Here is a 63,503-nt window from a genome sequence, read left to right as displayed (position 1 = left end):
CAGACTTCTTTCTCTTAACACAGCTTCAGAGCCGAGCTCTGCAGCAAGTCAAGGAGCTACTGGATGTGGGGAGATGTGGTGATTTCTATTTATTTTTTATCTTATCTTTTCACGATTTCTATTTTTGTCTATGTTTTATGTTAGTAAATATTACATGCATATATTATATAAATAGTAACTGTATATCTGTTAGAAATCTGTACGCCTAATCATCTTTTAATAATGAAGTATGTGATCCCAAGTTTTGGCAGCCACAACTCGGGAGCATCTTTGAAGCTTGCTGTGGACTCTGGGGGTGGGTTTGCGATGCTGGCTAGAGCAGGCCAGCCAAGGAGAAAGGCTCAGCCTGTGTTAACAGATGTGGTGGTGAGGTGGGAATTAACTGTCCCTGAGAGGGAGCTCTCCAGGAACAGCAGATGGGATGCCTCACTATCTCTGAGGTCACCTGGGGGCTCCCTGCTACCTCTTATCTAGGGTCTCCCATTACACTCTTAACTGAGGAAAGGGAATCATAGTTCCTCAGAGTGGAGTTTGGAGAGGCGGGAGCCTAGGGTGCTCTTCAGCATGGGGGTGGGGAGGGTGTGGGGGGAGGGTGGAACTAATTTAGACCTTGGAGGTGGTCGGCAGGACTGGATCCTGTCACCAAGGTCAGGAACCTGTTATCTAAGGAACGGTGTCCTTCTGCTCTGATTGTGGATTTCTTTGTTTCTGTCGGGATTTACATGTGTGACAAACAATTCTGGTTGCCTCATAGAACCCCAGTTTTGTTGGGGGTAAGTGTGGGCTCAGCTGAAAGCTCCATTTCTCAACCTCTCTTGAAGGGAGGGGTGGTCACATGACTTGACTCTGGCCCAGAGGATGTGAGCTGAAGTCCTTAGATGGGGCTTCCCAATTTGCTGTTTATCAGGGGGCAGATTCCGCTGGTATGCCTTCTTCACCCTTCCCCTTTCCCTTCCCTGAAACAGCATGATGCTTCGTTAGAGCCACTGTCTTGTAACTCCACGGTGACAAGGAGGAGACTGGTAGTTGAGTGGAAAGACGAAGGAGCCTGGCTCCCTGAGGCCCTGGTCGGCCCCTCTCAAGACTACTTGTTAGGGGAGGAAAAGTAATTTCTCCTTGATTGAGCCATCTTCAGTGGGGTTTTCTGGTATTCCCAGGGGAGGGCAGTGCTAGTGAATGTGCTAGTGAAAGAGAGAGAGAGAAAAAAGTCAATTTTGGGACTTGCACACAGTTAAGGCTGTTGACTTCATGCAAAATGCTGACTCCCTGAGAGTTCAAGAATGTGAGTATCCCTGTCTTTGGGAGCCCCTGCTCCCCCAGCCTCCCCAGCAATGGTAGAAGCTGACCTGTTACTTTGAAGTCCTTGGAGGAGGGAAAAGGCTTTGAGCTGGGCCTTTAAGAATAACTAATTCTGTTAAGAATGTGGAATGGGAAAGTTGGGGCGGGGTGCTGGAGCAGGCGGTACAGGTTTGGGAGAGCTGACGGTGCATTTCTCTTCTATTACACATTCAGCGATGTGACCCCGTGGCTTGAAATTGACCAGGATGAGAGTATTTATATTAAGGAAGCAAGCAAATGCTTCTTTTCTCTCTCTCTCTCTCTTTTTCTGGAGAGCCAATTGTTAAACATTTACCAACACACCCTTGGAAAGACCAAAGGTTTAGTTTATTAGTTACATAAATATTGTTACATACCTCCTCTTGCTTTCCTCATAAGTGAACAGAATCAGGGAGCAGCTGATTTATACTAAACATAGGCTGAAGTGTGCCTTTAAGCCTAAGAGAACCCTAAAAGTTCAGGCTGAAGGCAAAACTAATTGGAAGCTGGCTCTGGCTATAAATTTGTCATCTGACCATGTTTCTGTCTCAATGTTTACCTCCTTTCCTCCTGATCAGCCTTCCACCCTCATCCTGTTGCAAACCTGGCTTCTTGCCCCATTTGTGACACATGCAGAGGCCCCTGATTCTGGGACTAGCACAACAGTTTACCACCCGCATCCAGACACTTGATGATCTTCTCTGATTCAGCACTAGTGTGCATATCCGTTGTGCTGTATGGTTAGAGATCTGACTTCACATTTTGGATCTCTTTTCTGGCACACAGGTGCAGTCAGGTCTTTCCTGTTCCCTTGCACTGAGCACAGTCTGGAAAGAATCTCTTTCTAAGAAAAGCCCAGCCATATTCACCCTCAGTTCTAGCTTCTTGTCCAGGTGGTTGGCAGGCTCCATGGATTCCAGTCTGTTCTGCTGCCTGGTCATTTAGATTAAGTGATGGGGAAAGGAAATTTCTCTGGTGCATCTAATCCCATGTCTCGTGTCCTAGTAGCTCTTACCATGGAAACCCTGCTTTTGGGGATGTTGAGTTCATGCTGGATATATCCCATCTATCCCTCCAGAACACTCTTCATTCTTTCCTACTGTGCTGTCCATGAGAAAGTTGACCTGTGTGGTTTTTACCAGTCTGCTCCCTTGACCCTGTGGTTAGCTAAGAGAAAATATTAGCAAGAAATTGGAGGGAGGGAAGAGAATGAGGCTGGGGTGCTTATCCCCTCCACATCCTTCCTGCACAGTCCTAGCTGGGCTGGCGGCATCCCATAACTGAATGTCATAGCTCCTGTTCTGTGATGCTCTGTGAACAGCTTCTATCTCTGGATTCTCATAACCGTTCTTTTTGTCCCTAAGGTGGGACTCACCACAAGACACTACCTTATCCCTTGTGATTGCACTATAACCTTGTCCCCACTTTTGTAAGCAAACCCCTTTTTACTAAAGCCTACTAAAATTATCTAATTTGCCATCTCTTACATGTTGGGGACCTAACCAATATAGGGCTTTGTTGAGTTGTTAATATAGCTGATTTCTGTTTCCTGTTTGGTTGTAGTCAGGTGATGTCTGACAAGTGTTTGAGAAATGTTTGCTGGATAAAGAAATGATGAAATGTGTAAGTGGGAGGATGGAAATCCATTCCCTTCTCCCCAGACTTCTAACACACAGTGGAGAGTTCACACATAAAGTGGAGATGCCTGATGCAGTCTAAGGGCAATCAACGTGTACGTTGTGTGGCTCAAGTTCCCAGGGACTTCCACTTCCATGGTTTGCCCTAGTGATTTATACCCACCCAGGTATCCTCCCTCCCCGAGGAGCCATAAAAAATAATATAAAGAGTATCTGAAATATACAATGTGGTATGGACATGATGTCCATTAAATGAAGAACAGGGTGATTTCTTCAACTCAAGAACAATGGAAAGGTTCAGACCACGAGATATGAAATGAACACTGAAAATTTTCACTTGTGTGGTTTTAAAGGACCTTACTGAATGAGCTAAACTTAGAGCTACTAATCATGAATTTACAGCATGGATATGACCTTTATTATAATTAATATTGTATTGATCATAATATTATATATGAGGTAAATTTGATAGAACTACCTTTTAATTATACCTACGGTTACTATCCGTTTCACAACTGCAGGTTGCCGTGGTTCATGACGTTCATTATAATTAGGTTTCTACTGTGCAAGTGTTAGAGGAACTCCTTCAAATTGTGAGATGTGATGTGTGATTTACGACTCTCTGGGACACCCATTTGTCTCTCTGGAGATGCCTTCCTGGATGGAGCTCAGATAGGTATCAGGAAGAACAGTCCCAAAGCTCCCCTACCATGCTCCACCTTAAGGAAGTGCTTAGTTGTTGATAAATTTGTCCAAACTATAACTTCTTAAGGACAAGAATTCCAGGATCTTCCTCCCTGGATTTCCCAGCAGGAGATCTGTCCAGACTGAGTTGTCATAGTACACTTCCTCTTGACGCAGAGCTCCCCCTTTGATGATTTCCAGGGCACATTCTTCTTTTGGAGATGCATCAATGTTGATGATCCCCGAGACGGCCTTCATGGCTGTGTCTATAGAATGATGAGAGAAGAGTGGGGTTATCCAAGACCAGTAGAGTCTACAACATGGAAAGTCTGCAGACAGTAACAGCTTAACTCTGAGGGGCTGTTTGCCAGTGCTTGTTCTATAAGACCCACGGGCCCTTTCAGAAGACTGGGCTGCATTTAGGGCCTGCTGTACAAAGAGAGGCTTAGAGTTAATGTGGACCCTGTGTTCCTGGATGAAGATTTGGTGGGGGGTGCGCAGTTAGAGGTGATTGAGAGAATTAAATCACGCTCTTTCTTGAGTGTTTTGGTTGGGGTGAGGGGAGCACAATGAGGATAGAAGTTGTATCAAGACCCAGTAGCTAATGGAAAATGTCAGTGGGCAAAGCCAAGTGCTGTATGTTAACGATTTATGAATTTGTAAAAGGAAGAGATGGACAAGAATCCAGGCCTTTGCTTTTTGTCAACACGAACCACTTTCATTTTGGAAGGGAAGTTACTTTATCTCTTCCAAATTTCCATGTCCTTTTGGCATGGCTTCTTTTTCTCTTTCTATCCTCGTTTCACTGTGTGTGTGTGTGTGTTTTCTCTTGTTCTGTAACTACTCCTTAACTTATTCAATTACTCTTTAAAGTTTTCTTATTGTACCTATTGTACATAAACTTGCATTTGGACTTACAGAAAAGTTGTAAAAATTGGGCAGAGTATTCCCTTGTAGCCTTCACCTTCCTTCCCCTAATTATAATGTCACACGTTACCACTGTGCAAGTGTCCAGGTACGTTGTAATAAGGGCAATTTTACTAACTAAAACACAGACCGTATTTTTTTCACTAACATCCTTTTTATGTTCCAGGATCTTAGTCAGGATTGGACTTAGGAATCATTTCTTCTTCTTTTCTCTCCAGTCTGTGGCAGTTCTTCATTCTTCCCTTGTCCCTCATGGCTTGACACTTTTGAAAAGTATCGATCAATTGTTTTGCGGAATGGCAGTTTGGGTTAGTCCATTTTTCTCTCTTTTTTTTAAAAAAAAAAAAGATTTTATTTTTCAGTGATCTCTGCACCCAGCGTGGGACTCAAACGTACAACCCTGAGAACAAGAGTCTTCATGCTCTACCGACTGAACCAGCCAGATGCCTCTGTCCATTTTATTTTCCCCCTGATGATTGGAGTGAGGTTATCCATTTTTGGCAAGAATATCACAAAAATGATGTTGTTTCCTCATTGCACCATATCAAAAGTTTTATGAGGGGCGCCTGACTGGCTCAGTCAATAGAGCATGCAACTCTTAATCTTGGGGTTGTAAGTTTGAGCCCCGTATTGGGAACAGAGATTACTTATGAAAAAAAGAAGATTCAGGATATCAATAGTTCTTATTACTGGTGATGATATTAAGAATAACAAACTCGTACTTAGTAAGCCTCAGAGAGGACAGTGATGGCCATTGAGTGTTCCTGAGGACATAAAGCGTTCAGAATAAGGTCAAGTGATGGGTCTGGTGTTTCTCGGCACACTTGGTGGTCAGAATGGAAAGAAGTGTCGAAGGATAGTCAGAGGCTTCCCTGGTGACAAAGTGCTTCAGTAAGTGGAGACTGGTGCTCTTGCTGGCTTTTAGTCAATTACACATGAGTCAAAGAGTTCAACGCCTCCTTTACCCACAGTGGTAAGGCAGGCTGTTTGTTCTACTGTCTTCACCTTACCTGTGTTTATGAGGCCGAGGATACAGAGAGTGATCGACACATTGACCTTGGTCACTGAATGTTCCATCCTGATAGAGGAGAAAAACCCATCCAGAGCAAACTTGCTTGCAGAATAGGGCGCAACAAGTGGGCTAGCCATTTTCCCTAAATAATAAGGAAATGGGTTAAGAAGGTGACCCATTTTGGCTTCTACAGAGATGATCTTTGCTTTAGGTGTAGTAGGACTTATAACCCCTGTGGAGTCCTTTTACCCTTTGAGGCATAGTTTCTCTTTGCTCGTATAGAGGCTATCATGCTGTGTTGAATTTCTGAAAGAAAAAAAGATTATTAAGATATCAAAGAAACTTCCCTTGAAGAGACTGAGGTGGAAGGTGGGGTGGGCTGCAGGAAAAGCTTCACGGAAGAAAGACTGGTTAGATTTTAGTAAGGGGAGTATATAAGTGGGACTACAAAAGAGCCATGTAATCCCATAGCCGCTAACTCTGCTACATCTGACCCAAGACAGCAGAGATCTGAGGGTTTGGCAAGAGCTCTCTGCCAACACAGCAGCCTATTATTGATTTTCTTTTCTATACAAGGGAAATGAAAATCCTTGTCTTTGCTTTTCTACTTAAATCTGCTTTTCTTACTTTCATCACCCTGGTTCATTCTGTCAGTTTGGGGAAAGACATGTGGACATATGCCTGAGAGGGTGACCTCTTCATTATACCCTTTTCAAGAGGAGGGGTTAGAAGGGGACTGAGACCTTGACTCTTTGCTGAGCAAAGAGTTGTAACAGCTACTTTAAAATTTTTGTCTGCTAATTCTAAAATATGGGTCATTTAAGGATTGATCTCCATTGATTGCCTTTCCTCCTAAGTATCAGTCATATTTCTTATTCTTGTATGTGGACTAATTTTTCAATGTGTTCTTGATGTTGTGAATGAAACATTATAGAGTCTCTGGATTCTGTCATATTCCTCCAAAAGTATTGATTTTTTACTTTTTCAGGTGTAAATTTAACTTAGCTTACACCCTGTGTCTCTTGCAGTAGGTTCCAGCTAAAATCTCTGTTGAATTATTTAATCTTAATTGGTTTCTTGGTATTTACACAATCCATGAGTAATTCAGGGGACAAACGGATTCTAGAAGAGTTTATATATAAAATTTGGTACTGTTCCACTGTGGCTCTTTCCTCTCCAGTATGTTCCTCTATACTTTCTGGATGCTACAGAAACCCTAAACTCTTTTTTCTGGTTCTTCAAGGGAGGAAGATGGCAGTTGTCTATCCCAACAGCAGGGAGCCTGCTTCCTCCCCTCTCTGGCTGCTGCTCTGCCTACTTGTAATCTCTCTCTCTCTCTGTAAAAAAGAAAAAAAATTTATTTCCTCAAGATTCCCTTGCTCTTTTGTATGGCCAATGATCTAGTTCTGGCCAATGAAAAATCTAACAGAGGGGGTCTCCAGAGAAGATATTAATTTCCTGATGAAATAGGTAGATTCAGGTGACATGCATCTTTTAAATTTTGCCTCTCTTCTTTCATCCTAAATGTACTTCAGATGTGATGCCTAGCATTGCAGTGATCATTTGTGAACTTGAGGAAAAGCTACATATTAAGAATTATGGCACAGAAATGTAAAATGATTCTTGAAGATATAAGAAGTCCATTAAACCAGCCTTGAACTTATTCCCTGAGAAAAAGGAAGCCCTATTTAGTGTTAAGTGATTATAAGTGGAGTTTTTGTTATATGTGCAGCAGAAAGCATCTTCTGACTAGTAAAAAATAATTCAATCAGGAGAGAAGATAATATAGGTGGATATTTATCAGATCCTTGGTTATGAAAGATCATTCTAACAGAAAAGTAAAAAAAAAATGTAAAGGCAAAGAATATTTGATGATATGAAATGTAAAACTTCTTTTTTTTAAAAAAAAGATTTTATATATTTATTTGACAGGGAGAGACACAGTGAGAGAGGAAACACAAGCGGGGGGAGTGGGAGAGGGAGAGGCAGGGAGCCTGATGTGGGGCTCGATCCCTGCACCCTGGGACCACCACCCAAGCCGAAGGCAGATGCTTAACGACTGAGCTACCCAGGCGCCCCTAAAATGTAAAACCTCTATATGTGAAAGCAATAGCTATAATAACATGACTATAAAGGTAAAGGGTAAATGAGAAACTAGAAAATAATTTAGAACAAAAGCTTAGTATCTTTAATCTGAACTTCAATTCTTAATGTATTAACTCTTCAAAAAAGTACAAACAAATCTCTCCAACTCCATTCTTAATCATGAGTTTTGGCTTGGAATTACTCTACAGTCAAGTTCCAGGAATGGGTGTGTGTGGCACAAGATGTCCAACCAGAGTATCTGATACCGCTTGGTTGTTGACTTGTCTAGGACTGGACCAAAGACTCCATCAGGGCTTCAGGACACATTGTTGGTTGCCTAACCAGAATTTAGTTCCCCTTTCTTCCTCTGTAACCGGACCCCAATTGATTTCATGTTTCTACCTGAAACATTGTAGAGATTGCTAGCATGCTCTCAATATATCTTTTGTTCTTCTTCTTTAGTAGTGGAATCTCTGATGTGTGTCTGGGAAAATAATTATCTGGGATAAAATCCACATTTCTTAGCTTCTTTGAGCCAGATGTTGCCAAATGACTAAGTGCTGTCCAATGGGTTGTAAACAGAAATGTATCATGTGATTTCTGGAATACGTCCTTAAAAGAAGAAATCAGTCTCTCCCTTCCACTCCTTCCTCCTGCTTGGTGCCTAAAGGTACATATGTTGGCTGTGGCTCCAGAATTACCTAAGATCATGAAGTAGAAGCCACATGTGGAGACTGGGAGAGCCCTGAGAGAGGAGGGAAACTGGGTGACATGGAGCCTCCTTCCTAGCCCTACCTCCAGAGTACTGCCTACCTCCAGACTGATTTACCTTTTGACCTATTTAATCTATTGCTGTTTGAAATTTTCTGCATTAGAGAGCTGAACCTAATCCTTACAGAGAGTCCTTACTTTTATGCTGCCCATGTTCCAAAGGAAAGTTGATACCATCTCTAATGCTAGGGGTGGTATAATTGATTTAATCCAATCTCCCGGCCCATAATTGACACAGGAATGAGCATGTGCTCCATTTTCGACCAATGTCTTTTTTTTTTTTTAAGATTTTGTTTATCTATTTGACACACACACAGAGAAATCACAAATAGGCAGGGGGGGGGGGGGAAGCAGGCTCTCCGCTGAGCAGAGAGCCCGATGCGGGACTCCATCCCAGGACCCTGAGATCATGACCCAAGCTGAAAGCAGAGGCTTAACCCACTGAGCCACCCAGGTGCCCTCAACCAATGTCTTGAGGAGAATTTTGTTGGAGAGTCTGAGAAAATTTTTTATTCTTCTGGGAGAGTTTCTTAAAGTAGCCATTTTGTTTCTCTTCTACCGGACAATTTTGTGCATGGATATGGGGGCTAGAATTACCGCAGCTATCTCACTATTAGCCTAGGGGATGAGGGCACACATGGAAGAGAGTGGAGTCAAGAGAATCATGGGGATGTTGAGCTTGAGCCAAGTCAAACTTCAATCTGGACTTCAGTAATGTCAAAAATGTTTTCTATTGTTTAAGGTAAAAATAGACCAAATTATTTATAAGAATAGCATAGTGGGGGCTCCTGGGTGGCTCAGTTGGTTGAGCAGTCGACTGCCTGCAACTCAGGTCATGATCCTGGAGTCCTGGCTCCTGGCTCAGCAGGCGGTCTGTTTCTCCCTCTGACATTCCCCCTCTCATGCTTGCTCTCTTATTCTCTCTCTCAAAAAAATAAAATATTAAAAAAAAGAAGAGAAAAGAGTAGCATAGTGGTTAAAAGTATGAGTTCTACAATTAGATGACCTGAGTGTGAATCCCAAGTATGCCATTTCTTAGCTGTCATATGTGGATAATAATACTGCTAAGCTGAAATGTAATATACTCAGCTCAAACTCTGGGATGTAGAAGTATTTAGTAAATGTGATCGCTATTAGTATTCATATTTTAAATTGGTGAGAAAAGTATGAGCTATTCAAAAGATTATGTTGGGACAAATTTGCTATTTGGAGAAAAATACCATTCTAATAAAAGAATTCAAATTAGAGAGTATATGTGGAAAGTAAAATAACAAAATGAGGGTCAATATATGATCTCAAGGTAACCATGGTAACCATGATCTCATGGTTTCACGATATTGAAATAAGTGATGCAAGGATTCTAATTAGATGCTTCTGGATTTTGAACTAAAATGTTGTGTAAGGTTGGGACTGGGGTAGCCATTTCTAGCCATGGAAAAGGATAAGCAAACAGACAAACAGCCATGTGGAGTAGACAAACAAAAAAATCACAAAAATGAAGCTAAAAATGGAGCTAACACTTACTTAGCTCTTAGGTGCCTGTCTCAAGACTAGACAATTGCCTGAAGTTACAGAGTTAATGAGTAGGAGAACCAGGAGCCAAATCAGGATTCAAATTCGACTCTAGTGGCCCACGATTTCAAGCAGCAGGGGATAGTTCCTCAGAAGAAGCCACTGTTCTTTTTTATTTTATTTTAATCCCAGTATAGCAAATGTATAGTTTTATATTAGTTTCAGGTGTCCAATATAGTGATTCAACAATTCTATACATCATTCAGTCAGAAGCCACTGTTCTTTATCTGAGTATTTTTCCGAAGCCATTCCTGAGTTGGTGAAGATTCTCTCTGCTTGACAATTAAGCCCCCAAATAGGCAAAATTTATGAGTAGCATTACTATTTTCCCTTCTAAGCTGACAGATGAGCTACCCATAGGACTAGTCACTTCTAGTCCCTTTATGTTAGTTTCCTAGGGCTGCCATAATAAATTGCCACAAACTTGGAGGCTTGAGGCCACAACAATTTATTTTCTCATAGTTCTGGAGACTACAAGTCCAAAACCAAGGTATCAGCAGGGCCATGTTCTCTCCAAAGTCTCAAGTGGAGAATTCTTCCTTGTTTCTGCAAGCTCCTGATGTTTGCTGCCAATCTTAGGTGTTCCTTGGCTTATCAATGCATCACTCTGATCTCTGCCTCCATTTTCACATGGCCTCCTCCAATTCTGTCTGTGTCTTACTTTTCTTATTAGGATACTTGCCACTGGATTTAAGCTCACCTGTATAACCTGGGATGATCTCATCTTGAGATCCTTACCTTTATTACACCTGTAAAGACATTTTTTTCATATAAGGTCACATTCACAGTTGACATATCTGCACGCTATTCCCTTTGAGATGATAATAAAGATATTGACTGTATTATTTTATGTGTCTGTCCAGGTAGCAACAGGGATGCAGAAGCAAGAGACCATGTTAACCATAGTCCGAATTCCTATAACAGTGATTTTTGTCCCATTAAGGGAGCTTAGTGTATCCCACTTTCTGTCTTTAATTATGCCTTAGATTGTGCTCAAAGCACAAAAAAGATCTTAAATTGTTTTGCAGGAGAAAAGGAGAGATTTTTGTTGTTGGTGGTGTTTTGTTTGTTTGTTATTCTAGAGAGGAGGATGAAAGAAGAGAGAAAGGGAAAGAGGAAGAGAGGAGAGAGGTAAAGAAACAGCCGGACATGGAAGCTGGACATGGAAGAAAACGTCCTGGAAAATTAGAAGCATGATTTAAAAAAATATATTTTTTAAAGACTTTATTTATTTGAGAGACAGCGAGAGAGCAAGAGCACACAAGTGGGGAGAGGGGTAGAAGAAGAGAGAGAAGCTGATGCCCCACTGAGCAGGGATCCTGAGGCAGGGCTCAATTCCAGGACCCCAGGTTCATGAACTGAACCGAAGGTAGACACTTAACCAACTGAGCCACCCAGGCGCCCCTAAAAAAATATTTTTAAATGGTGAAGAAATATATTGATTTGTTAGACAAGGGTCAAGATTGGACAAATTCTGTTGAAAACTCTTTAACATTTACTAGGAAAACTATGCATGAGGTAAACTGCAACTGTTATTCACAGTCATTATAACCAAATTTTATGTCTTAAATTTTGTGACCTGCTATTGATCTGCAAACCTTTAAACCTGTAATTCTCAAATTCATGGAGAGATGGGGCACCTGGGTAGCTTAGTTGGTAGAGCACACAACTCTTGATCTCAGGGTTGTAAGTTCAAGCCCATGTTATTGGGTGTAGAGATTACTTAAAAATAATAAAATCTTAAAAAAATATGGAGAGAACCTACAGATTTGAGTCTACTATTTTCTTAGAGTCTTTTAGTTTGTGTTCTGGAGTAGAGGATTGTGTTGACAGGTTTAATAGGAAAGAAGGTCTTTATCTGTAAAGCATATTTATGGTGGGCTTTGAGGGTGGGTGTAGGAGCAGGAGATGCATGGTGACATAAACTCACTGAACCTGATCTAGGAGGTCCCAGAAGAAGTGGAGAGGGAAGGTCTTTGGAAGGGGTTTCCTGAAGTCTTATGACAGCAGCTGGGTAAACTATCATTAAATTATGAGTTACTGTGTCTCTTTAAAGCCCAAACTAGTGTGACCTGGCAAACCATGTGTCCCAAATCTAAACGGATGATATTTATGTGAAGAAAGACATTGAACTAACCAGGAAAGTTCAAACTTCACCTTTAGGAGGTAGGCTGCGAATTCTGCTTTGAGGAGAGAAGGTACAGAAGGGCCAAGGAAGTATGGGAATGGCTTGTACAAAGACTAGAGGTGGGGATGATTCACTTATAATAAGAAGCTAGTAGAACAAGAAAAATAATAACACAGTTCATTATATTTTCTTCTTTTCAAAAGTATAGGCTAATAAGCACTTGTCCAAAACCCATAGGGCCTGATGTGTTAAAGGAATTCAGAATTATTTTTGGATTTTAGGAGGTGGTATGGGGTTTATGGTGTATATTACATAACACCCCCAGTAGAGTCTGAGGAGCAGGTTGTAAGTAAACACATGATTATTTCTGCACTGAAATATTTGAAAGTTCATACTGAGATAAAAACTTTAAGTAGCTTCCCTTCAGTTCACGTTAAACTAACTATAGATAATTAATTATGGGGGAAGAAATCCTTAGTATTCAGAGCTCCTACCCCCCTCCCACCCCTCACCCTACCCCCTACCCCTCACCCCCCAGCCCATACCTTTTTGGATTTGGAGTTGCAGATAAAGGACTTTGTGAACCAGTCTAGGCTCGCTAAAGAAAAGCTGAGACATATCAAAAAGTAGAAAAAAGAGAAAAGAAGGGAGAAAAATCTCTTAGGTGCTCACTATTCCAAAAACAACCCTGCCACATTTCATTAAAGTTTGGTTTTCTATGCACGGAATTGTTCTTAAATTTCCCTGTATAACGCAGATATGCTTGTGTGAGGGAACCTCTATGTTCTGCTATACGTGAAATATATTTAGAAGTTTCAGAAAGCTCAAAAGGGCAAGGCCCCTGTAAAAACCCAGATTTTTATTTTTTAGAAAGGTTCCATGAGTTAAGGGGCCCTGGCCAAGAGGGAATAAATAACATGTAACAGGATGTTAAAAATTAACTTCTGTTCTAGTTTCAGCCGTGGTTCAAAGGCTGAGAGCAAACTGGCAAATGCCTTTGTCTTCTGAAGGAAGGTTCCAGACTACCTGTGCACTTACACAGCATGTGGTAACACAGATAAGAAAACCCTGAAAAAACCCAAAACCAAAAATGTGTTTGCAGCATGTAGACCTTCAACCATCCTGAGGGAAGAAAGGGACTGAAGGCATAGAGGCCAGAGGGCATGGAGTAGGAAGAAGATATTGAGCTGACTCGCAGTGACCTTCCAAGGAGAAAGGGTGGGCCTTCCCCTCATGTCCATTCTTGTGAGAGAAGCTGCAAGGGCACCTCATGGAGAGCTTGTCCCAAGGAGTTTGAGGGGCATCAAGGACTGGGTTTGACCCAACCCAAGAGGTCTGCTTACTATGGGCAAGGCCACTATGGAGCGGGTGCGAACTGTGTCATACAGAAGGGAAGGAAGGCTTCCTGTAGGAAGCTGGACATCCAGCCCCCCACTCAGCTTGCTGCCACCCTAGGGGCTTTGTCTTAACACTCATCCCTTCTTCCCCAGAGTCATTTCCAATCCTGTCCCAAAGAGCAGCCCCAAGTGGTGAGTGTATCCCCCTCTATTCCCACTGAACTCCCAGGGCCAGAGGGAAATACATCCCATAAGCACTTGCTGCCCAAATCACAAGAAGAACCAACAGTGTTCCAGCAGGGGCTTCCTAAAGAGCCCACAAAAACACCTCATGCAAGAGCCGGGTTTGGTCATGCTCCCAGCTCTGAGAGCATGAGCTTTGAACATTTGCTGTGGCCAGAGCTCAGTGGTTTATTAGCCAGATGTCAGCCAAGGAAGGCCTTACCTATCCTGGACCTTCCTTCTTCTCTGTGCCCCCCTCTTTTCTTTTAAACAAGAGGGGCTAGAGGGAGCCTTCTAAGGGAGGAGGAGACAGGGAACAGGAAGAAAAACTGAACGCGTCTCTCCTTGCTACAGCAGGCTCAAGCTCCATCAGGGGAGAAGCTTTAGTGAAATTACTCGTGACCGGACATTTTAATTACTGAAGTGAGACCTTTCTTGAGACTGGAGGCAGCCAGAGGATCTTTTTTTAGCCTACAGCACTGCCCTCTGCCTGCCATCACACCCAGGTTCAGGGATGAGCTAACCCATAAGAATAAAGTTATTTTCTGATTGCAGACCACAAGATTCACTTGTTAACTACCAGTTAGAAAACAAAGTATGAGCTTAATGAAATCAAATGAACAAGTAAATAAACGTACTAATTTGCGTGAAACTGTCATGAAAGTGAGGGCGTAGAAGCCTGAGCACTTCTGCCCAAGAGTAGGTTTCGTTTCCGGAATTGGGGGGAATGGAGCCATCGGCGCAGAATAGATGTGTGTTAGCTCGGTTTCTCTCCTGGGAAGTTTTAGACTGGCGAGAAACAGAGCTCTGGTGATCATATTTTCTGAAGCAAAATATGGGACATGGAGTCTGACAAGTAAGAGTGCAGACTTTGTGATGAATGGGACATACTGTTTGCAATTAGCTCTGTCCCAGAAACGCTGGGACTTCGCCACCGTAGGAACAGCAAGAGCCAGAGGGCTGGCAGCTTAGCTGTGTGCTGGAGCTTGTTAGTGGAGAAGAAGAGGTCAAAAGCAGGCCTCAAGGCTTTTGTTCATCCACTCCACACCCTCCATCCCCAACTGCCCCGCTGAGATTTTGAAATTACAGTATTTCCATTTCAAAGGCAGATTTTAAACTGAATTGAGAGCTCCAAAGAAAGTGTGCAGGATGGAAAAACTTCATTTCTGCCCGCCTTCAGACTCTCAGAGTGACCCCAGGCAAACGCGCCACATCTCCCACTGAGCGAACCCCAACATAGGGTTCACCATGCCTTGGTGGCTTCGAGGCTGGAACTTATCCCGGATCTGGCGCCTTTTATCCAGCTCTTCCTAAAAATATTTCCTGAGCTGGGCCCCTGAGGGTCTAACCTCTTTAGTTGTTTGGATTGAGTCGGCTCTAAAGATAAATCCGTCTTTCTACTCCAGGCTTTGGAGAACCTGAGGTATCATGTAAACACTGGGACAACCCGCAGTCCCGTGATAATTGAAGCAAAGGGAATGGATGGTGATGCCGGGGGGGGGGGGGTATGTTGAGTGAGAAGAGAAGAGGGCTCAGGGTAGGAAGAATCTTAAGGAAACCAAAAGTAAGACTTCGGGATAAAAAGAACTGAGCAAGGCATCCTGGGTGGCCAGGGGACATGACACCTGGGAGGCGGTGTGATTTGGCAGAACACAAAAGAGGAGTGTATGGTATTGAAACAGTGCAAAATGTACCAGAGATAAGTAAGATAAAACCTGTTACCTAGGTTTTGCAAGATGACTTTGGTAAGAGCTTTTCTGTGCATGTACGGGGCCATGAAGCGTGGCTTCTCCCAGTGTCCCGATCACACGAGCACATCTCCAGAGTAGATTTCAAGAGCTCGCACAGTTGTGTGCCTGACCATTTCCACTAGCATTACCTAATCACCCATATTTGGCCAGAATAGTTGTGCCTGGAGAAAGGAGGGTGATCGTTGTCCTATGTGTTCATCCACTGCGGATTAGGGAGGCATTTGCATTCCCATCATTAAGAGAGACTTTAAGATTACTTGGAGATCTTTGCAGGTGTCCACTAGAGTTCGGGAACTAGTTGAGTGCATTGTGGGATCAAATGTACCGATTAGTATCAGTCTTCTCAGAAACCAAATATGGAGCCCATGGAGAAGAGCTGGCCTGGGGCCACCTGCCCAGGGATGGTGGGGTGGACTGGGCCAAGAGGGATGGGCTGATCAAAGCCTTCTGGCGGACAAAGAAGCCAAAAAGAGCGAGCTGCAGGAAACATTAGCACATCTCCTACAGGGGGTCTCCAAGGAACCCATGAGAAAGCCCCACAAAATCCTCTGTCATACCTCTTCCAAGTCACTAGATCCCTAGGGTGGAGATTTTTTTTTTTTTTTTTTAATAACTTCAAACTTAGGGTTGTAAGAAGAATACAAAGGACCTCTCCCTTCCCCTTCCTGAACCATTTGGGAGTAAATTGCTGTAATTGAGGTAATTGCTGACTCAATGCCCCACGGCCCCTGAATATGTTAGTGTGCCTTTCCTACACAGAGGGACATTCTGGGACGTAACCACAATGTAACTATCAAAATGTGGAAAGTAATTTATTGGTTTCCTAGACCTGCCGTAACAAATTACTACAAGCTGGCTGACTTAAGACAACAGAGGTTTATTCTTTCACAGTTCTGGAGACCAGAAGTCCGAAATCAAGGTGTTGGCAGGGCTGCACGCCCTTCAGAGGTTCTAGGGGAGAGAGAATCCTCCCTTGATTTTTCTAGCTTCTCGTGTCTGTCAGCATTCCTCATGGCTCTATCACTCCAGACTCTGCCTCTCTCTTCACACAGCTCTCTCCTTCTGGCCATGTCTTCTTATCTGTCTCTTATAAGGACACTTGCCATTGCATTTAGAGCCCAAACCAGGTCATCCAGGATGAACTTATCTCAAAATCCTTAACTTAATTACAGCTGCAATGACCCTTTTTTCAAATAACATCACATATATAGGTTCAGGGCCTTAGGACATGGATGTATCTTTTTGAGGGTCACCATTCAACCTACTACAATATTTTGTAGGGTGGTACTTAAAATAAAAAACGTATTAATCAGTGTTAAGTTTACAGTCCAGTGGTATTGAGTACATTCATATTGTTGTGCCAGTCATTACCAGCATCCATCTCCAGAGCTCTTTTCATCTTGCAGCACTGAAACTGTGTGTATCCATTAACAATAGTTCCCCATACCCCTCTCCTCCTAGCCCCTGGCAACCACTATCCACTTTCTATCTTTATGATTTTGACTGTTCTAAGTATCTAAGTGTAATTATATAGTATTTGTCTTTTTGTGACAGGTTATTTCACTTAACAAAATGTCCTCAAGGTTCATCCACTTTGTAGCATATATCAGAATTTCCTTTCTTTTTAAGAATGAATTGGATGTCTTCCTTTCTTTTTTTTTCTTTCTTTCTTTCTCTCTTCTTTTCCTTTCCTTTCCTTTTTCCTTTCCTTTCCTTTCCTTTCCTTTCCTTTCCTTTCCTTTTCTTTCCTTTTTAAAAGATTTTATTTATCGTGGAAACTGGATGGCTCTGTCGTTAGCGTCTGCCTTCGGCTCAGGTCATGATCCCAGGGTCCTTCTCTGTCTCCCACTCCCCCTGCTTCTGTTCCCTCTCTCACTGTCTCTCTCTGTGTATTTGACACATAGAGAAAGAGTATACAAGCAGGCGGAGCAGCAGGCAGAGGGAGAGAGAGAAGCAGGCTGTCTGCTCAGCAAGGAGCCTGACAGGGGGCTCGATCCCAGAACCCTGGGATCAGGACCCAAGCTGAAGGCAGATGCCCAACTGACTGAGCGACCCAGGTGCCCCTGACTGTATGTATGTACTACGTTTTGCTTATTTACTCATCTGTTGATGGACCCTTGGGTTGCTTCCATGATTTAGCTATTATGAATAATGTTCTATAAACACAAGTGTACAAGTATCTTTTGGGGTGTGCTTTCAGTTCTTTTGAGTATATATAAATGATATATACTCATTATACAATTTCTAGATCATATGGTAATTCTATTTTTAATTTTTTGAGGAACCTCCATACTAGTTTCCATGGTGGCTGCACCATTCAACATTCCCCCCAACAGTGCACAAAGGTTCTAATTTCTCTACATCCTCACCAGATCTTGTTGCTTCCTGTTTTTATTTTGTTTTGTTTTGTTTTTATTTTTGATAATGACCACCCCAACAGTTGTTAGGTGGTATCTCATTGTGGTTGGATCTACATTTCTCTGATAATTAGTGATATTTAGCATCTTTTAATATACAGTTGGTTTGGAGAAATGTTTATTCAGGTCCTTTTTTCATTTTTGAATATTGTTTTTCTGTTGTTAAGTAGAGTGGCACTTTAAGACTTTGTAAATGCCGTGTTTCTTATTAAAATTTTACCCTCTAGTTTTGGCATCCATTGAGGTTTTCTGGCTGAATTATTACTAATTTTTTGGAATTATTGCTACCTATTTCTAATTTCATCACTCCTCTTGTATTTCTCATTTAGCTTTCCACTATATGGAAATGCCTTCTCCACTCTCCACTTGTTTGTGTATTTATTTATCTCATCATGGAATTTAGTGCATCTTATGGGCTATAATCTGTTATTGTCATTATTTATTTGAACGTCCCAATGGTTCCAGGTTTGGCTAGTGGGAGCCTTTTAAAAGTTTCTGTGTCCTAGTAACATGTCCCTATTATTCTTTGGGTAGTTTTTTAATTGCTGGCACAAGATTTTCAGATTCATCTTAAACCTTTCCTGGCACTGCCATGGAATCAACCATTTCTCCAAGAATGCTTGGCTCCTTTTAGTGGAGAATGATATTTAGAAACCAGGATCTGGACACTCAGTGTGCTCCCAGGTCCTCTCAGTAGACAGAGCCAGGGAATATATACATGCACATATAGACATACATGTCTGTATTTCCATATCTATTCATGGATAGTAAGAATGATTGTTTCATAGACACCTCCAGGACCAATCCAGTATCACAGGGTTCATTTGAATTTGTAACACTGACAGCAAGATCCATTATCCTTAGTATGTATTACTTATTTGATGAATGCCCCTTGTATGTGATTATTCTGTAGTTATTTCTGAGCCCTCTGTGTGGATGCCCTCCTCATCCCACCTGGACTCTAGCACTTCCTACCAGGGCTCATGGGTGACCTCTATACTCCATGTTGGGCTGCCCTTAGCAGCATCCGTTGCAAATGTCCCCATTACCTCTCTTAGTTCTAATGCTCCATGCCAGGTGCCACACAGACCCCCTTCTTGGCCCACCTGAACTCTGAAAGTTCTCATAAGGCTACCATTGCTGTCTCTTTTATGGACGCCCTCTTCATCTCATCTCAGTGTTGCTATCCCAAGACAGGCTGCCACTGCCGCTCCCTGACACAGACCTGTCCGATCCTGCCCAAGTTGGACAACGTGGGCTGGCAGAAGCAGTCTTTAAGGAACATTACCCAAAGCCTGTGCAAATGACTCAGACAGGTCAACCATCGTCCACCCTGCTTCTTTCCTAACTCTGTCCTCCCCGTGGCCTCACTGATTAAACCTGAGTCAATGATTGTGCCTCCAGGCTGGTAAAGTCATGAATAACTTCTGGGATTGACTTATAAAATTCAGCTGAGCCAATCAGACGCCTCTTCTTTTGGGGGGGTGGGGCGGGAATTGGAGTTGGAGATTGAGAGACCAGGAGGGCTGGCCATGGGGCAGAAGTTCAAAGCATATTGAGAGCTGTTGGGCTGGGAAAGGGGCCGTGGCAGCCAGGTTGAAGCAGGTGGTAAATGAAGCAGAGGCTAATGGAGAGAGGAGAAAGGGGAGCAGGTGTGCTGAGAAAAGCAGGTATGGCAGAGACACGCTATCTCTGGGAGATCATGGCCTGGCCTTCTTTCCTGGCAGCGCGTCTGCTATAATTGCCATAAGGCCAGTGGCCTCCCCAGGGATGGGCTGAGACAGTTGTATGTCCAACGTGGGCCAGGGATCCAGCACCCCTTCAAAATAATATTCTTTAAATATTGTTAACATTTAATGTTACTTACTTTTCTAATGCTAGAAATAAAGGATTTATTACATGCACTTATCACACAGGAGTTCCTGAACCAGACAACTTTGTTGGAAAATAGCAAATAATTTAAAACCCGTATAATTATACACATTAATTGGATCCTGAACTTTCAGTCAATTGTGATGGCTGACTTCAGTACACTGAGTGGGCTGTTTTCAGAGTTGGTAGCTTTGCTTGCAGACTGGTAGACAAGCTGAAAAAAATCCTCCAATAAATGTTTTCCTATGTCCATCTGTGACTTGATTGGTGGTTATATCTTGATAGATTCTCAACATTATGTCTGCTGAGTGAAATGATGGAAGCACTTCTGAGGCCATTGATACATTTTGCCAAATTGCTTTAGACAAAATGAACAATGAGGGACTAGACTTTTAAAGATCAGGGATGGTTGGGGCACCTGGGTGGCTCAGTGGGTTAAGCCTCTGCCTTCGGCTCAGGTCATGATCCCAGGGTCCTGGCATCGAGCCCCGCGTCTGGCTCTCTGCTTAGCGGGGGGCCTGCTTCCCTCCTTCTCTCTATGCCTGCCTCTCTGCCTACTTGTGATCCCTCTCTCTCTGTCAAATAAATAAATAAATAATCTAAAATAAAATAAAATAAAATAAAGATCAGTGATGGAAACCACTTAAAAATAGTTTTTTTAAAAATCAGACTCTTCCCTACCAGGAGTATATGAGAGTGTTCAGTGGCTTCACAGCTACTCTGTGGAGGGAACAAAGTTCTCAGCAATTGACAATTTTGTAGGCAAACAAACAAACAAAACAACAAAAATCAACCCTCCACTCCCACCATGGCATTTAGTGGTTTGAATTTGATAATGCAGTAGTTTTAAGTTACTTAAATTTGCTTATTTACCTGTGAAATGGAGCACAATCTCTATCCTATCCTCGCCCCAAATCAGCCATCATGGGAGGAGAAATATTTTGGTTCCAGTTACCGTATAGGAGCCCAATCCCTTTTTTTGTTTTAAAAAAAAAAAAAATTCTAATTTTTCTAATTATCCTAAAGCTCATTGTACAAGAAACAGTTCTGAAGTCTGTAAAATGAAAGATGAAAGCCCTATCTTTTTTTTTTCTTTAAAGAATTTTAAAAATTTATTTGACAGAGAAACAGAGCACGAGTTGAGACAGAGGGAGAGGAAGAGGAAGAAGCAGGCTCCCCGCTGAGCAGGGACCCTGACGTGGGGCTCGATCCCAGGACCCCAGGATCATGACCTGAGCCAAAGGCAGATCCTTCACTGATGGGGAGCCACCAGGCACTCAAAAAGCCCCATTCTTTAAACACAGTTGGGCTCATACTATATATAGTGTTCTTTAAATTACTTTTCTTTCAAACACTATTTTTATAGTCAGTATATATAAAAATTTACATAGCATTTCACTACAATTTAGAAACCTGTCACTAGTGGTGAATATTCAGATTGCTTTCAGTTTTTAAATAACTATAAACAATGTAACGATCATTTACTGGAGTGGGGGCTCTGCAGTGATGTCCCTAGCCTTGCTTTCCTTGTTCCCTGCCACAGCCCTGGCATCTGGCACCATGTGTGGCTCAGAGTGGAGCTGCAATTCATATCTTTTGAATAAATGAATGAAGGTATTTTGCGAACACTTTTGGAAATGTGTGTAAAATAAATTTCTCAGGTGTAAATTTGAGCTCTCTCTCCCCAGACCTGCCTAATCTTGAAGTATCTTAAGTGAACTTCTACTTACTGAAATCAATACTTATTTCAGCAGGAATTCTCCTTAGGTCAAACCCAACTGTCTAGGGGCGCCTGGGTGGCTCAGTGGGTTAAGGCCTTTGCCTTTGGCTCAGGTCATGATCCCAGGGTCCTGGGATCGAGCCCCATGTCGGGCTCTCTGCTCCGCAGGGAGCCTGCTTCCTCCTCTCTCCCTACCTGCCTCTCTGCCTAGTTGTGATTTCTCTCTGTCAAATAAATAAAATATTAAAAAAAAAACACCCAGCTGTCTAAAGGTCTATATTCACACCATGTCAACTTCACTTTTCACTTTATTAATTTCATATTTAACTGAGTTTCAAAGATATGCCTTTGTCAACGTTTGCCACAAGAAGCTGCATATGGAATCAATTAGGTTATTTATTATTAGAAAAGTTTTGCTAACATCTCGATGGGCATAGGCATGGCAAAGCAATTCACAGAATAGAAAATATAAATATCCTGTAAACACATGAAAATGTAATTGATTCACTATTGGCAGGACCTTTATTAAATATCCACTACATGCCATGTGCTGCTGTAGGAAATAAGATATAATGTAATAAAAAATAGAACACCACTGCTCTCAAAGGGACAGGGACCTCACGTTTCATGTCAAATGAAAATTATCACTACTAAACACTTTTTCTTTTACCTACAAACTTGTCAACTGCTAAAAATTTTGTGAACTCTGCAAAGTAGTTGTTAGAGGACTACTTGTGTTATACTCGGGGTGGGAACGGGCCTTGATGCTCATATTCATCTAAATTCGTTTTTATTTTTGTATATTTTAAAAGTCTAGTCTTTTATTTTTCCTTTCATCTAAAGCAGTTTGGAAAGATGTACCAAAAGCCTTAAAAAAAAAAAAAAAAGCCTTCAAAACGTTTCTATCATTTCATCCAGTAAATCTAGTACTAAGAATTTATTAAGGAAATAATTGTGAACTCAGCCACACATTTACCTAGAAGACATTTATTACAGGATTTTTAAAATAGCAAAACATTGGAAGGAACCTAAATGTCTGGCAATAGGAAAATAATTGTTTTATATGTCTATCTATACCTGGAAAGAAATTCCAAAATATTGAGATGATTATGGATGATTTTTACTTTGAGTTTTACACTTTTCTTCTTTTTCCAGATATTCATAGTGTGTGTGTGTGTGTGCGTGTGTGTGTGTCTCTGTGTGTGTTGATTTTTAAAATTATGGAAACATTTAAGAAAGTTGTTAGGGGCATTGCTTGTTTCATTACTTTATGTCTTTTATGAGAAATTTATTTCAGCTATTATTTGCTTCCTATAGTACCTCCTTCTTTTGAATATAATCTTATCTATATACTGACCCGCTTCTTTTTCTTTTTGTTAAGAAAATTCAAGAGGCAGGGGCATCTGAGTTGTTTAGTTGGTTAAGCGTCTGCCTTTAGCTCAGGTCATGATCCTTGGGTTCTGGGTTGGAGTCCTTCATTGGGCTTCCTGCTCAGTGGGAAGTCTGCTTTGCTTCTCCCTATCGTCTGCCCCCCTCCTAACTTGTACTATCTTTCTCTCTCTCAAATAAATAAATAAAATCTTTAAAAAAAATTCAAGAGGCAAATTTGAAACTTAAGGACTGCATCTGTGTAGAGTCTGATTTTGGCATTATATTCTTTTCTTAAGATCTAGTTTTCTATATGTATATTTTCAAGTAGAGTGTATTTGTTCTAAGCCTTCCTCACAAGTAAATGTAAAGACACGATGGTAGAACCCTCCTGTTTTCACCAAGAAATGCACTGGAACAAAAATCAGTAGTCTAGCAGGCTTAAGTAGACAACGACTTAAGCTCTACCCAGCCTTTGAAGGGGGAAAGGTGGACCAGTGGTTGTCATGGATAGCATTATCTTGTTCACAGCCTGTACTAAATTGTTAAGGTCTTTAGCAGGAAATCATCTTTCCCCCTTGCAGATCTCCACTTGCCCCCTTTGCAGGGCTGGTACAACAATGAACCTGAGGATGAATCCAACAGGTTCTGTCTCGATCCTTCAGGTTTGCCTAAACACCACCTCTTGACTTTAGGCTAGCATGGCTCCAGAAATTTTCATGTCCAGGTTGTTGATTCTTCCTTGAATCTTTTTGGCATTCCTCCAGACACTGTAGGTGACATATCTATAAACGCACATATCTCATCCCCTGCCTCCCCCCAGTCTCCTCAAAATAGTCCACATCTGCAGCACCACCTCCCTCCTGCCCACTTTCATACCTCCATTTGCATGCATAAACACTTCCACTCACCTTGGAAAGTGTGGTTCCTGAAAATTCTCTCTCTCTCTTTTTTAAAGATTTTGTTTATTTATTTGACAGAGATCACAAGTAGGCAGAGAGGCAGGCAGAGAGAGAGGGGGAAGCAGGCTCCCCGCTGAGCAGAGAGCCCGATGCGGGACTCGATCCCAGGACCCTGAGATCATGACCTGAGCCGAAGGCAGAGGCTTAACCCACTGAGCCACCCAGGCGCCCCTGAAAATTATTTCTGAGGTAATTGGATTTAAGGGTAAATATTTACCTTAGAAAAATATAAAATAATTGGGTGAGGGATAAATCACCCCTTACTACTCTAGTTCCTACACCCCCTTTGCATCCAAAACCTTGACCTTGGCCTTCCTTCCCCACAGCACTTCAAGGCATATCCATACTATTTTGAGGCATCACCTGCCTTTCAGGAAAAAGTGGGTATGCCGAGCTGAAGGCAGGGATGAGATTAACATCTGTATATTCTTGTCTTGATGCAAAACACCATTATGGGTATTCCAAATCCTGTTAGTTGATACAAGTAGTTGAGAAACCTGTTTTATCTTTTTCCTCCCTCTTTGTAATGTTGAATTCTTGAAGTAGTTTTAGACCACACAGGCAGCCCTTAACTCTCAAACAGGTTAAGGTCCAACAAGTGACTTCATACATTGGTTTGAGTTTTCCCACAAAAGCCTTGTCTTATGAGGTATTTGCCCCTGGCTAGTCATTTCATAATATGCCTGAAATACTATACATCTATGTAAAAAAAAAAAATATATATATATATATATATATGAAGCAATGCTGGAAATGAGTAAACCAGAAAAGGAATACACTTGAATAAGACTTTAAAAAGTAAATACAGAAAGTTAATCTTTTCAAAAGAGGATTTACTTGGAAAATAATGAATAGGTAACCAGAGACACTTAACAGAGCTGGCAAAGAGAGGTCTGAGCATTCAGGGGCCATTGGCAAGGTCCTCTTATTCCTTTAGTTTTTCATTTTGAATATTTAAAGAAACCCAGAATTGTATTGTGTGCAGTTGCACTTCAAAATATGTCTTACGTTTCTCTTGATGCAGAAGCATCAATATTCCTATACTTAATGCGGGCCTGGTGTGGTTAGCCTTGGTAGAATTTTAAAGCTAATTTTCCAAAATGTATTGGATAAGAGGAAGAGGAAAGAGTCTGGAGAGAACTGACAAGGATTTTATGGGAAGTGAGGTCCCTAGGAGGAGAAGGGGGCAGGAGGATTGCAGGATTTGTCTGTGAGTCCCAAGGGGCCGGAAAGGAGGGGCAGAGCAACAGTCTTAGAAACTGGATTTTGGCTGTCATGCGTGTGACTGATGTGATGGGCCATCGTTAACAGGGTTCACAGAGCCAAGGGATATGAAAAGGCAGTGACCTTTACTTTTTGAAAATTGAACCTAAGTCAAGAAGACCCATTTTGATTAATGGCCGATAAACTTTTTCCAGATGTTTTCAACTGCTCTTTGCCCAATTCAGTGATTTCTTTTCCAGTCACATTAGAGTAGTAGTATCTCCATCTCCATTTGCTTCACAAATACCATCTAGGCATTCTTCTTCTGTGCTTTCCCTTGCCCCACTGTGTCCTGCACTGCTGCCTGATTGAAGGGGTTTTGTTTTCATGACAGACCTCAGATCTGGAGAGATCCAGTCTGGAGTGTGAGTGTATGGCATGCAGTGGGCACATGGCGTGGCCTGGAGGGACTCCCGCCTTTTGATCTTATATCGGATATAGATATGCCTTATCTTGGCGTGGGTGATGAGGGAGAGGGACACCCCTAGTTACTTGTCAACATCGGTGTGTTTTGTAGAACTAGAACCCCTGGTTTTCAGTTGGACACAAATCCACTTTGAATAAAGACCACAGTGGCCGCCAGCTGTGGTAGAAGACTTTACAGACTTTCAGGTTGTGTCCTTCTTTCTCCGTTTTCTGTAGCTAGAATTCTGATATGCTAATAATCAGCCATCGTGGACATACGGGTGAGGGTAACGCCCTAGGGATGGCCGCTGAGACAGAGAGGTTCCTGGACAACTTTGTGGGACAGAACAACTGTATCAGTCTTAGACTGCTTACTCCAGGCTGTTTTATGAGAGGAAGGATAGATTTTGATTTGTGTAAGCCAGTGTAAATGTGAGTGTTTGTTATAGTAGCTCAACTCATGGCCAAACTAGCACGTGGTGGAAGGAGGGGAGACGGATCAATGTAACTAGATATTATATATACGTAAAAACTTGAACAGTAGGTACCCCAAACGTGGGTAGATGCGGACTGTAAGGAAATTCCCAGAGGCAGCAATAATGTCTCGATGCTAAAGCATATATAAAGCTGAGGCTTTAAAGAATGTATTAAAAGTATAGGATTTTTAGGTAATGCAACACCTGAAAATGCAATGGGGATAAAAAACAATCGCTTATCACCATAATTCAATAAATGACTTAATGCATTCCCTGGAAGGAGTGATTAAAAATCCATCCCAATACTCTTTGGTTGACCTTAGGATCAATTTGAGGATTAACATCCCACACTTGTGGAATTCAGATTTTAAGGAGGAAGGATTAATGAATGTGTTTTCTGAATATTTAAAAAAATATAGCATAGAACAGAAAAATTCTTCAGTTAGGAAGAGAAAGCAGTGTCTGTTCTTTGTAAATTCACAGACACGTTTCAAAGCAAACAGACTGAACTCTTTGAGCTATACAAACAGCAGATGTGAAAGGTAGTAGTTCAACTAGATTTCCATCTCTAAGTCCACACACTTTATGAAGCGACTTTTGGTAGGTGTAGAAGATGTGAGGAAGCAGAGGTTATCAGACTTCCATCATGCCTTTGGACTTCTACAGAAATTCTTGTTCCTTCTGAGAACACTAAGACATTGTCTATGTTATAGAAAGTTCAATTTCTCTAGCCAAAGATGAAGCACACTCTTTGCCTAGAATGGGTATATTTATTTAATCAACTTAAATCATTAAAGCCACCTAAACCATGACTGATGTGAGGGTTTTGGCCAATGCCCTTGGATGGATTGGGGATGTGCCCAGCACCCTCCCACTCAGTATGCATCCGGAAGCTCTCCTTCCTTTCAGCCTGGAGAGAGGCTGTGTCTGGGGAGGGGTGCGGAGTCTGTGTTGTCTGGGAAGCGCAGGGATGCATATCAATCCCTCCGTTTGGCGGGTAGCACAGACACACTGCCCTTTTATCCCGTCACTATGCAGGCCTTTCCTGTCCAGGAAATAAAATTCTTTACAGCATCGATGGTGTTCTTAGTTACAGTAACAGCTCATAGTAGTTTGTGAAATACTTAAGAATTACAAAGTCTGCAGGTTATTTGTTTTTACATTGCCAGGAACCACATTTAGAGTGCAGATTTTAATCCTGGTGTTTGCCACATCCTTCTGACTAATCAACAAGTAGGTGTGGGACTTCTCTCCTGGACTCGAGACAAAACAAACTCCTGAAGCTGGAAAATCTCTGGCTCTTTATTGGGGAAAACGTCTGATACTACCACCAGCCAAAGAGTCAATGACCTTTATTGATCGTACAGTGTTCTCTTCATGAATATATCTCTGTACACACTCTCTCCCTACCCTCCTGGTGTTTCAATAGCACTCTTAAGGTAATAAGTTCAGATTCTGGAGAACACTCCCCAATTTAGGCAGATCTGCTAATACAGTGTATTTGTTTCTGTTCTTCATTTCATTTTGCCTTAGCCTGACCCATGTATCAGACACCTGTATATTAAAATATTCCACTTCTCAGTTCTACCTTTGTGACAACTAACTTTACCTATAGCTTTTGGTCATGGCAGAAGCAAAATCCTATCCATCGTGACCAGGTCTCTCCCTTAGAATCAAGATGAGCTCTATCTCCCCCAATCTCTCCATGTCCCTGTAGACTTCAGTTTGTAGATCACAAACCACCAAGTTTGTTTGAATTACTGCTCTTCCTCTGTTCCTTCCAGGGACGTTGCAGCCCATCTACCTTGAACAGCCCCTTATTTCTTATGGTCCCACTTGTTCTTCACAGTGTCTCTTTCACTCAGCACATGTGTTTCTCACTGTACTGACACACTCAAGCCTCACACTCATATGCCTACTTCCTCAGGCACAGGGGCAAGCCGTGAATCAGCTTTTGCTTAGGATCACTGGGAAGACTGACTGATCAACTGGTTTATTGATTGATTTTGCACTATGACCATTTAAAATTCTAGCTTATATAGTATCACTCGTCTGCATGGAAATGGATAAAACTTCACATTCACTGCAGAGCCCCCAGCACCACCACTGGCACCTCTCCCACTCCTGCCTTCCATACTGGTCCCAGTGCCACTCACCAGCCTTCGAGGAGACGACAACAATGCTTCCATTGCTCTGCTTCAGCATGGGCAAGGCAGCAACGCTCAGGACCACGTAACTGAGGAAGTTGACTTCCATGCTTCTGCGCACGAGGTGGATATCACCGCTAAATAGATTCATAGAAGCGTTGGTGATGTGGTTGAGAATAAGCATGTCTAGTCCCCCTGCAAGAGATGGCTGTGTTGAGAGAAAACATCCGGGGGGATACCTTTCCTCCCATTCTCCCCCTCCCCAAAGCTCCCTGGTGACCCGTAGAACAGAGTCCAGAAGAGGAGGGGGGAGAAGCGGCCTCACCCATGAGCTTTCCAGCTTGGGCAACAAATTGCTCTGCAAAGGTCATGCTCTCCATGGAGCCAGCAATGTAGTGTGCTGAGGCTGCTCCGAGCTCCAGGCAGTGGGATACCACCTGTGGGGACATAGCAGCAATGGCGTCAGTCTTGGCCGCAGACTTTGGGGACAATCTCTGAAGTCATGGGGGTTTAAATGGGAAGTTGCTCACAACCCTGTTTTGGTAAGAATGGTAGGGATATATGTGCACGAGTGTGAGTTCAGTGAGCGTGTGCGTTGCTAAGTGCCACCTGACACAATCTTGGTCCTGTGTCGAAGTATTTCAGGGACGGTGTAAGTAAAGAAATCATCACTGTGCTGGGGTTTAAGTTCATGACTTGTGCTTATGAGTTTCTGTGAATAGATGTATGTGAATTCATTCTTGGTGTGGATGCTAGTCTCCGTGTGAGTAGCCCTAAGTTTGTGAATGTTTATATCCTTGGGTTTGTAAGTCTGAGTATATGAGAAAGCATGTGTCCGAGAGTCTGAATGGGGATGAGAATACGAATTTATGAGTAGGTACTAGAATTTTGGTCTCTGAGCACATATCTCTATATCCATGATCCCAAATGTAAATGTGTGTGCATAGGCATGTCTGTGAGAATAGATACATAGATAGGTAGATAGATAGATAGACAGAGAAAGATAGAGAGATATGCGTGTGTGTGCATAGGAATCAAAGCTTAAATGCATTCTCTTTATATTCCTGTGGATGTTTGAACCTGTGTGTGTATATGTGTGTGTGTTTGTACCTGTGTATGGGTGTGCCAGTTTCTGTGTGTTGGCATGTGTATGTGACACGTGTCTGTGGGTGCAGAACCCTCACCTTCTTTAGCGTTTCTTTAGACCTTGCTGTCACCACCACATGGGCTCCCATCTTTGCCAGATGATAGGCCATCTGTTCTCCAATCCCCTTGCTGGCCCCTGTGACAATCACTTTCTTTCCTTGGAGCATCTCTGTGAAACCCAAAAGGAAGTGAGGGCCACACCCAAGCTGGCAGCAGTCTTCCTTCCACTCTGCATGTGGACAGCCTGACCTCAATGTCTAAAGATTATGAGCCCAGATCAACTTTGTTCAAACTGCAAAATCAATGAAGGAACAGTTCAAGTCTTTCATGAACATGCTCTGAAAGGGAGGCTTAGCTTGATTGCTCAAAACAAGCCTTCTTGCTGTCCTTCTTACAAATGTCCATAGACGGAGGCTTCGGCTACGACACTGGAATTCCAGACATTTCTGGACTACCCAATTTTACTCAATTGAAATAAGACTCAAAAATTCATCAAAACACATGTGCTCATAGAAATTCCAGGGATTTCCCCTCACTTCTATTTAGTCATCAACTCCAGAGTCCTTTCTGGTCTCCCACTCATCAGTCCCTCCTTAGAGCCCGATTATCTGCCTGTGCTGTAAATTTTGGAATTACCCTCATTTTTTGTAGGGAATCTGAAATTGCTTTCCATTAAGGGTGCCAAATAAAGCATGGACTATTTGGCAGTCTGTTGGTGACATGCTTACCCCTCCCCACACTGCTATTATCCATATCCTTCCATGTCTGGAAGACACAGAAATACAGTCCCACCTCAGGGTTCCTCTTGTTCAACAACTTTGGGGATCAAGAACTCATCCTGATCCTCAGAAACCCTCCAGCCACCCCTGTGTTTTTTATCTATTTCTCCCAAATTAGATACATTGGTACTTACCTGGTCTGAATTCCTCAATCGCGGAATAGTAGTAGTAGGCCAAGAAGAACCCCAGAATGGGGGGGAGATATTTTTTCATAAAAGCCATCAGACAGAGACCTGGCCCGAGGAGCCCTGTAGGACACACAGAGAGAACCTACAGAGCTTTCTACAACCTCCTAGGCAGGCAGCAGCCTCTGAATTGTGACATCAGGGACGGGGGAGGCTGGAGTAGTCTCAGGCAGTGCTAGCCAATTTCCCTGTCAGAGCAGCGATTGGCTTTGGGTGGGATCCCATTCGTCCCTGGCAGCCTGTGTGGTGGATTTCATAATGGACAATGTTTACTCCATTTCATTGAGCAAGAAGAGACTTCCAGATGGCCAAGCTCATGACTGTACAGAACTGGATTCCTGAACATCGCTACCCAGGGCCCATCTTCCTCTTAACACCATTTATGCCAAGAATCAACGGCTTTTCAAAAGTGGTATGTCAAAGGCAGAGAGAAAGTGTGTGCGGGGCTTCTGGGGAAATGTGAGTAATAGCAAATTCAAGCCAAATTCAAGCCAAATCTCACTCTTGGCCCCACCTCCCAGTCGGAAGCAATTAAAAATAACAGCACAAAACAGAAAAATAAGCTTAAGAAAAAAAAAATGTGCTCATCTTGGGGGGAAAAAAAAGCAAACAAGTCCTATAAGCCCCACACTCAAGTTCAATGAACAAGTATTACAACATCAAAGGGGAATGCAAGCCAGCCAGAACCCAGATGGCGGGAAACCCAAGACCGGTTCAAGACTCTCAGGCAAGTGCAACGGAACGTACACTTATTACTTTAACAGCAAATAAAAGAAGAAATAGCGAGTGCCAAAAACCAAACCAAAACAAAACAAAAAGGCACTACGCTATTAAATTGGGTCTTGTAAATGCTACAGAGGAACAATATACATGAAGATGTAAGGAAAGAGGGGATCTGGCCCAGGAGCAAACAGAACTGGCACCGTTGAAGCAGAATTAGCCCTCAAAGCCCACATCCAGCTAAAGACTGATCTAGTAACAATCAGAGGGCCAGAGGAGGAAACCCCTAGTAATTTAGAATTATAGAAATAACCACAGAAATATAGAAATAACCACTTTGGTATGTTTGTAGCAAGAATTCAGTAAGCAACTATCCTCAAAAAGAGAATTTTAGATATATTATTGTTACGTTTTTCAGCTTCAAACCAACTAACCAACCATAAAAATTCCCCCATCACAGAGCAAATATAAGAGAAATATATGAGAAAACATTTCCATGGAAATGTTAGGATAAGAATGGGGGCCCATGTTTTGGGAAGAAGAATATGGGTTAAGGGTGGGGGTCAGCAGATTCACACAAGATTAAGAGAAATTGAGTTATAACCCCAAGTACAGTGTATGGGAACATGCTCTGAGTTTTCACTTCAGAGTAAGGGAAAATAACTTAAGACCCAGAGGAGATGAAACAATTTGTCAACAAAGGCTCACAGCTGTGAAGTTCACTTCCTGAAAACAATGGAGATTTGACAACAGTTGAGGGCTAGCTAGAGCTCAAGGTTTATGGAAGACAAAATAGAAAAAAAAAAAAAATAAAGAAAACTCAAGTGGGAAATTACATTATATCCTGACAGAACTATAAGATATATATATGCATAATTTTATAAAGGGCTTTATGCTGCCAAGACATGTTACAGACTAGACTCCATTTTCATCTCCAGATGGAAGGAAATTTAAAGTTGTACTTTCTTAGTACTATCCTCTTAATAGCAAAATTATAGAAAACAATGAAAAGTTACTTTAAAATATGATGCTGCTGAAATGGTGAGAAAGATAGATAGAGGGGTGCCTGGGTGGCTCACTGGGTTAAGCCTCTGCCTTTGGCTCAGGTCAAGATCCCAGGGTCCCGGAATTGAGCCCCATGTCTGGCTCTCTGCTCAGCAGGGAGCCTGCTTTCCCCCTCTCTCTGCCTGCCTCTCTGCCTACTTGTGATCTCTCTTTGTCAAATAAATAAATAAAATTTAAAAAAAGAGAGAGAAAGATGGACAGATGAGGGAAGTTTATTTTCTGATTTTTTTAAAAAAAGGACTTTGGAGTGTCTGGGTGGCTCAGTCATTGGGCATCTGCCTTTGGCTCAGGTCATGATCCCAGGGTCCTGGGATCCAGCCCTGCCTCAGGCTCTCTGTTCAGTGAGAACCCTGCTTCTCCCTCTCCCACTCCCCCTGCTTGTCTTCCCTCTCTCACTGTCTCTGTCTGTGGAATAAAAAAACAAAATCTTAAAAAAAAAAAAAAAGACTTTAAGATGCACTACAAGAAAACATATTTAAGGAAAGCAAAAGCAAAGATAAAAGATAAAACTGCAGGGCGCCTGGGTGCCTCAGTTGGTTAAGCAACTGTCTTCGGCTCAGGTCAGGATCCTGGAGTCCCGGGATCGAGTCCCTCCACTGGGAGTCTGCTTCTCTCTCTGACCTTCTCACGTCTCATGCTCTCTCTCACTGTCTCTCTCTCAAATAAATAAATAAAATCTTTTTTTTTAAATAAAGATAAAACTGCAGATGATAGAACATAAAACAAATCCATCAACTATTGCTGATTTTTGGCTGAGCTAAAAAATGAAGTCCACATTGTGCTGCTCAAAAGACCCACGTAGACATAAACAGGCACAAAAGAAAACACAGACAGTTTAATAATTAGTTATTGTGCTAGAGAATAAGGATACAGAGAAAGCATTCAATAAAGTAATTTTCATGAACTAGATGAAACAGTTTTTATCCAGTAAAATGCATTTGTGAGAAACGAGGACACCATGGAACGGTAGATGATATATGAAGTCATGGCAGTTCTCCAAATTTTTGGTCTTGGGATCCCTTTACAATCTTTAAAAATTACCGAGGCTCTCCATTTTTGTCTAGAGGCAGATCTTGGAGATACTGCAGGTTCAATTCCAGACCCCCCGCCAAAAAGGAAGTATTACAATAAAGTGAGTCCAGTGAGGTTTTTGGTTTCCCTGTGCATGTAAAAGCTATGTTTACACTATACCGTAATCTATTTAGTGTGCAATAGCATGACGTCTTTAAAATATCTATACTTTAATTAAGTTATTTATTGCTGAAAAATGCTAACCATCCTCTGCGTTTTTCGCTAGTTTTCATCCTTTCGCTGGTGGAGGGTCTTCCCTCAATGCGGATGGCTGCTGAGTGGTCAGGGTGGTAGTTGCTGGTGGTTGGGTGGCTGTGGCAATTTCTTCAAATAAGACAACTGTAAAGTTCGTCACGTTGATCGACTCCTTTTTTGGTGAATGACTTCTCTGTAGCATATAATACTACAGAAAGAAGTAGAACTTCCTTCAAAACTTGGGAGTCAAGACTCTCAAACGCTGCTGCTGCTTTATCAACCAAGTTTATGCAATATTCTAAATATTTTGTTGTTATTTCAAAAATCTTCACAGCACCAGGAATAGATTGCCTCTTATGAAACCACTTTCTTTGCTCCCGCATAACAAGCAACTCTTCCTCCATTAAGTATTCTCATGAGGTTGAAGCAATTCACCCATTCCTTCAGGCTCCACTGCTAATTCTGGTTCTTTTGCTATTTCCACCACATCTGCTGTGACTTCCTCCACTAAAGTCTTGAACGCCTCAGAGTCATCCATGAGTGTCAGAATCGCCTTCTTCCAAATTCCTGTTAGTGTTAATATTTGAACCTCTCTCCATGAATGATGAGTGTTCTTAATGGCACTAGAATGGTGAGTTCTTTCCAGGAGGCTTTCAATTTACTTTGCCTAGATTCATCAGAGGAATCATTATCTATGGCAGCTATAACTTTGTGAAATGTATTTCTTTGAAAAATTATTTATTTAAGAGAGAGAGGGGGAGAGAGACAGAGATAGCATGGGCAAGAGGAGGGACAGAGGGAAAGGGACAGAGGGAAAGGGAGCCCAATGTGGGGCTTGATTCTAGGACCCTAAGATCATGATCTGAGCCGAAGGCAGATGCTTAAACAGAGTGAGCCACCTAGGTATCCCAAAATGTATTTCTTAAGTAAAAACACTTGAAAGTCAAAATTACTCCTTGATCCATGGGCTGCAGAATGGATGTTGTGTTAGCAAGGATGAAAACAGCATTAACCTAATTCTACGTCTCTATAAGAGCCCTTGGGTGGCAAGGTGTATTGTCAATGGACAGTAATATTTTGAAAATAATTTCTTTTTTCTGAGCAGTAGGTTTCAACAGTGGACTTAAAACATTCTCTAAGTGGGTGAGCTGTCATCTAGGCTTTGTTGTTCCGTCGCTAGAGCACAGGCACTGTAGATTTAGCATCATTCTTTTTTTTTTTTTTAAAGATTTATTTATTTGACAGAGAGAGATCACGAGTAAGCAGAGAGGCAGGCAGAGAGAGAGGAGGAAGCAGGCTCCCCGCTGAGCAGAGAGCCTGATGTGGGGCTCGATCCCAGGACCCTGAGATCATGACCTGAGCTAAAGGCAGAGGCTTAACCCACTGAGCCACCCAGGTGCCTGATTTTCAGAACGGTAAATGAGCACTGGCTTCAACTTAAAGTCACCAGCTGCATTAGCCCTTAACAAAAGAGTTAGCTTGTCCTTTGAAGCTTTGAAGCCAGGCATTGACTTTTCCTCTTTAGCTGTGAAAGTCCTTAGGTGGAATCTTCTTCAGATAGAAAGCTGTTTTGTCTACACACAAATCTGTTGTTTACTGTAGCCATCAGTAATTATCCTAGCTCGACCTTCTGGATAACTTGCTGCTTCCCCTTGAACTTTTAGGTTATGGAGATGTCTTCTTTCCTTAAACTTCATGAACTAACCTCTGCTCCTTCTGCAGCTTCCTCACCTCTCAGCCTTCATAGGATTGAGGAGACTTAGGGCCTTGCTCTGGATCAGGCTTTGGCTTAAGGGAAGGTTATGGCTGTTTGAACTTCCATCCAGACCACTCATATCAGTAATAAGGCTGTTTCACTTTCTTATCACTTGGGCGTTAGCTAAAGCAGCAGTGTTCATTTCCTTCAAGAACTTTTCCTTAGAATTCACAACTGGACCAGCTGGCACAAGAACACCAGCTTTCAGCCTACCTTGGCTTTTGACTCGCCTTCTTCACTAAGGTTAATCATTTCTAGCTTTTGACTTAGAGTGAGAGATGTGTTACTTTTCCTTTCACCTGAAAGGCCCCTGTGGGATGATTAGTTGGCCTAATTTCAATATTGTGTCTCAGGGAATAGGGTGGCCTGAGGGAAGGGAGAGAGATGAGGGAATGGCCATTTGGTGAGGAGTCGGAACACTATTTATTAATTTCGCCATCTTACATAGGCACAGTGTGTGGAGCCCCAAAACAATTACAATAGTAATGTCGAAGATCAGTTATCATAGACCATAACAAATATAATAATGGAAAAGTCTGAAATATTGTGAGAATTGTCTAAGTGTAACACAGAGACACAAAGTGAGCAATGTTGCTGGTAGACTTGCTTGATCCAGGGTTGCTGTAAACCTTCAGTTTATAAAAACACAATATCTAAAAACACAACACAACACAACACAGTATCTGCAAAGCAAATAAAGCAAAATGCAATAAGGTGAAGTGTGCCTATACGTGGTTTTACTATTCATATTGATATATTAGAAATTGAGACTGAGGGGGCACCTGGCCAGCTCAGTTGGTAGAGCATGAGACTTTTGATCTTGGCATTGTGAGTTCAAGCCCCATGTTGGGTGTAGAGATTACTTAAACTTTTTTTTTTTTAATTAGTGGAGGCTCCATTAAAAAAATTAGACTGAGAATTTTTTTTTAAGTAAGCTCTGTGCCTAATATGTGGCTTGAACTCCTGACCCTGAGATCAAGTGTTGCATGCTCTACCAACTGAGCTAGCCAGTCACCCAAGACTGAGAACTTTCTTTCAACTCAAGATAATATAAGTATATGTGTATTATTCTTTGTATTATCACACATCCTGTAGCTTCTAGAAAACTTATGAAAGAATAAGAAAAAAAGCAAATGATGTCTTAGCATGATTATGAAAATAGTGAACCTTTCAAACCCCCAAAAGCGTCTCAGAGATGCATTGCTGCCACACTTTGAACAGATTATGTAATAAACATTGATCCAAGGTATGTCCATATCTTCATGCCTGGTTCTCTTATTAGCTTATAAACTCCTGGAGGATGTGGACTGGATCTTTTTATCTTTGTTTCTTTCCATCTCCCTCTAGCCCTGCTCCAAAATAGACAGTCAGTGAACTTTGCTGTTTTAGTGTTCCTGGATGCTGCAGCAATGAGAAAATTGCTATATTTCTGCAGCCTGATTTATCCAGGGAAATCACTGGGACTCAGCATTCCGGCTAGAACCTTTAGCCCCACTCCCTACTCCTTTTCTAGTGGTTCTCAACAAAATAATAAATAAATAAATAAATAAATAAATAAATAAATAAAACAAAAGGAAATATGAATGTTTCACCTAGCAAATGTTTGGAGTCATATTTTTCACCATTCAAGTAAAACTCCTTTCACTGCCATGGCAACAAAGCTAGCTGTTCACTCCACTCCTTAATGCTGGCCCTTCCTTGTAATGCATCAACCACATACACTTTAGAGCAGACTTCCCACGAAATACCTAAACACAACCTGGTAGTTTTAAAAAACGCAAAGTGGGTCCCTCTCAGCTGGAGGCACATGTCCCAGCCCAGCAAGGAATTCTGATTTGATCATTCTCACCTGACTATACGGGTCAAGAAGTAACAAGGCGAGAAGAGCAGGACATTGAATGGGAAAGTAACCGTATGGAATGGGCCAGATCTGATCGGACGAATATATTAGTGGGTGGTGGTACTGTGAGGAGAGGCAGCCAACGAGGAATTTCCATGCATTTGGCACTTGGCATAAGATGTGGATATTTGGCACAAGATGTGGATCATGAAAGGTGCACCTGTCATTTCTGAGGCAGCAGCAGCTATGGGGGGTTTTGAGGACTGTTTAGTAGCTTTGTTAAGTGGTCTCTTCTTTTTGAAAACTAACCCCACCAGGGGAAGGGTGGGAAGACCTCAGAGTAAAAGGTGGGTGAGCCCTTTCATTTTGGAGATTCTCCCTTCCCTGGGAAAACACCAACAGCATGCTGAAACAGGAAAGGAGCTTATCATATTAGAACGCATAAAATTCTCCCTTTCTCTTTACCTTTCCCACCCATCCAGTTTCTCAGGTCTGATTTTTTAGGAACTCAGTCTGCGCATGGCTGTCACAATTTGTTCCAACTTATGGAGACAACCACCACTTTATACAATCCAGTTTCTCAGGTCTGATTTTTTAGGAACTCAATCTGTGCACAGCTGTCACAACTTGTTCCAAGTTATGGACACAGCCACCACTTTATATCATTTTTATCTAATAACACAGTTTCCTTCTAATAACACATTTCCCCCTTTTTCTCCCACCCCTCCCCATATCTAATGAGGTGTGGGGGAGAAATTCTTTGTCAACCCTTCTGCATGACCCTGCTCCTAAGGGACAGATTTTTCTCATCTTTTCTAACTAATGGAATCTCAAAGTCAAAGAAAATGAACTAGAGATGGGATAAACTGCCCTGTGTATGCTGTCCTGCCCTCACCTGTCACATATGGTCTGTGGCCAGGAGAATGTTGGGGCAGACTACCTGGAATCCATTTGTGTGGGAGAGCCAAGATCCTCTTGGGAAAGAACAGGTACCTGATGAGGCCTGAAGCGTGGTCTGATCCCTGCCCCTCAGTGGGAGTGGGGCAGAGACAATTCTAAACATGCTGTAGTTGCAGTTTTTCAGGTTTTTCCTTTGGCCTAACTCCCATGGATTTTCATCTGAGCATGGAGGAGAGATAGGGCCCACCACAGTAAGTGAAAAAGTTATTCTCTGGCAACTTTGGTAAGATAGTGGTAGCACATGAGGAGCAGTGGAAGAAGTCCACACAGCTCACACTTTTGAGCTTTGGACCATCTTGTGCTTTTTTCTTGGTCATTCAGTCCAGCTTTCAGGAAGCACATCAAGGTGGCATGGCAGCCTCAGCTGGGTGGGTTTCTTTAGGGTTCACATGCCTTCGGCATTAGAGAGAAGCCGCTTCCCTTTGGCGGGAAGCAGGTTTGCCAGATTAACAAATAGAAATACAGGACACCCAGTTAAAGTTGAACTGCAGAATATGTTTTTTAGGATATATATAATCAACAAATACATATAAACTATGGATATATGTATATATTTGTACACACACAACAAATACATTTGGGGGCTATGTGTTAGGGAGGAAAATTTTTCATCTGCTTTTTAAGGTTCTTCTAGCTGGTCTAAGAATCAAATTGACTTAAGACAGATTAACAGGAGAAAGTAAAAACTAAAGTTTAATAACATGTATGCCTCCTATATACCTGGGAGAGAGCCGGGGAAACTAACACCCTGAAAAGGCTGAAGCTACCCCTGAAATACTGTCTCCAGCTAAAGACAAAAGATGTTGTGTGTGGGGAGTCAGCTATAAATTACCAGGAAAAGCATAGTAGTCAAGTGTAAGGTTATTATGCAGATTTAAGTCCCTGCTTTCTCCATTGATAACATTTATTTAGAATATTTAGAGTCACCTCCTTCCTCTTGGTACTGAAGGATACACCCTTACAAATGGAGATTTTCCCCTTATACATGTAAATGTCTCTTACAAAAAGATAACTTCTACTTGTTTTTCAGAGCTTCTCTTGTGCCCACAGTTTATTAAAAATAACCAGATTAGAATAATCAATGTGTGAAAAAGACATATCTTGGAGTGATAAAATTTCCTTCCCTACAACAGAATGGGATATACTTATACTAAAACAGTATTCATTGTTTATCTGAAATTCAAGTTTAACTGGGCATTCTGTTTTTTATCTGGCAATCCCAGAAGTGGCACAGAGCTTTGGGAACTCTGGGCTACTGGGCGTTAGGTGTCAACAAAACATTCTTGACCATGGCTATTGCTAGCAGAGGTCAGACTGCCTCATCCACTTTCACACAATGAAAACCAGCAGCCTGGTCGTAGACAGCCCCCAAAAGGGCCCTAAGTAGGAAGGAGGAAAAGGGATATACATGCCCTATGGTGGCTGAAGGGAGATTTCACCTGCTAAAATTTATTTAGTGCTTACTATGGGTCAGGTCCTATGAATGAAAAGCAAATAAAATGCTTTCTAAGTCCCAGAAGAAGACAGACAGGGAAGTAACTGAAATGTATAAAGAGTTACTAGTGATATGATAGAAGTCTGTGGTGGAGGCTGTGGAGGACATGAAGAATTTCCTCTGCTCTTCAAAGTTGTTCTCGCTGGACTCATCATCAAATTGAGAAAAGACAGATTAATGGGAGATTAATGTAACAGTTTTGTACATATGGGGAATCCACAGACATGGAATTCCAAAGACAGTGTGGCAACATGAGGCTTATATGAGCTAAGGAGAGGGGTAGGAGTCTGAGGATACAAAAGGTGGGGGGAATCATTAGCAGAAGGGTGAAAGGAGATGTTTGGAAAGCAAAGATTGCCCCATTATGCAGATAAGTTTCTTAGGTAAAGAGGAATCTCCTCTCTAGCTCTTTTCTGGGTAGAAGCAGGGAGTTGAGGGGGAGATAAAGAGCTTTTCCTGAATCTGCTGGGTTTTGACTGCTTTTAACTCAAAATAATGTTCAAGCCAAAGTGGCCCATCTTGGGGCAATCTGCAGTTCTGTCCTCTGAAACTTCCCTGGCATTTCACACATTAAAAGTTGAGCCTATAGATTGTCTAAGCTCACTGAACCAGTCTCAGCAATAGGTCAGTGTAGTTAAAATCATTTTAGGAGGTAGTATTTGAGGTGTTTTCTCAAAGTTAGGCCTATGGTTCAAGCGATGAGGCATTTCTATGAAAACAAACAAACAAACAAAAAACAATGGTTAATGATTGAATCAAGTTATAAACCAGTTTCTGAATTCTGAGGGAAAATTTCTCTGAGAGAAAATTTCTAGATGTCAAGTTTGAAGCATCTTCAAATAGTGTGACAGCAGCCGGTGACAGATTTTCCTGGTTTGTAGTTTTGAATGTCTTTGGTGATATTTTTGCCCACAAACCAGCAAGCATGAAGATTGCCTACATGTGAGCTGTTGTGGTGATTTCTCTGAACATTAGTTCAAGTTGTTTGTACTTAGTTTGCAGGGCTTCAGGACAAAGGGCATTTTGGTGCTCAAGTGAATCTAACTCAGGAAGTGGGAGAAATATCAAAAACATTACTCTGCAGGGTTGTAGCCAGGTATTGGAGGACACTAGAAGAAATCAGGTTCTGGTCTAGTTTATAGTGAACAGTATCAGAATCTATATTTGCTCAGGTCTGTTGTTGAAACCTATTTTCTCTCTACAGTCACCCCCATGTCTACCAAAGAGAGCCAGATTAATAATTTATTTGTAAAATAAGTCTAGTTTCAAAAACAAGCAAGCAAGCAAACAAACAAAAAACACTTGACCTGATTATTTACCTAAGTGCAGCAAGAATAACAGTTGGCCACAAAGGCTTTTTAAAAACCTGCTTTGCAGGCACCTGGGGAACTCAGTGGGTTTAGCCTCTGCCTTCGGCCCAAGTCATGATTTCAATGTCCTGGGATGGAGCCCCACATCGGGCTCCCTGCTTAGCAGGGAGTCTGCTTCCCCCTCTCTCTCTGCTTGCCTCTCTGCCTACTTGTGATCTCTCTCTCTCTCTCTCTGTCAAATAAATAAATAAATCTTAAAAAAAACAAAACAAAATAAAACCTGCTTTGAGGCACCTGGCTGGCTCAGTTGGTAGACTGTACAACTCTTGATCTCAGGATCATGGGTTTGAGTCCCATAGGGGTTGTAGAGATTACTTAAATAAAACTTAAAAAATAAAAAAATAAAAACCTGCTTTGCTGCAAGTTTTCATTAGGTGTATCTAGATTGAATTCTTAATCTTTTGAGGCCAAAGATTAAGTCAAATATTGTCATCAGACTTTGCCTGCAATACTTGTGGACTTGGGTTAATTCCTCTCTTCTTGAGGTCCCCTAAATATCCTGAGGTTCCTGTACCTGCCACGAAGTGACTTTACTCACTGCATAGCCTGATGGGAACTCTGAAACCAAGGTACCAGGCTGATATTTCCAAGGGACTTTATTGGCTCCATAAAGTCAGCCTTAGTTCCTTAAAGCTGTGGCGTCATATCTATGTCTGGTCTATGTATGTCTCCCTAAAATATGAAATTTCAGTCAAAGTCTTGGTAATATAACCAGTGTTTTCAATTTTCTTGTATCTTGTTACAATGAGAACAGTTTCTTAGTAAACTTATGCAAGTAAATATATTGCCATGAAAATATAAAGAACACTCACTGAGAGCTTTTAAATTCTGGAGGGACAAGGTAGGGAGGAAAAGATAAATGTTTCAATTCTGATTACAAAGGTATAATTTCTCACACTGCTATAGGTGAGTCAGCTTAAGAGAAAAAATTTTCTGAAATCTGCAAAAACCAAAATATTGTAAAATGTCATCAATGGTGTAAGCAAAAAAGTCATAAAAATGATAGTTTCCTTCTTCATTCAGTCCCCAAGTTGTTAATTCTTTGAATCCAGTTTTACCACTAGTTTTGGAAATTCTTACCTAGTTTAATTTTATGATCTTAAGATTATCAGAAATCCATCCTCAGAGTTTTTTTCTCAGTCTCACTTAAGATGAAATACATTTGCAACAGCATTGAAATAAAACAGTAACTTTAAATGAAAAGACTTAAAAAATACCAGGGTTAAAGATCTGATTAGACTTCATTACAATGCAATGGACAGAGAAATTTCGTTATTTCTCGGACACTCAACACTCCAAGAAGATAACATATCAGGACATCAAATTTCTAGGATTTTCATACAATTTTTAGAACACTTAGTTTAATAAAATATCTATATAAATATAACCCAAGAGGGTTTAGTAACAATTATTTGACAATGCTTCCCATGTAATCTAATATGCCAAATAAGCCTACTTAATTAAATTTCTTACAAAATCTTTGAAATGTTCCAGGAGTGCTCTGGTCAAAAAATTTCATTTTAGAATTTCATTTTGGGGTCATAATTATTTATGTATTTAACCAAATTGACAATAGAAGATTTCAAAAGAAAATACAAAAGGTTATATAGTTGTAAGCAAAATTTAGCCTTTTAAATATTAAGACTCGGGGCACGTGGGTGGCTCAGTGGGTTAAAGCCTCTGCCTTTGGCTCAGGTCATGATCCCAGGGTCCTGGGATCGAGCCCCACATGGAGCTTTCTGCTCGGCGGGGAGCCTTCCCTTCCTCTCTCTCTCTGCGTGCCTCTCTGCCTACTTGTGATCTCTGTCTATCAAATAAATAAATAAAATCTTTAAAAAAATAAATATTAAGGCTCAGTTTTCTTAAGTAATCAAACTTGATAAATGAAGGAAATTATTTTGGGAAAACACAGAGTGCTTGTTTTCTAGGCAGGTAACTTTAAAGATGAAGAAAAACTTTTGTTTGCCACTTCTTATTAAGAGCAGACCAATAGTTCAAGAAAACTTTGTCCTTTTACCAAAGAGAAAGACAAAATTTTAATTTTGCATCAGTGTATTTTTAATATTAAAACTCATCTGCTTACTTAAATTGACTCTAATCTTAGCCAGTACTAATCACACATAAAATTCCTTTCCAGATTTCTTCTCCATAAACCTGCAACATTTTTACACTCAGATTTTGTCCTAAGTCTTCCCTCTTTAAATAACCAGCCTCACTTTAGGACAAAATTACTTTCTTTTCCCTCAACAAAAATGTGTTCCCATTCCTCATGCTTCTTCTTTTTTTTTTTTTATCCCCAGACACACATCTTACTTTCCTTGCATACAAAGTTATTTCCTTTATTATTTTCAATAGCCTTAATTACATTTATTAAAAATTTTCTCTTAGAAACCTTAATTTCTAAAGAAGTCTAAATAGTAAGCAATTTGTGAACTGTTATACCAGTATTCTTTAGGTTGGCAAATTTATGAATACATTTTAAAATTTTTAGAAGTGTGTGTTTTTCATACTACAACCCTTCAATAAAGCACAAATGTTTACTAGCAGACCTGAATTTATCATTAGTTTCTCTGTAATTAAGCAAAACTAAATAAACCAATGTTCAGTACTTAATGTTTTGTTATTTTATCTTGTTTGGAAATGATCTAGATATTTAACAAATTTAACAATGTATCATTTAACTTAGCAAAACTTTGTAAAGTTTCAGGTTATTAAAGATTTGGAAGCTATTTAAAAGTTTACCTACAAACCTTTTCTCTTTTTACATCCATTTAATTTACTTGTTCTTAAAATTGTGTTTAGATTACCCACAAAACATCATGAGGCATTAGACAAAGTTAATGATTATTTGAAGATTTTTTTTCCTTTTGACAAATTTTGCAATAGAGATGTAGCATGAACTTATTTGATTTTCAGTAAATATAAGTAGAATAAAAGTTTCACATTTAATGCTGATAACTCTAAAGATATGTTTATTTTAATTAGATAAACAACTTCAAATTAGCTTTTTAATACTGAATATTTCCCCAGATCATGTGAACCGGAAAAACATTTGGGTTAGTTTCTCTCTCTGAGTTTTAGAATGTCCAAGTTTTGCAAATGCTTGCCTTCAAACCAACTAAAAGAGCTCTTTGGCAAATTAATTTTAGCAATACCACCTGGAGGTAGAGAAAGTACCTCATATTTACAACACATATGGACACACATTCGGATGGAAACAAAATCTTAGAGCTTTTATTTTTATTAATATTTGTGGAGAGGACAGGAAGACCCAATTTTTAAATACCTCCCTCTGTGTTTGTTTGTTTGTTTTCCTGATGAAAAACTCTCTTAAGTTTGTATTTCAAAGAATGGCTTTTAGGTCCCAGGAAAGATGGGAGTAGAAGATTTGCATCACAAAGGCACAGAGTAAATATCCAAAATTTCTCTGAGGTAGAGATTGGGAGCATATCTGCCTATTATCAGAGATGCTGGAGGCTGAGCACAAGAGCCATTTTAGCAGTTTTTATTTTAAAAAGCCTTCCCCCCTCCCTTTTTTCCTTCAGTCTCAGGTGACAGTGGGCTGTATTTACCCTACAAAGACATGATAATATTTACAGTTTCAAGGGACAGAGAAAGAATGAAAAATGTTTCCCCCCCTCAAATTTCAGGGTAATTGCTATCAAAAATTTACTCCCCCCACTTTTTCTAATACAGGGGAATTTTGTTCTGATATTGTATCTATATTTACAATCCTTTTGAGAGGAATAGGCGAGTTTTAGGGATTAGTAAATATGGGTGGGCTTTGACTTTTATTTTTAGAGTTGCATTTCTGGTTTTGTAGAGCTTTGTAAGACAAAGACAGTTGTTTCTAATTCTCCCAAAGAACTGGATTACAGCCTGAATATCAAGGGACTGGCCTGCTTTTTAAACTAAATTTGCTTCTTTATATCAGGGGATTTTTAAGTGAAATGGGAATCAAAAGACTTATGCCTTTGTAGAGTCTATATAAAGCATTTTAACAAAATCTTTTTTCTGGGTACAAAATTTAACTTTGGCTTCTATTAGTCCCTGAATATTAGCTTTTTGAGGTCATTTGTAGGAGGGCTGCGGAGAAATTTTGGTCCTGTTTCCTCTGTGGAAGGGAGGTTATGAATAGTCATCAACCAATTCCTCTCTAACTTTGGTAGAATTTTCTGAGGAGGGGGTGGGGGAAAGTCTTTATAATTTAAAAGATCTGCTACTGTCCAGGCAAAAGAATTCTGCAGTGGGGGATCTAGGACACACCTGTAAAGGACATGGCACAGGAATACCTAAAGTGGGCAGATCCTGCTTATAGATCTAGCCCGGGGATGTAGGATCAAAGCCAGCCTCACTGCCAACCTTGGGTGCTTTTATTAAGTTCATTTCCTGGCATTTAGCATTTATATAAGTAATTGCATACCTTGAACCCAGAGAATAGGCTGGATGTTCCCTGGACATCTTGTAGGGAAAGGGAAGTTAAAACAGCCAGATTTTAGGAAAATTTGCATTGGATGTGGGCATTTATTTTTGTCCTAAGTCTAATTTCTGTTCTTGCATCTTGTCAAAGGACTCCCTAAGGTTAGCTGATATACTAATAAGACAATTGGGAACTCTCTATAAAAAATATTTTTCTTCTAAAGAGAGACAATTTAAAGGATCCATCACCTGGCCATTGAGGAGTAGGATCTATTAATAGCAGCTCAAACCAATAAACCTTTTAATGGCTTAACCAAAGACACAAGTGTCATTCAAAGAGGGCATAGATGATGCAGCTGCCATGATCCAAAATTTACTCCCAAGATTAGTCTGAGAAAGAAAAGGTCTTCACTGCACAGGCAGTAAGGATGGTGTACTGAAAATGGTGTCAGGTCTCTTAGGAAATCATAAGACTCCTCCAGTCACAGGCCACTCATCTGTGATACTAGGCAGGTGCTATAGAAATGGGACTCCCAGCATTTATAAGCAATGAAGGTTGAGAGGATAAAGGTGCCTATGGTCTAGACATGCTTTCATGACAAACACCACTCAGAAGTGGGAAGGCCCAGGATGAAAGGTGGGGAGGGGAGAGAGAGTGTGTCAGAATTAGATCCCTCATCTTTTCAACTAGCCACCAAGGTGTACCCTGGTAAACACATCTTCCAAATGATGGAGACCAAAGAGAATATTCTCACTGATCACAAAGCCAAGCTCTTAGGACACAGAACAAGAAAAAAGGAAAAATCTTATATGCATCTTAACCACTTTAGCTAAAGACTTGGGTCTCTTGTGGTGTGGAAATATTGTGGTTCAGAGCAAATTGTCAAGAGAGAATTCTTGAGAATGTCTTCAGTGCAATAAGGTGGTTTTATTAAAGCACGGAGTGGGGGGCACCTGGGTGGCTCAGTGGGTTAAAGCCTCTGCCTTCAGCTCAGGTCATGATCTCAGGACCCTGGGATCCAGCCGCATCGGGCTCTCTGCTCAGCAGTGAGCCTACTTCCCCCGCCCCCTCTCTGCCTGCCTCTCTGCCTACTTGTGATCTCTGTCTGTCAAATAGATGGATAAAAATCTTAAAAAAAAAAAAAAAAAAGGCAGAGGGACTGGACCCAGGGGCAGAAAGAGCCGCACTGGAGTCATGAGAAAGTGGCCAGTTCTCTATTTTTAAGTTGGGAGGGGATTAGAGAAAGCACAAACCTCCAAGGTAGTTTGGAAACAAGGTTTCCAGGACGCTGAGTGAGCTAGCTGTTATTTGGAAAAGGTCATTTATTACTGTTGAGTAAAAACTCAGTCCTGAGATCCTTCAGATGTGTATCAGTGGGCCATATGCTTGGAGGATGATTGCTAACGTGTCTCTTGGTAGAGACAAAGGAAGTTTTCCGCAGGAATTTCTGTATGTTTAAAGTAGACTCACGGAATTCTGGGGCAGGGGTGGGGAAGACTGGGTGGAGGGGTGGAGGAGGGGTCAGGCTAAAATTTCCTTTTGCCCTTAGCAAAGTGTCAACATTGAGGCCATTGAGCTCCTAGACAAAGGTCACTCTGCCTGTTTCAAGGACTTGTCAATGGCTGTAAGTAGTAAGGAAATTTAATTTTTTAAAAGATTTTATTTATTTATTTGACAGAGTGAGATCACAAGTAGGCAGAGAGGCAGACAGAGAGAGAGAGGAGAAAGCAGGCTCCCCGCTGAGCAGAGAGCCAGACACCGGGCTCAGTCCTATGACCCTGAGATCATGACCTGAGCAGAAGGCAGAGGCTTAATCTACTGAGCCACCTGGCTGCCCCAGGAAATTTAATTTTTCTTTTGCTTGTTTCCCACATCATTCCCCCCTGAATAATTTTGACCCTTAAATCTTTAAGGTTGCTGAGGGTGTAAGGTCTTATCTTCTGTAGCTTTCTTCTGATGAATATGGGGATGGAGATGTCCCTATCTGCGGGTCAACACTGGTCAGTTGGGGGTTTATATGTATAGGAGTTATAAAAGGCAGAGGCAGCTGAATTCAAGGGAGACCACATGATGGATCTTTCCAAGTGGAAAGGAGCATCTGTTGGCTTGAGTTATGGCAGCAAAGGAGTCTCTGCACCAGGTGGAGAGACATGGAGAAAACAGCAAACATGATTAGAATAACAAAAAGAAAAAAGAAGCCCAAATAAAAGTCCTTTGATAGTTGACAAAAATCCTCTTGGAGTCCAGGAGTTCAACCCATCATTAAAAGAAAGAGAGGGATCCTTTTAAGTGCCAATTTGAGTATTCATGTCAGTTAGAAGCCCAGACATGTTTTTGTGATAATCTGGAATGTTGTTACGACAGCACAAATTCCACATCGTGCAGCAGTGAAAACATCGAATGCCGTTCTAGTTTGTACACCTGCTTCATGCATTTGTGTTACTTCAGCATTTAATAGGGCAATGCTATTTTGAATGTCATTTAGGGCTTTGACTGTGTACTTATCAAGTGCTTCCATGTGCCAAATGACATCCTCCAGTATCAAAGAGGGAACAAAGATGGATACTAGATGTTCATGCCAATGAAACAGAACATATCCACTGTTGTTTTTCTTTCTTTCTTTTTTTTTTTTTAAGATTTTTATTTATGTATTTGACAGACAGACCACAAGTAGGCACAGGCAGGCAAAGAGAAAGAGGGGGAAGCAGGCTCCCTGCTGAGCAGAGAGCCTGATGTGGGACTTGATCTCAGGACCCTGAGATCATGACCTGAGCCGGAGGCAGAGGCTTACTCCACTGAGCCACCCAGGCACCCCCTCCCCCCCCACCATGGTTTTAAATTTGGAAGGTTGGCTGGGTTGGTTTTAATAATATGTCTATGCATCCAGCCTAAACCCAGAGTACAGTGGTCTATCCAGCCTGGGGGAAGTCATTGCCATGAGTCAGAACCACATAGTCACTGGTTCCCATTAGGAGCCAGCCATCCAATTCTGGGCCTCCTTGAGCTAGGATACCAAGGGCTACTTGGTTTGGGATCGTCCTTTCCAGAGGACTGTGGATGCTAGGCCCAATGTAAATAGTAATCAGTTGTTAAGGCCTGCGCTATTTGCTGAGTCATTTGTATGATAAAAGATGGTCCCTTATCACTTCTAGGGACCGAGGGAGTCCAAATCTAGGGACAATTTCTTTTAGCAAAGTTTTTGTCACCTCAGTGGTCTTTCCTGTCTTATAAGGAAAGGCCTCCATCCATCCTGGAAAGGTGTCTACATAAACCAGGAAGTACTTATATTCTTTACAAAGTGGCATTTGCATAAAATCTAATTGCCATTCCTCTGCAGGATACATCCACTGCCTTCCGACTGGCCCTAAAAGAGGGCTGGGGTGAGTCTCACTCTAGGATTTGCTTGCTGCACTTAGCACATGATTGACCTGTTTAATGGCAGTGGTTAAGCTAATTCCATCAGAGATATTTTAAACCATTTGTTCCAGGGCCTTTTTACCCAAATGGATAGCTTGGTATAAACCCCGTATTACCTTCCATTGGTTATTTGTGGGTATAAAGGGTTTTCTCTCATTATTAAGAAGCCAGTCCTGTGCTTATTTTGTATATCCTCGTTCCTGGGCTATGTGAATTTCTTGGTCTGAGTAGACAGGAGTTATGGGCTTTATTGGAGTTAAGACTGGCATAAGACTTCAGTTTGTTGATTTTGTGCTGCCTGCTTGGCTGTGTGTCTACTAAATTGTTGCCTTTAGATTCTAAGGTCATATCCTTTTAATGTCCTTTGAGGGGAATTATAGCTCCCTCCTTAGGTAGGCCTACAGTCTCAAGAAGAGTCATAATTTCAGGCCCATATTTGACTAGGGAGTTATGGCTTGGTAATAATCCTCTTTGCTTCCAAATTGCTCCATGGGCCTGTAGGACTAGGAAGGCATATTTAGAGTTAATATAGATATTATTCAAGGCCTTTGCTAATTGTAAAGCATGAATGAGCACTCTTAACTCTGCTTTTTGGGCAGACACATATGATGGGAGGGCTTTGGCCTCAAAAGTCTGGGTTAGACTGATTCATAGTGTACCCAGCTTTTCTTGTCCCTTTCCACGAAACCACTGCCATCAGCAAACCAACTGTCATCACATTTTCAATAGGGACTCTTTTAAGTCTGGTCTGCTGGAATAAACAAGATCAACAATCTCTGAGCAGTCATGTTCTAACATGGAAATACGATGGTCAGGCCTGGGCATAAGAGTCGCTGGGCTTGGGGCACCTGGGTGGCTCAGTGGGTTAAAGCCTCTGCCTTTGGCTCAGGTCATGATCCCAGGGTCCTGGGATCGAGCCCCACATCGGGCTCTCTGCTCAGTGGAGAGCCAGCTTCCCCCTGCCATCCCCCCCACTCTCTGCCTGCCTCTCTGCCTACTTGTGATCTCTATCTGTCAAATAAATAAATAAATAAATAAATAAAATCTTTAAAAAAAATAAAGAGTAGCTGGGCTTAAAGTCTGATAAATTTTAAGTATTATTTCAGGTGTATCTAAGAGCATAGCCTGGTATTTAATAAGTCAGCCTCCCATCAACCATTGGTGGTTTTTGGTCTCTAAGACACTCTGGATCTGATGTGGAGTCATCACTGTCAGGGACTGTCCCATAGTGAGGTCTGATGCTTCTTCTACTAGGAGGGCTGTTGTGTGCTTGGCTAAAGCCTCTTTTTTGCAATTTTACCTTTAGAGGTAGTTCCTAGGACAAATATGGCAGAGGGATAAAACCATCAAGAAGCCCTCTTTGTTTTAGGTCTAGTCTTAATAATACCCTAATTACGAGAAATCACTGGGACTTGTCTCAGGAGATAAGGGCATCTCCAAATGCATCATCCAATCCAATCATAAGGAAAGTGGGGTCATCCATTATCTTCACAAATCCATAGTTAACCCCGTAGTGTGGATTACACTCTGACTTTTAGGGAACGATATTGTCATTCTAGCCATACAGGCAAGGTGCTAGTTGAGTGATACAATTGTAGGGGAGTCAATTCCATTTTCCAGCTGCTCAAATAATCATATGCCCCTGAGGTCCTGTTACTATCCCCACAGAATAACAAACATGAGGACTGTCTGTACATGAACTATAGTGGCAGTTTCTCTGAAGTTTACCTCAAGCTGTCTAGCTTCAGCAAACAGCAGTTAAAGACAATCAGAACTAGAATTTAACATCCACAAAGGTGTGTAATTGAAACATAATTCTTTCTCTCTATAATCATTCCTAATTCCAGAGATATCCAAATCAAGACTAATTGGTTTGAAAAGCAAGTCCAATTTTTTTTTTAAGTGGCCTAATTATTTACATAAGTTCAGCAACAATAGCAACTGGCTGTATAGATTTTTCAAAATCAGCTTTGCTAGAAAGTTTTCATAAGGAACCTAGACTGAACTTTTAGTAGCCTCTCCAGGCCAGAAGCCAAGCCAATTACTTGCCATCAGACACACCTGCAATACCTGTAAATTTGGGTGAATTCCTCTTTTTGTGGTCCCCAAAGTATCCTGAGGTTCCTGCACCTGCCAGGAAGTGACATTCTTTACTCACCTGGTGAAGCTTCTGGGAACTCTGTATCAGGCCAACATTTCCAAGGGGCTTTATGGCTCCATGTTTCATAAAGTCAACCTCAGTTGCTCCAAGCTGTCTGGTTATATCTGAGTCTATGCATGTCTCTCAAATATGACATTCCAGTCAAAGCCTTGGTAAAATAACCAGTGTTTCCAATGGTGTCCTTTTACAAGGAGAACAGATTCTTATTGAACTTATGCAAATGAGTATGATTGCCACAGAAGAAAGAATACTTACTGAGACTTTTTGAATTTCAGAGGGTTCAGATAGAAAGAAAAGTTATATGCCTCAGTTTGTTCACAAAGGAATATTTTATCATATTTTTCTAAGTCATAGATATCTTAAGAGAAAGTTTTCTTAATCTAGAAGAACATTAGGGAACCAGCAATATTTTAAATAAGAGTTCAAAAACTATAATCATACTTCTCAATTTATTGAGTCCCATCTTACTGATTCTTATTTAGTTTGTATGCAGCTTTTTAGTTCTGGAAATTCTTACCCATTTCAGTTTTATGATCTTAAAGATATCAAATACTCTGTCCTAAAAATCTTTTTTATGAATCTCCTTGAAGATGAAACGTATTTTATAGAAGCATCAGAACACTTACAAATGACAAAAACTCAGAAATAGACATTGTTAATGAAATGATTTTGATGAGGGAGCAGAAGCCTGGGTGAAGACAGAGCAACTCCCCTGCAATCCCTCTCCCCCTCCCCATGGAACATGTGTGACATTCTTCCAGGGACCTCCCAACTATCTTAATGTTAATACCTTGCTAGAAGGGAAAATCGCCTTAGACTTGACAATGCCAGGGCCTCAGATATCTTCTAAGTTGGTCCTTTTTAGCATATGAAAGTTTTTTGAAACCTCCCTTTTCCTTACTTCCCCCAACCCCCCAAGGGTATAATCACCACTTCTCAAGACCCCTGTGCAGCAGCTTCTACTGCCCACAGGTACTGTCCCTGTGCTTTAATGAAACCACCATTTTGCATTAAAGATGTCTCAAGAATTCTTTCTTGGTGGTTGGCTCCAGACCGCACCCCACAGAACTTCACCTAGATTCCAAAACCCCATCAATATGAGTTCATTAGGATGCAATTGACAAGCAAATACACTTATTTCTGCAATAGAGAACACTTCAGTAATCAGAATATCAAGTGATGACCTTATATTAGAATGTAACACACCAAATAAACAAGCCTAATTAGTCAGAGAGATTTTGTTTATGATTTAAATCTTGGAGAAGTTCATTAAAACCTTAGAAAGTCTTTAAGCACATGCCTAAATAGGATTATAGATCACCAAAGACCTGATAAAGACAAAACAGAGCCACTGGTTTTTCTGTGCAAAGAGAAAACAACTTTGTTCACATTTTCTCATCAAGAGCAGATCAACAATCCAAGAAAACTTGTCTTTTTAACAGAGAGAAAGCAGAATTCCAATCTTAAACCTGTGTATTTTTAAAAACATATATGTATTTATTTCATAGAGAGAGAGAGCTTGAAAGCATGGGAGGGAGGGGGAAAGAACCCCAAGCGGATTCCACCCTGAGTGTGGAGCCTGACAGGGAGCTCAGTCCCACCACCCCAAGACCATGACCACCTGAGCCGAAACCAAGAGTCCAACACTTACCTGACTTAGCCACCTCAGCACCCCACCAGTGTATTTTAAAAATCCATTTACGTCAACCTCAGTTCATCCTGACCACACTTATATTTCCTTTCCAAGGATTTCCCTTCACAAACCTTCTACAACTTTTCCTTTGCATTCAGATTTTTCCCCAATTGATTCCTCTCAAATTAGTCTCAGTTAGGGGGCCTGGGTGGCTCAGTTAAGCATCTGCCTTTGGCTCAGGTCATGATCCCGCAGTCCTGGAATCGAGCCCCGCATTGGGCTCCCTGCTCAGCAGGGAGGGTTCTTCTCCCTCTCTCTCTGCCTGCTGCTCCTGTGCTGTGCTCTCGCTCTCTTTTGTTATCTCTCTCTCTCTCTCTTGCTATCTCTCTCTCCCTGTCAAATAAATAAATAAAATCTTAAAAAAAAAGTCTCAGGACAAAATTACCTTATTTTACCTTCCACAAAAATATATTCCCATTTCTTAGATCATTCTTATACACACAGAATTGCTTCCCTTATTTCCATCAGTCTTAATTACATTTAGCCGAATTTTAACCCTTAGAAACCTTAGTCTCCAGTGAAAACTAAAAAGTAACAAATTGTGAACTGTTACACCAGAATTCTTTAGATGGCAAATTTACAGATGCATTTAAGCACAAAGCAGGTTTTCCAACAGACCCAAATATCCTTAGTTTCTCTGCAATAAGAAGTCAAAAGTAGATAAACCTTATGTTTAGTAATCAATACTTTAGCACTTTATTCCATTTGAAAAATACCTAGATGTCCAGTGATTCCAATCCCAATTTAGCAACCAAACAAAACTTTAAAGCTTCGGGTTATCGAAGATTTTGAATGCTATCATAACAATTACCCATGAAAACTTTGAGATGGACAAAACTAGCTATCATCTTAAGTCATCTTTTTTGCTAACATATGGCAACAGAGAAAACATGAGTTTGACTTTTAGTAAACCTTGGTAGAATCAAAGTTTTATACTTGGTGCCAAGAATGCTAAAGACCTATCTATCTTAAGCCAACAAATTTAAATTAGTTTAAATATCAAAGTATGTTCCACCTGGGTCCACTTAAAAGCCAATCAATTTGTTCCCCATTGTCATTTTTACCTGGGGCACCGTGGGGCAATCTGAAGTGGGTGGTGTTAAGTCCAGGGGTGCTCTTCACTCCATGACAGCCAGGGGAGGAGGAGGAGCAAGGGCACCAGAGGCACTGAGAATGGTATAGGAACCAGTTATACAGGCCCTACCCAAGGTGCTGCAGAAATAGGAGGAGGGGGAGGGGAAGGTAGGAGGCCAGGAGCTGCCAGAAGGCAGAGAAAGAGGGTTCCTTGTTCTAAACCTCATTAGTTCACAGATGAGCAGAAATCACGTTATGGGTATTGTTTGTTTGTTTGTTTGTTTTCCCCACCAAAGTGGAAATATGTAGTTGATGCTGGGGTGAAGAAGACAGGGCACTTCCTGAAACAAAGGGAGTTTTGGCAGCTGCTTGGGAATATTCCTTAAAGTTCCCCTCCTGAGGTACACTAACCACAGTTGCCTCCAACTGTAGCCATTAACCCAGGAAACGAATGAGGGAGAAGCTCCCACATCTATTAGGAGGAGGAATGGTGAGAGAGGGTCAGTGTCCCTTTCATCAGGGGTGGCTGGTTTCCTCCAGCAACCTGGATTCTGGCAGGAGGAGACCTATTTAGATAATTATCATCCAGGATCTCAAGAGGGAGTTTACTGGCCTGTTTACTGACTAAACATGTTCTGGAAGAGGTGGTTAAATCCAGGTCCTGATTTAGAGCCATGAAGTCTTGTACCTAGGATATCTCTGTCCATTGCCCTGTTTCCTGCAGAAGAGATCTAACTGATAGATCCTACTGAGGCCATGCAGTGTTACAGGAGATCAGTCCTTTCTTAAATTTTGTAATCTGAATTGTGGGTTAAAAGGCATTAAACCCACTGAATTTACAGTGGGTTAAAAGGCATTAAAAGGGAGAGTCCTTGGGAACTAAAGAAGAGAGAAGGTCCATTACCAAGAAAATCCCCACCCCACCGCCCCACTCCCAGGTGGCAACCCATGCAAGATATGTCAGAGGTTCCCGCTGTCAATGTGACCCATAGTGTCCCTCAAATGAAATCACTATGATCACTGCCTTGCCATTAAAGGCCCAGTAGGAGGGATGCTACTAGCCTCCAGCTTCCCCATTGCATTCTAGACTGCAAACGGGTGCCAGGTATGGATGAAGATACTGTGCCTTGCCTTGCCATGAAGAACCCATCGTTTTTAACCCACGGAAAACATTAGAAAAGTTTTACAAGGGGAAATTACCCAAATAACCTAAGTAGTTAATAGAGGACATTGATGGAAAATAGTAAAGATGGAAATTCATGATGGTCTAAGGGACATTCTAACATGTAGACTTTGACAACCAACTTCCCTAGGAAACGGTCCCTGTTTGGGTTTTAATTCAATCAGGTACTGGTTTTGGCCAGCTCTGAGTGGAGGTCTCCCAGCCAGAAGTGACTAGACCAGAGATGTGGAGGGGATCACGTTGGACCAAAGAGGAGGAACTTCACATGGGAGTCCTAAAGATCGGCAGCCATCCTGGTGACTTAGGTGGCCATCTTGCACCCAAGACAGACAGCTTGTATAAGGACATGAGTAAAGAGAGGGCATCAAGTTTCTGGGTCTCATTACAATTCTGATGACGGTACTAAGTTCCAGCCAAAAGGCAGGCTTTCTCCTCCCCGTAGAGTAGCCACTAGAGGACTAGAGGATTGCAGCATGAACAACTGACATGAAAGTGTTCCAATAAGACCATACTTCTTAAAAAGGCCTTGAAATTAAAGTAAAGAAAGAGAAGAGAAAGTACTCACCAAGTTTGCACCGAAGTTCAGAGTCCAAATCAGAAGACTCGAGCCACATGTTTGGACACCAAAATGATGTTGAAAATGTTGGGGTTCAGAACAAATGGTCAAGAAAGAATTCTTGAGAATGTCTTTAGGGCAAAAATCCCTATTAAAGCACAGGGAGTGAACCCATGGGCAGAAAGTATTGCACTAGAGTCATGAGAAAGTGGCTAATTCTGTACTTTTAAGTTGGGAGTTGGTTAGGGAAAGCACAAACCTCCAAGGTAGTTTGGAAACAAGGTTTCCAGGATCCTGAGTGAGCTAGCTATTGTTTGGAAAAGGTCATTTATTACTATTTAGTAAAAACTCAGTCATGAGACCCTTCAGAGATATATCGGTGGGCCATGTGCTTAGAGGATGATTGTTAACAAGTATCTTGGTGGGTAGAGATAAAGGAAGTTTCCAAAGGAATTTCTATATGCTTAAAGTAGACTCATAGGATCCTGGGGCATCAGGCTAAGATTTCCTTTTGCCCTTAGCAAAGTTGATACTTTGAGCTCCCAGAGGAAGGTCACTCTACCTGTTTCAAGGACTCGTCAATGGGTTGTAAGTAAGTAGAAAAGAAATTTAATTTTTCTTATGCCTTCGTTTCCTACATCATTTTAGAACCACACAAATACCTAGGAGGGATGTGCCACAAGGCTGGGGACTGTGTGCTGTTTTACTGTGTCTGCATTGCAGGGAAATTAGTGGGCAACCCAGTGTCAACCTAACACATTCCATGACCAAAGACACAAAGGATACAGACAAAGAAAAACAAAAACCATCTCTGGAAAGAAATGGATCAGTAACCAAGGAGTTGTCTTAGCATATTTAACCAGAGTTGCTAGACTCAAGGAACTAGTTCCACAAATATTTTCTCCTGCTAATCTAAATTTAGATAGAGGGAAAAAGGACTCTCATGCCAGTGAACTCTGCAGATAGAGATTCTGGGAGACTGACATGGTAAGAAATCTTACCTTCTGCCAGCTGTATGTCAGATGTCCCAGGATCTTTGAGCAGCAGCTGTGTCTGGGGCAAGAAGTATCCAATGAGTTAAAGTATCCTGCTGACTATGTCAACTGTTGGGGAGGGAGAATTTCCTCTCCTCTTCAAGGTCCTTCTGCTGGACTAAGAATCAAAGTGGCTTGAGACAGATTAACAGGAGAAAATCAAATTTACTTTCGAACATACAGTGAATCCACACAGACACAAAATTCCAAAGACAGTGGGCAACATGAGACTTATAAGAGCTAAGGAGAAGGGTAGAGTTCTGAAGAAACAAAAGGGAGAAAGACCATTAGCAGGAAGGTGAAAGGAGATATTTGGAAAACAAGGATTGCCCTGTTATGAAGATAAGGTAAAGAGGACTGTCCTTTATAGCTCTCTTCCTGGTACAAGAAGGCAATTGGGGGGAGATGCCAAGGTAGCCTATCTTAGATTGGCCTACCCAGGGTGTAACGAAGGAAACAGGCTGTTCCATGTGGGGGACGGGCAAGTAGGCAGGGCCTTAGAGGCAAGGTTAACCTTGATCCATATTGAAACAAGAGCAGGAGTGAAATGAAGAAGGGTAACGGTAGCACTGAGTTGGGTTCCAGGAGTGTGTGTGGGAGAGGGGAAGGCTGGTTTGTAGAAACTTCCATGCAGAAGAAGCTGTGTGAGAAAATAGAAGGAGGTGTGAAAGAGAATGGCATGCTTGGGAAACTGCAAACAATTCCATATGGCAGGATTGCTGAATTTAAGGGGTGGGGTTACATAGTTAGAAATCTGCTTAGAGAAGTAAGCAGGGATTGCATCTTTAAGGGCCTTGAATATCCAAGGCTGCAATCTGCAGTTGTGGCCATTTACTTCCAGACTTGGAACCTCTGCCCCCTGGGGTTTCCATCTCTATTCCACAACTCTACCTGTTTTGACCTTTTGTCTTCGCTCTTGCCTTGTGTCTGAAATTCTGGGTCTCTGGTACTCCTCAGGCTCATCAATCCAGCCTCATCCTCTCTATCAACATTTCATTCCTTCTGTATGCTATGCCTGAGCCTCTGGAGGCTTCTGGCCTCCTGGAGCTATGCTCAGCAGTGTTACTGGGCTCTCTTTCCTGTCCCAAAGCATCTTCTTCCCTTGGATTCTGTCCATTTATATTCTCTGGGCTTTTTCCCTACTTCTCTGATTGCTTCTTCTGAGTGTTCTTTATAGGTTTCCCTTCCCTTTTGGATTCCTTGAATGTTGGAGTTGGCCCTGATTCTGTTCTCACTTCTTTCTTCTTTCTCTTCCCTATGGGATTTCCCTCACTCCAATGGCTCCAATTACAATTTTTGTGTTGATAAAACTTAAAAATCTCTATCTCCTGTGCAGCATTGTTTCCTAAGTGTCAGGTGGTGTAACCAACTGCTTACTCAACCTCATCTTTTTAATGCCTCCTTTTTTTTTCATGGTAGACATCTGTTGCATTGTTTATTTTATTTTATTTTTTTTTTACAATATCCATTCAATTTTTAAAATTTAGTTTATTTTTTAAAATTTCGTTTCAGTGTTCCAGAATTCATTCTTTATGCACCACACCCAGTGCTCCACACAATACGTGCCCTCCTTAATACCCACCATCAGGCTCACCCAACCCCCCAACATACCCCCTCCAAAACCCTCAGTTTGTTTCTCAAAGTCCACAGTCTCTCCTGGTTCGTCTCCCTCTCCAGTTTCCCCCAAGTCACTTCTCTCCATCTCCCCATGTCCTCCGTATTATTCCTTATGCTCCACAAATGAGTGAAACCATATGATAATTGACTCTCTCTGCTTGACTTATTTCACTTAGCATAATCTGTTTCAGTTTCATCCATGTTGATACAAAAGTTGGGTATTCATCCTTTCTGATGGAGACATAATACTCCATTTATACTGGACCAAAGTCCAGTATATATGGACGACATCTTCTTTATCCATTTGTCCGTTGAAGGGCATCTTGGTTCTTTCCACAGTATGGTGACTGAGGCCATTGCTGCTATGAACATTGGGATACAGATAGCCCTTCTTTTCTTTTTTTTTTTTTAATATTTTATTTATTTGACAGAGAGAAATCACAAGTAGGCAGAGAGGCAGGCAGAGAGAGAGGAGGAAGCAGGCTCCCGGCGGAGCAGAGAGCCGGATGCGGGGCTCGATCCCAGGACCCTGGGACCATGACCTGAGCTGAAGGCAGAGGCTTTAACCCACTGAGCCACCCAGGCGCCCCCTGGCCCTTCTTTTCAATACATCTGTATCTTTGCAGTAAATACCCAATAGTGCAATTGTAGGGTCATAGGGAATCTCCTCCTAAACTTAACCTTAAACTCAACATGCTGAAACTAATCTGATTTTTTTTTAAACAACTTTTTTGAAGTATAGTTTATATACCAGAAAATTATCTTGTGGTAAGTGTCCGATTCAATAGCTTTTAATAAATTTACAAAGTTGGGAAACCATTACCACAAGAGAATTTCAGGACATTTCCCTCACCCCCAAAAGATCTCTTACCCATTTACAAATATTCCCCGTTCCCATCCCCAGCCCCAGGCAGCCAATAATCCACTTTCTGTCTTGCATATTAGTGGAATCACTAATATATGATCTTTTGTGTCTGATTTCTTTGACTGTAACCTAATGCTTTTGAGCTTCACCCATATCATAGCATGTATTGGTACTTTGTTCCTTTTCATTGCCAAATCATATTTCATTGTATGGATATACCATATTTTGTTTACCCATTCACCAATACACACACATTTGAAATTTCCACTTTTTGGCTATTATGAACAGTGTTGCTATTTGCTATGAACAGTGTTGCTATCCACACAATGTGTGGACAGCCTTTGTCTACATGTTTTTATCTCTTGGGTTATACATAGGAGTGCATTGCTAGGTCATATGGAACATTTATGTTTAACTTTTTAAAGAAACAGCCAAAGTTTTTCTGTTAAGAAACAGCCAAACTGTTCTCCAATGACCTTGCTATTTTTACTCATCATCTCCTAGGGATTTCTATTTCAATTAATGGCTACACCATTCATCCAATGAATACTCCAGAACCTTGGAACTCCTTTTTTATTCCTCCTTCTCCTTATCCCCAAATTCCATTACTCATCAAGTCTAGTCAATTCTACATCCCAATTCTATCTCTAGACCCATCTCCTAATCTTCTAAATAAATTTATTCTAAAATAAACTTCACAATTCTATCTCTGACCCATCTCCTAATATTTGCCTTTGCTATGACTGTCCTAACTCACGCCACTGTTATTTTCTGCTTTAGGAATCTCCTCATTCTTCTGCCTATCTCACCTTCTATAATTCAGTCATGAAAAAAAAAAAAAGGCTGTGAAACATTTGATGTGTGCAAAAAAATCTGAACCATAAATAATTTATAAAGCATAATAATAGAGTGAAAGCCCTATGGGTCTACTACCATCCAGCATAACCATTGCTAACACTTGACCCGTTGCCAACACTGCAGATGTACCCTGTGAGCGCTACTCCATGCATTTATTCTTCAGTGGCTCCTTACTGTTCTTAGGATAAAGTCCAGACTTGCTATTTTAGCTTTGTAGGTTCTTCATAAATTTTGAAATCCTTTCCCAGGGACTAATTATCTACCCACCCCATTCTTTTCTTTCAGATTCTGCCATTCAAAATCATCCTCCCTGCCCTCCCTTGGACCACTGGGCCTTTTTCATATCCCAGCTCCCATCACTTGGCATTCACAGTTGCTCATTTGTCTGTTTTTCCCAATACCTAGCTCTGGGACGCAGAGGCCTGGTCTGTCTTGCCATTGTATCTCCCAGGTTTTGCATGGTGCTTGGCACACAGTAGGTACTCAGAGAGCATTTTTTGAGTATTTAAAGGAAAGTGATTTCCATACATCCAGATAAAAATGGCTGGTAGATATTTGGAGCTCAAGAGAAAGGTCTAGGCTAGAGATACCGATTTGGGAGAATTAAATCTTGTCAGTAAAATTGAAACTGCAGGAATAAATGAGACCACCAGGGAGAGGGTGAAGGGTACAAAGAGGGGATAGTACACTAACATTTATGGGTCAGGCAGAAGAGGAGAGCCAGCAGAGGGCAAGAAGGAGCAGGAAGCAGGATGAGAAAACAGGGAATCTGTGGGGGAAGGGAATCTCAATGAGATGGGAGAAGCACAGCCTTGAAGTTTTGGAAGGTGGAGGAGGATAATAAAGTGCCAAGGATAGGTTGGGTCTTGCATACAGGAGTCCCTGGAGACTGTGTCAGAGGGTTCTGAGGAGCTAAAGCCGGAATGCTATGTGTTGGAGAGTACAGGCACATGAGCAATGAGTTAAGCTTCCATCAAATGTTTTTGAGCATTTTTTCTGTGCCAGACCCTGTGCTAGGCTGAGTGTGTGTTCAACTCCTGGGAAAGATCCAAGAGTCCACAGACAGGTATGATGTACAGGCTCTGGAGAAGGACTCCAGGAAGCACAGAGAGCGTGGATATTTATTGAACCCTTTGTCTTCCACTTCCAAATTCAGGGAGCTCCTCAGCCTAAGGTGTTCCTTTCCTTTGAGTTTTGGGAGGCAGATGGGTGTGCAGTTCCCATTCATCCATATCTCTTGGCGGAGCGGGAGGAAGGAGGGGAGGAAAAACTCCTTAAGGTCTCCTTTTCCTCAGGTTTGACTACAGTATGACTACAGCTTGACTACAGACTCTCACTGTCATTTCTGCCTCGTCCGGGTTCCTCCTGATCTTTATGTATTCACACACGTAAGGCAAGTCTTTCCCCCGTTGGTTGACTTTTCCATTGCCGATCTGACCCGGAGGGTTCAGGAAGTTCTGGGAGGGCTTGGTAACCACCCCAGGGGAAAAATGACCTCATAGGAATGGAATGAGTTTTTAGGTTTGGGAAGCTAAGAGTTTTAACAGACTTCTGCCAGCAGAGGGAGCCCCAGGGTTGGGAGAGAAAGATCCGACCGCAGGGTTTAAAATGCGATGGGGGCTCGTTTCTGGCGATGTTTTTTTTAGCAGTCCAGAGGTATTTATGGGTTAAGTTCAGATAACAGGGGATGAAAGAGGGAGGGAGGAAGATAGCCTCATAATACAGTGACATGTACACAAAAGCGCGCGCGCGCGCGCGCGCACACACACACACACACACACACACCCACACACACACACACACACACCACATATCCCGCCCCCTGACCCCTCCCTAGACGCACTCACAATTTCGGCTTCCAGTCCAGTGGTTGCTGCACCTTTGCTGTGCAACTGAATCATCTGGGGGAACAGGGGCAGGTTTCCAGGCCCCCTCAAGGCCGGTGGAATCAGAACGGGCAAGGGCAGGACCTAGGCATCTGTATTTTTACAAAGCTCCTCAGGCGATTCTGAAGTGCATGTGGACAGACTGGTGAGCTGCTCTGGGTAATTAGGTAAATACTTTAACTATAGCTTGTTCGAGACTTAATTTAATGGCTCCAGGCATCAACATGTTGACTGCTAGCTAGAATGGAATCCGAGGGAGACCGCTGTTACGACTGAGCCATTTTCGCTCTTATTTTCTTTTTTTAATAATTTTTGTTTATTAATATAATACAAGAGGAGGGTTTAAAAAGTCACATGGCACCAAATGGGTTATAATGAATAACAGCGATCCTTGTTCCTCCCTTCCCGGTGCCCTAGTCTCATTCAAAGGCAATCACTGGTTTAAATCTTATTTTTCACCTCCCTCTGGGAATCAGCTCCATATTTTCAAACAATATCCTTTCATTGCTGTTTCTTGATTTTGCAATTTTAGAAATTGTGCATTTGATTACCTACTAAGGAATATTTGGACTTTGCTTTTTCTTACAAGGCTCACAGATGCTCATTTCCTGCCTTTTAGATTCCTAGAACCATAATGGCACAATTTTTAATTAAATCAATAGTCGGTGTTTATATTATTATGATCAATTGTTTACAGCACAGCAGTATAATGTACCGTGATTGCATTTCTTTCCCTCTCTCCCCTTTCCTCCCTGGAGTTAATAATCCCCTCATTTTTGTTTTCTTACTGAGTCATCCATATTTTCCAAATGCTCTGATAAGAGCTCTTACAACTCAAATAAATTGGTCAATTTCATTGAATAATCTAATTTTTTTCTTTGGAGACATCCCTCCTGGAGCCCCAAGTCGTTCTGTTCCAGTATGACTGGGAGCTTGACAGGCTGTTATCTAGGACTTTCCCTTTGCTGACCACCTGGGAACTCAGCCTTTTTTCCCTTCTTGGCTCACTTCCTTATGAATGGTAGAGAAATGTTTTTGACACCTTGGATGCAGGAGTGATATTTCACATTGAACATCTTTATGTGGCATGAATCCATCAGACGTTGGCCAGGTAAACCCCAGTGAGGCAGCTCTGTCTGCTTGTTTAGTTTATATTCCCCTCCACTCAGTTTGTCTGGGTAAGGATTTCAAGACTGAAGGTGATTTTCTCTTGGAATTGGAAGACTGGGCTGTACTGCGTTTCAGTTTCTAGCTCCAGTATTGTTATCCGAGAAGTCCAGTTGCTCTCTGGATTCCTAATCCTTGATTTGTGAAGTGTTTTTCTTCTCTTTAGAACTTCAGGGATCCCTTTATTCCTGGGGTTCTAGCATTTCTAATAATGTACTTTGTGGAGAGGCTTTTTTTTTTTTCTTCCATTCATTGTTTTGGGCACCCAGTGGATCTTTTCAATGTGGAAATTCAAGTCTTTCATCATGGGAAATTTTGGAGAAATTATCTTTTTATTAATGTAGTCCCCTCCACCTTCTCTTGCTCTCTTCTTGGAATTCTTATTAGAAGATGTCAGGGATAAAAAATTAAAAAAAAAAAAAGATGTCAAGGATCTTGGACTGATCCTGTAGGGTTTTATTGTTTTTTTTTTTTAAAGATTTTATTTATTTGACAGACAGAGACCACATGTAGGCAGAGAGGCAGGCAGAGAGAGAGGAGGAAGCAGGCTCCCTGCCGGGCAGAGAGCCCTGCGGGGCTCGATCCTAGGACCCTGAGATCATGACCTGAGCTGAAGGCAGAGGGTTTAACCCACTGAGCCACCCAGGCGCCCCGGGTTTTATTGTTTTTGTCCTGTCTTTCATCTCTTTCCCTTTTTGTCCTACTTTCCAGGAGATTTTGTCAATTTTATCTTCCAGTGCTTCATTTTTATTTTTAAATTTCTAATTGCATTTTTATTTTAAAAAGCTCTTTCTTGGGGCGCCTGGGTGGCTCAGTGGGTTAAGCCTCTGCCTTCAGCTCGGGTTGTGATCTCAGGGTCCTGGAATCAAGCCTTGGCATTGGCATCGACATCGGGCTCTCTGCTTCAGTGGCGGAGG

At 41.6% G+C, this 63,503-nt stretch overlaps 1 protein-coding gene and 1 pseudogene across 1 annotated transcript; both read right to left on the bottom strand.

The window, feature by feature from the left end:
- Nucleotides 1–3,345: 3,345 nt before the first annotated feature.
- HSD11B1 (hydroxysteroid 11-beta dehydrogenase 1) lies at nucleotides 3,346–30,326 on the bottom strand. Its single transcript, XM_045983649.1, has 6 exons — nucleotides 30,133–30,326; nucleotides 29,258–29,388; nucleotides 28,399–28,510; nucleotides 28,083–28,268; nucleotides 5,576–5,719; nucleotides 3,346–3,904 (listed from the first exon to the last, which is right to left on the bottom strand). The coding sequence occupies exons 1-6, from the start codon at nucleotides 30,218–30,220 to the stop codon at nucleotides 3,687–3,689; spliced, it is 879 nt and encodes a 292-aa protein (XP_045839605.1). The 5' UTR covers nucleotides 30,221–30,326; the 3' UTR covers nucleotides 3,346–3,686.
- Nucleotides 30,327–33,238: 2,912 nt separating this feature from the next.
- Nucleotides 33,239–37,308, bottom strand: LOC123927602 (annotated as a pseudogene).
- Nucleotides 37,309–63,503: the final 26,195 nt, after the last annotated feature.

Source organism: Meles meles, chromosome 17 (genome assembly GCF_922984935.1).
Source record: "Meles meles chromosome 17, mMelMel3.1 paternal haplotype, whole genome shotgun sequence".
Taxonomy (NCBI): Eukaryota; Metazoa; Chordata; class Mammalia; order Carnivora; family Mustelidae; genus Meles; species Meles meles.
Note: the sequence above shows the minus strand (reverse complement) of the source record. Positions and strands in the feature narration are given on the sequence as shown.

Coding starts and splice junctions, on each gene's coding strand:
- HSD11B1 (XM_045983649.1), bottom strand. CDS start 30,220: ATGGCTTTTATGAAAAAATATCTCCCCCCCATTCTGGGGTTCTTCTTG. Junction 29,389..30,132: donor GATTGAGGAATTCAGACCAG/GTAAGTACCAAT, acceptor TGGGTTTCACAG/AGATGCTCCAAGGAAAGAAA. Junction 5,720..28,082: donor TGTCGTCTCCTCGAAGGCTG/GTGAGTGGCACT, acceptor CTTATTATTTAG/GGAAAATGGCTAGCCCACTT.